The sequence below is a fragment of the Notothenia rossii genome (genome assembly GCF_949606895.1).
Source record: "Notothenia rossii genome assembly, chromosome: 9".
NCBI lineage: Eukaryota > Metazoa > Chordata > Actinopteri > Perciformes > Nototheniidae > Notothenia > Notothenia rossii.
In genome coordinates, this window is record NC_136907.1 from 27114654 (window position 1) to 27186742 (window position 72089).

Consider the following 72089-nt stretch of genomic DNA (forward strand, 5'->3'; position numbering starts at 1 on the left):
GCAGCAGCACTGTGCATGTGCAGAGATAGTCTGGAGGCCTTGCTGAGTCTGAGTCTTTGAATCTGGAGGTGGACAGCAAAGGATTGGAAGAGGTCTGCTCCCTGTATTAATGTAAAATGTCTTACATTGTGGTGGTGTATGTGAGGTCCACAAAAGTTACTCAATATCCCTCTTTTTTCAGCTAGTTTAACATTTCAAGACCTCAGTTTGTTTTCCATCCTTTTCATACAAGTTGTGATCAGCAGTAGGATAGTGTGCACACATCACATGCAATAAAAGGTATGTATTTGTAGCCATAGATCAACCCTCAAAATATCTATTAACCTTCACAGTTTTCTATGAATATATTGTGTGCTAACTGATGAAGGCGTTGCCAGTGATATAGTATTGCTATGTAATGTTGTTTTTATTGTAGAATATGCTGCCTCAAGAGTTTTAGTGTAGAGTTGTAGTGTAGCTGCAAGTGTTCTGCATTTACTGACTGCCTAAAGAGAGATGATGAGCTGTGTTTGTGTTAGTCGTGACTGGTAAAAAAGGAGTTAGCTGATGACAAGGCTGTGTTGCTAAGCAACGCACATCATGGGCTGCGTCTCTTGAAGCTCGAAGCTTGCTGTATGTTACTCTCTGCAAGAATGGGGGAAAAGTCTAGTGTTTCTGCTCATAATACACTTCCGATTAAGATTATTTGATAACCAAATCTATATGTGAAAATGTTGCTGTTGACAGTGTTGGGTGTTAATATACTGCAGGCTGCAGTCCTACTCTTCTTTGTTCTCTGAGGAATTCTGTTCAATTGAGATTGTCTGTCAGAGGGCTGGAGGCGCAGGGATACACTGTTCAACCCACACTTAGTCTCAGGTTATGGTAACTCATGCACTTACCCCCTGTGTATCTGGCCTGAATGTTACTTGCAAGACCACATGCTTTAGGGCACATAAAGGCGAATGTTGTACTGCAGCACATTAGCACGTTTTCTGCAGGAAGACTGGGGGTTTCCATGGAAGTCAGGTGGAGACTGACTGAGCTATCTGTTGTATCTATATTTTCAATAATGCACCTACAAGCAGGACAAGATCAGTGAGTTCCCTTTTTTACATTTATTGTGAAAAAGTACCAGTACATTTCTGTAATAGGCTCACACTAATGCTATAGCCATTTCACTTTATTAAATTATAACATTTCTGTTCAGGGTTGTATGTAAAATGTGCACTACAACTAGAGCAGATGCTTTGCTAAATTCAGTTACAACTTAATGCATTAAGTACATAATAAGTAATACAATTTTTTTAATTCATAAAGAAAGTAAACTGAACAAAAGATTAAACTGGACGTTTGTGAACCACACGGATTAAAACAACAACCAGACAGAGAGGACCTACGTTTGAATGTATTAAGATCAGTCTTTTCCCCACACTGTTGTGTTTCTTTCGGTAACTTGTGTATTTGGGCAGATGACTAACATGTTCCATATGTCTGGCTATTTTTGTCACATGGCCCACATAGCAGTGTTTCCCATAAGTGGAGGGTGTCTTGGTCTACCACACTTTCAAGTGCTTTTTCATCACACTCAAAAATATTTGAATACAATCTGATGGGAATCGAGGCAAATTCAGATTTTGAATGAGTTAAAGTTGAACACATGTTACTAATTGAAACTTGTTGTATTTTTTTTTTGCTCTTTTTCAGGATTCGATAGTTTAATTTGGCCTGTCCACGTCAAGGAGAACGTGTTTCTTTCGCTTTACACAAAGAGCCTGTAGCGCTTAGGTCCAGCATTAAGTATGATTCCCTGGTTGCGGCGGAGGTGAGAAAACATGGGGTGGAAATCTGAGGTGTCAAGACGAACGTGATGACAGTATGGTTGATGGTGGAGAAGCTCAAAATGGAAAAACGCCCATGCAGGGAGGAGAACATTGACTCAAGCGAGGCCCAGCATGCCAGTGATGATTCCGAGGATGGAAGCAGCTCAGAAAGCGAATCCGAAGAGCAGCAACACCAGAGGGTCCAGGTGAGCAGGGGTAAGAAGAGAGAGCCCTTGGATGTTGCCAAACCCCATCGACAGCTCTGTCGCTCTCCATGCCTAGACCGGCCCAGTTTTTCCCAGAGTAGCACCGCGCAAGAGTGTCGTGAAGATGACTCCAGCGCGGGATCCGGGATCAAGCCCGCCAGTGAGAGAGAGTACCAGACTAAGATGGAATTCGCATTGAAGTTGGGCTATTCTGGAGAGCAGGTAGAGACAGTGCTCAACAAGCTGGGGTCTGCTGCACTTATCAACGACCTCCTTGCTGAGTTAGTAAGGCTTGGGAACAAAGTAGAACCTGAAATTCAACCTTGCAGCAGTACGGCCACATCAATATCCCGGCCCCCCTGTGTTAAAGAGACTGTCAGTCCAGAGGTGTCAATGGAAGGTGACTCCTCGTCGGACATCTTTGATAACCTCAGGCCCATCGTCATTGATGGCTCCAATGTGGCAATGAGGTAAACACTGACACAATCACATTTAGTAGGTCTTTTCTTCAAGCACATACGCTCTGAAACATTTGCCTCAATGAATGACCATTTCTCAATGTAAAAGTAGTCCTTATACCACACTGTTTTGTTTTCTAGCCATGGAAACAAGGAGGTGTTCTCTTGCCGTGGGATCCAACTTGCTGTTGAATGGTTCTTAGAGAAAGGACACAAAGATATCACTGTGTTTGTCCCCGCCTGGAGAAAGGAACAGTCAAGGCCAGATGCCCTCATCACAGGTATGAAGCTGTTTCTAAGGCAGTTGCTTTATTTAAGTTATTCTTAAATGTTGGAAACATAACCTTGTGGTGTGACCATAGTAAGAAAGGTAGTCTGGTACACTTCCCATCATTTTACATATTGAGGAAATTCCATAATATAACCTGCGTTACAATCAAGATACATTTGAAAAAAGCTTTTGGTTGTTTTCGATGGCGTTATCATGAACAACATTACAACATACTTGAAACTTTCTTCCAGATCAAGAAATATTACGCAAGCTGGAAAAAGAGAAGATCCTGGTTTTCACTCCATCTCGGAGAGTTCAAGGCAGGAGAGTGGTGTGCTATGATGATCGCTTCATAGTGAAGCTGTCTTATGATTCTGATGGAATTATTGTGTCAAACGACAATTACAGAGACCTGCAAAATGAGAAACCAGAGTGGAAGAAGTTCATAGAAGAGCGTCTCCTAATGTACTCATTTGTCAATGACAAGTAAGAAACCGTCATTCATTGAGTCATGTATCTTGAGATGTTCTTTCTTGACATACCCACCCCCCACTACCATACAAACATTCTTTATCTTTTAAAGTGAGTAGTACAAATTATAAACTTTACAAAGCAGCTGTGGGATAACATTTTCTAAATGACTATTTTGAATAGGTTCATGCCGCCTGATGATCCATTGGGAAGACATGGTCCAAGCTTAGAAAATTTCCTTCGCAAGCGTCCTGTTGTTCCAGAGCACAAAAAACAACCTTGCCCCTATGGTAAGCCCCTTAAATGTGTTTTTTTTTTTTTAAATCAATGTCTGAATGCTGTTGCTTTTTTGTCTGTTTACTTTTCTTGACATGATCTACTCTTTCTTTTTCTTTTAAGGGAAAAAGTGCACATATGGACATAAGTGCAAGTACTATCATCCGGAGCGTGTCAACCAGCCACAGCGGTCAGTCGCTGATGAACTGCGGGCTTTTGCCAAATTGTCTGCGGTGAAGACAATGAGTGAAGGGGCTTTAGTTAAATGTGGTACTGGTCCGGCAACTGTTAAGGGGGATAGCATCTCTGAGGTCAAACGGGTGGCACCCAAACGTCAGTCTGACCCCAGTATTCGCTCTGTGGCCTGTGAACCCCCAGAGGCACTGTCCGTTGCTAGGAAGTCTGAGGCAAATTCAGTGCCTTCCCTTGTGTCTGCTCTCAGCGTGCCCACCATGCAGCCTGTTAAGAGCCACGCAGCTGGGGCCTTGAACACGCGATCAGCCAGCAGCCCAGTGCCGGGTTCTTTGCAGTTTGCGCACAGTTCTCTAGAGCACATGTCCAGTGTACAATACCCTCCTATTTTAGTTACTAATAGTCATGGCGCCTCTATAACTTACAATGACCAGTTTCCAAAGTATGACTCAGTTAGCGACCATGGATATTATTCACTGCGCAGTGATTTTTCAACTATGAGCATGGGCAGCATGCATAACGTGGACAGTTTCTGTAGCATGGAGCACGAGCATGGCGTGTATCAGAGAAATCCCAGCCACTGCCCTGAGCCCTGCCTCAGCCATTCAAACAGTGACTCCTTCTCCTCTTACGGGGACATGTACCAGGGCTCTGTGGACAGTAGCTTAGAGGAGGGCATGAAGGGGCAGCAGCAGTCTCCCGCACCGGGTAGGATGCAAGCTTTCTCCCATGGGTTTCGTCATGAAGCGCTGACTAGAGTACAGAGTTATGGCCCTGAGGAACCCAAGCAGGGGCCCAGGAAGCTGCCTGGATCGCGTCTAGCACCACATATCCAGCACGTTGCGGTGGGAGCCAGGTCCAGCTGTCCTGGAGACTATCCCCTCACTCAGAATGTCCTCCCACCTCTGTCCTCGCAGCCCACAAGGTCTCTCGGTATGACCCGGATGGACAGCATATCGGACTCAAGGCTGTATGATAGCAACCCAATGAGACAGAGGCGACCTCCACTGTGCCGCGAGCAGCATGCGAGCTGGGACCCTCTGCCTTGCGGTAATGAGTCCTATGGATATCATTCATATCCTTTGAGTAACAGCCTGATGCCGTGTTGCGAGCGAGTGATGGTCCGCAGCATGCCAGACAAAATGGAACAAATCTGGAATTCGCCATGGGAGATGCCCTCTGCAGCTGAACACCAAGAGCGGTATGCCATCCCGGACCACCAGTATCAAACATATCGCAACCTTTGTAACATCTTTCCTGCTTATGTTGTCCACTCAGTCATGGAGAAAAACCCTCATTTGACAGATCCACAACAGCTTGCCGCCGTCATTGTCACAAAATTGAGGTCATGCCATTAAGCAGGTAATCGTATTAAACATTCAGAAGTGATGTTAAAAGGGAAATACAGTTTTGAAATGCAAAGATAGGCACTTGTTAAATGTTACTTCATGTGCAACATCTGCCCTCAGGAGTTTTCTTTTTCTTTTCAAATGTCTCGGGTGAGAAATTAGATTTTACATCACTAAAATGACTTGGAAGTAAATAGCATAGAGAAAGTTTGTTTGATAAGTTTATCTTGTATTGTAAAATGTTTCACATTTTGAAAACTTTTTATATGAAGTGGTGTGCAGTTGACGGTAACAACTTATTGAAATTTGGTTCATAACACATTCATACTACCTGAGCAGGAGCTGCATAACAGCTTTTTACCAGATCAACAATTAACTGATCCTTTGTTCAGCATCATTCATTCTAGAAATAACAGTTACATGTCTCTAAGATCAATTCTTGAAGTTTTGTCGTTGATTTCATATGTTAAATTCAAATAGTTCATGGAGCCCCAGTGTGTTCAGTATATAAAGTTATTGAAAAAAAAGGGAATCAATTGTTAAAAATAACCTGTTCAAAGGATTTAAGGGACAGTTAAAATTATTGCTTGTTTTCACAGTAAATGTTCGTTATGTAGTAGACATTATTTATAAATTGAATTCCCTTTTTAAGAAATTTGTTTCTATATCATAATGACATTCCCTTAATGACGCTTTATGTCCTGTAACTTTACATTTTCATAATGTCCATTTATATTTCAATTGCTGTGGTGTTCATGCCTTTTGACCTTTCGGCCAAACACATACCTCTTTGAAGCTAGCGAAATAACAACTGCTACCAGATTTAGCCAGTTAGCTTGTTAGCTAAAGCAGCAACAATTTCAAATCCATTCTGAATAAAATATCTACCAGCTGCTTTTAAATAACACTGAGTACACAGAAACTAACTCCTCCTTTTAATTATTTATCATAACAAAGCTTCACCTTCTACCCACCTAGCTGGCCAGGATTTTGCTTTGATTTTTACCCAGCAAGTAACAAGCCAGTGTTAATGCAGCAGCTAACGTTAGCCTGTTAATTCAGAGTTAGTTCAGCCCCTGTTCCAAAGAGACACAACTTTGTGAAGAGCATCTAGACTTAAAGTATTTCTCTCAGACTCAGCCTAGCTAGTTAGGTGAGTAGCATTGGAGCTACTAAAGAGCTAAAGAGATTTATTTACTGTGTATGTTTGCTGTTTTTACTTCAGCAGTCTAACATCTAGTCTAAAAGGTGATACATTTGGCATTGTTGTTGTGTGGCATCAGGTGCTAACTGGCTAAGTTTGTTAGCAGTTGTTGAGCTTGCTATCTTGAGATCTGTTGTGAAAAACGTCTGCATGTACTTACATGTCACTTTACTTGAAATACTAACTGGGTTAATATAAAAGGAATGTCATTCCACAGTGACTGACTTTAATATTTTGTCATTTGTTCTGATATTTTGGGTTAATTTACATATATCAAATAGTTTGTTGTATTCATACATTCTTTTATTAAATTAATATTAATTGGAATTGGGGTTCCATAATTATGATTGAAAGCTGGTTTACAGTTATGATTTCAACCTAACCTTTACCGTAATCTCATCATAACCAATGTAGGCAACTGGTTAATACTTAACCTTGTCCTTATGTCAATGTGAACAAGTGATGGCAACATATTAGAGATAGAAAGTAATAACTGAGAAACATCTCCTACATTTGCCTTATTACATCTCACATAAGAGGATGTCGACATGTGTACACAATGTAGCTTTTATGAAAATCTTGTTCAGGCCCTGCGAATGTGTTATGAAAGGCATCTAAAGTGTTCTGGTGCAGTGGAACTATAAATATCCTTGCTTAGGTCTGCCTCTGCTGTAAATAATTATTGTGACTTTTTTTGTGCATTTATTTTGAAGCTAAGTAAGAGGGAGGTAGTTGCATACCTCACAGCATGAACTATGACATTTAATGGCCTTATATCTGAATGACCTCACGCTTTAGTCATTGTCTGATTGGTTTCAATGAAAGTCTTAGTCTTTGAAACCTCCTATTTTCCAATGTAAAGCACTATCTCAGTATCTAAAGAGATATATTTTCTCAGCCTCACCTAACAAAGCTACTATTTTGGTAGAATTTGACAGTGCACACAGCAAGCCAAAAACTAGATTTGACTTGTATACATGTGCACATATATGTACATATTATCACACAAAAGCCATTATTTCAAAGTCATTTATAAGCTGCTAAATAATGCCAAAAAAATATAGAATTTATATAGTGTCAGTATTCTACATAACGTTACATTATTTTGGTTCACAGAATTGGTTGGATGAAGGTATAAACTAACATCTGTGTTTGGATAATTTCCTACTGTGTGCTGTATCTTTGAGATTTAATTGGATTCTACATCCAAGATTTTCCTATTTATATATTTGTCAAATTTGTTGTGCTTATTCTTTTCAATGTTAACATATTCAAAGTATCTTTGTTTCAAACAGTAGCTCTAATGGACTTCTTTAAGTTGTCGGTGGAGCAGTGTGTTTATATGCCGGAGCAGGTTAATTTAGTTTCAAATACTACTTTTACATGCACTTAAGCAGTCTGATGATTTCTGATGCATACTTAAGAAAAAATAAGCCTTTATCAATTTTAATAGTTAAGAGAAACCTGGTTAATCAAGCAAGATTACTGATGGGATTTGGCCATTATTACACTTTATAAAGAATTGTATTTTGTTTGTACTAATGTGCCCAGGAGAGGGAAAGCAATGGTAATTAGCACGATTAGGCAATATTGCTAATTGTGCACATGAATCATAGCATTTAGAGTGATTGTATCCAAAATCCAATCTATGACAAACACATTTATTTCCACATTCTCAATGTGAGTGGTTAAGTTTAATAATGTGCTTTGTCTGTTGTCCTTAATACTGTCGGTTGAAATGCTCCAATTGAAAACAAATATCAGTGGCAGTGTCATTGTTTTTTTTATAGAAAGACTATTGCAGTGCATCTAAATAAGTTCCCCAATGTTAATGCCTTAACGTGGTTTCTTAAGTGCATGTAAACATAGTGAAACTTTGAGAGATACTTTCACTGGGCTGTGGTGTGACTTACACAGGGACACGTCATAGAAATGTACTATTAGAAATGGAAAAATTGTTTACTATCGCATTTGAAATGTTTGCTTCAATGATTGAATCTTAACCTGGTTTCATGTTTGCCAGATAAAATGATAAGAATCTGGCAGATATAGTTAAATATTGGACTCATGTTGTTATATCGTGTAGAGTATGAAGTTTCGAGAATTGTATAAAAAATGCTAGAAAGCATGTTGAAGATAACGTTTATTGTATGGCTTTTTACGGGAGGCTCAAATGCTGCAACCCAGACGTACCGCACGCATACATGCAGCCAGTCTCCAAGGATCCTGGAAGGGTTCGGCTGTGCCTTGCACATTGCTCTCAGGATGCTTTCCACTTTCTAGTTTTCAGTCTTTCCCTGCCAAAATAATAGTGGTGACTGGCCTACTCTGATCCAGTACTGATATATTTTGTGAACGTTCTACATGTAACATGTAGAACCTTAAAAGCTAGTTATTTACAGTTCGAACGTAGAGATGGCATTGCAAAACTTTGTACTTGTTGTGTATATCCTTGTTGTGCACCTTGAGATGTAGAGAATTGGGCTAATAGGATGGCTTTACGTGATGCATATTTAGTCAGAAGAAGTAATGTTGGTGTCCGTAAGGGTGTCCATACAGCCAAAAAAAGGAACAGCAATGGGTGTTTGATTTGCCCATATTTTATTTCAAATACGTTGTTTGTCAGGAGTTTGTCTTGATGAAACTTTACATTTTATCCACGAGTGGGAGCCTAAGGATTCAAATTGTGGCTTTAGTCATTGGGTCAATCCGACCACTTTCATTCATTCACCATAAACCCCTCTGATGTTAATGATCTTTCCGTGTTTGTAACATGTAAAGCCAGCCCTATCGGTAAGATCGTGCTGTTACTCCATTTAAAGGGAAATGCCACTTAATTTCAGGATTCAGGGTATGATTCTGCAAGGCCTACTATTGGATGGCGTGACTGAACTTTACAAATGTACTGTTTTATTAGCTACATCATTAAAACAGAGGGAAGTGATGTTGAGCTCAAACACAAGATTGGCTCCCATTTGTATTCAATGGAGCAGCATCAGACTATGTTTCTATGACATCACAAACCTGTCCTTTTTGACTTAGGAAATATCTATGCTTACGAGGAAAAATTGTCTGATAATTTTGCAAAACTGAGTGGTATTACTCTTTAACAGGCCTAACTATGTAAGCCTGACTTTTTTTCATTGGTGGTGCTTAAAAAAAATCTTTATAATGTTTAGGTACAACTGTGGTTTATGAACAGATATAAAGAAGAAAAAAAAAACATTTGAATGTGTTTTGCCCAAATGAGTCTGGGCTTTGCTGACTTTGTTTTTTCATGAAAAGAGACGAGGCCACCTAAGGCCGGCTGTCTGTTCATGAGAAGGTGAAACAAACTGCCTAAATGTTTCTTCATGTGAAACAATCAGATTGCAAGGCTGCTGTCAAGGTTGTTTCTGGCATTTGGCTAAAAGTTTGCGTGCCGTCCCTTTCCCTCGAGATAGTTTAAGGCCATAGATTTTAAAAAACAAACATCAGTGGAAAACGACTGACGTACTAGTAGAATGCTGCCACTGGTGAAAGAAAGGACTCTTAAACAAATCGCAACGTGGCCGATTTAAAAACCTGATTTTTAATTTGGTATTGGATTACGTTTCATGTGATGGTGAAATTGTTTACTGGAAAAGTCCATTGCTCCAATGATGCTTTGATGTGTTTACGAATCAACATTACAGTCAGCGACTGCACAAATCTTACACAATGAAAACAGCCAGGGGTTAATTGAGTGATGTTCACTGACATCTACAGAAGTTTATGGCGTAGTAATTACTTTGTTGTGATTTAGTGCCCATGACAAGATGTCTAATGAATATGAACTTCGATACATTTTGTTGGATTGGCCTTTAAACCTGATTACTTTATGTTTTCATAAAGACCCAAACACATGATAGAATTTTAACTGCCGATTTTGTTCTCAAGCATGAGTGTTAATATTTTCTGGCACTGTGCCACATCGCCTGCACTTCTGTCATTAGATGAAATGGTCAGTGTGGGCATGATACGTATTGGAGGAATGTCAAATACAAAGCCAAGTGGCTGTTAAATGATTGGTTGCTTTAATATTAAAGGTTTAGATTACTAAAAAAATAGTTTAATATATTATAATTGCCAGTTATAATGCATTATATTGAGATCAGATATGATACACTACAAATTCATTTATTTGTTTACTGGGTCATAACAATTTGACACAACTTTAAGGTAAAAAAACAGAAGTTTGTAATTTATGAAGTATTATGTTACTTAACTTAAGTCATTTTAATGCTTTATCATTTTTGTTGAATAATGTCAAAAGGCATTATGAATATTGATGTCCCATAATAACTTTAATTAAACAATGCTATAGGCACATAATACCACATTACAAGTATGTTTATTTTTGCATTATAGACATGAGCTACATAGAAAGGGTTATATATTTTTTCTCTTTTTTTATTAGAAATATCTCAATGTTGTCCCTCTCCCTAACACACTTCTGTTTTCACTGGACAATAGACAATTTCCAATCCAAAATAAACTCTTTCAATGTACTTTAAAGACATTCAATGTGCCAGTCGAGTATTTCAATGCTTTGTTGAAAGGTCACCCTAAAGGCCAGAATGGTTTCCCCCACCCTCCCTTTGAAAGTGCCGCAAACAACTAAGCCAAAAATGTCTAGAATTGACTTTTGCTTGTTGATACAAATTGTATCTATACCTTGAATGTAACAAAATATGATATGTATAATATGAAAATAATTTTATTTAATAAAGGGGGGGAAAAAACTCAATGCCATAATGTTTGTGACACTGTGTGTCACTGGGAGTAGCCCATTGGTATGTACTAACTCTTACTGGGTACAGTAGTTGACTTACAGGGACATTGACGTGCCACATACCAGTGCACAGATGCCCTGTGTGTGGCAGTAAGCATCATGTCCTCACTGTACATAGTACACATAGTGTGTGTGTGTGTATATATATATATATATATATATATATATATATATATATACAGAAAGCGATCTGTAACAGTTACTTCAGTTGTTAATGAGATAATTTCTGTGTTGTAACCTGGTTAAGTGCATCTATTTCCTCTGAATTGACATGTACGCTGTACACTATATGAATGGTAATCTCAATATTTTTGAATATATTTTGCCTAATAAAACATGCCAACGTTATTTTTTGGGTGGCTTTGTCAAATATAGTTTCTTGTGATTCAACACAGGGGTTGTCATTCAATGAATTCTATATTTCAATGGACAACATATTTTTCAAACAATATTTAAATTGCCAAATTGAAATCTGTTTGCGTTAAAAGCATTTTTCAGAAATTGTCATATACTTAGCTCTGTCTGACAGTTGTCTTATTGACTAACTGAATATAGAAAAGGCAGAGGTGTGTTGAATTGTGATTTGGTTTACTATTGACTTAAATTATTTAACAATCGTAATTGCATATATTTGGTCGTCCAGTATGTTTGTTTGAAATGAACAGTAGTGAGAATTACACTAGTTCTAATTTCCTGATGTTGATGTAATATTAATTGGTCCCTTAATTGCTGAAATTAAGACCAAAGTGATTTTTGATGTTCACACTGGCAATTACTTAAACACACACACAAAAACAGTTGTGGTCAGATAATGTGGACGTCTTGTTCCACTACCATATATTTGAATTATTATCGTTGGTGTACAGACAAGAAGAGGTAAATATATTTGAACATGACTGTACATATACAGTATACAGCATAATACTCAGGTTCAGTCACAGAAACATTTGAAAACGTACTTGGCTGCTTTCTAATATTGAGAAATGCAGCAGTCACATGTCTCCTGTTCGAGTCGACCAATGTGTCTGTGATGTAAAAAAGGGAAATTGTAAGCAAGTTTTTTGTGTTGTGATGATCTGCAGTATTGTAATCCACTCTGAAGGATAGCATTGCTTTCATAGCTCAAAATATACAAAAATAGACTATTTGGGTCTGTAGGCTCAAACAAAATGTAAGTCTTAATGACAACATGTGTTTCTCTCCATAAATAAAGGAAAAAGTTGAATTCAAACTGTGTTTTATTGTTTTTAATGTGACAGAAAAGAGGCCGGTCAGGATAACAAAAACACAACTATGGAAGGTTTCTATGGAGGCAACTGAAGTTATTCATGTGAATAAAATGTCATAACAAATTGTGACCATTGAGGTAAAGAAAATATTTCAGAATGCTTTCTGATCAATATTTACGTCTTTTGTCCACAATAAGTTGATGATGGTGAATTTTAATTATGGGGTGATTCTCAATTTCCTCACACGTATAAAAGTGAAAATATAGCCTGATTATATAGAAATATCTAAGACATTTTTTTTTTTTTGGTGCCTTGCTTGACCGTCATTTAAAAAAAAATTCACTTTTGAGCACATTTCCATGGTAACCATGAAAGTATTGTGAAGTCATTATTTTGTCCAGCATAACTTGACAATTGTTTTCATCACTAATTACTTTAAATATATCATTCAAGAACAGACATAAGTGAGATGAATCCTCTTCATTCATTCTGAACATAACTTTTTAGCCATGACAGCTCGATAGATGGCTAAAGATGTTTCATTCATAACATGTCCCATTTTCTGTTAGAGGAAGCTACATCCAGTATATAACATGTGGCCAAAAACAGAAAAATCTTATTGTTGTCTCTAAGGTTTGGTATAGCAAAGCCTGGTTGAATTAAAATGAACCTGAAGCCCTATTTTGCTTTTTGGGTTTCCCCTCTCCTGTGTTATACAGGTAAACGTTTGTGCATGTAAGTGGTCTGCAAAGGCTCAAATCCCTGTGTTCCCTTTGTTTACTTTTGAACATAGTGACATCACTAGGTGACTATAGACTATTGGCTAGCGCTACAACACATTGTACGTGATACGCTAAGGGGCAGTACATCTCTAAGCGGTTGACCAATCACAACAGAGCCGGGCAACCCAATCAAAGCAGACTTAGCACTTTGCCCTTTTTCTGTGGACATATGATGAATATGAATATATATATTTAAGCAATAGCTCACGACAGGCCGTGGTATACAGGACTGTCTCAGAAAATTAGAATATTGTGATAAAGTTCTTTATTTTCTGTAATGCAATTTAAAAAAACAAAAATGTCATACATTCTGGATTCATTACAAATCAACTGAAATATTGCAAGCCTTTTATTATTTTAATATTGCTGATTATGGCATACAGCTTAAGAAAACTCAAAAATCCTATCTCAAAAAATTAGAATAGTTCCTCAGACACAATCAAACATTTGAAAATGTCCATTAATGCACTCAGTACTTGGTTGGGAATCCTTTTGCACGGATTACTGCATCAATGCGGCGTGGCATGGAGGCAATCAGCCTGTGGCATTGCTGAGGTGTTATGGATGCCCAGGATGCTTCAATAGCGGCCTTTAGCTCATTAGCATTGTTGGGTCTGGTGTCTTTCAGCTTCTTCTTCACAATACCCCACATATTCTCTATGGGGTTCAGGTCAGGGGAATTTGCAGGCCAATCGAGGACAGTAATGCCATGGTCAGTACACCAGTTACTGGTGGTTTTGGCACTGTGGGCAGGTGCCAGATCATGCTGGAAAATGAATTCCTCATCTCCATAGAGCTTTTCAGCAGACGGAAGCATGTAGTGCTCTAAAATCTCTTGGTACACAGCTGCATTTACTCTGGGCTTGATGAAACACAGTGGACCAACACCAGCAGCTGACATGGCTCCCCAAACCATCGCTGACTGTGGGAACTTCACACTGGATTTCAAGCAACTTGGATTTTGCTCCTCTCCAGCCTTTCTCCAGACTCTGGCGCCTTGACTTCCAAATGAAATACAAAACTTGCTTTCGTCTGAAAAGAGGACTTTGGACCACTGTGCAACTGTCCAGTGCTTCTTTTCCTTAGCCCAAGTCAGACGCCTCTTCCTTTGTCTTGAGTTCAGAAGTGGCTTGACCATGGGAATACGGCTATTGTAGCCCATTTCCCGGACACGTCTGTGAACAGTGACTTTTGATACCTGGACTCCAGCTTCAGTCCATTGTCTTTGAAGCTCCCCCAAATTCTGGAAGCGACTCTTCTTCACAATGCTGTTAAGGCTGCGGTCATCTCTCTTGGTTGTGCAGCGTTTCCTGCCACATTTCCCCCTTCCAACAGACTTTTTGTGGATGTGCTTTGAAACTGCACTCTGTGAACAGCTTGCTCTTTGAGAAATTTCTTTTTGTGTCTTACCCTCCTGATGGAGGGTGTCAATGACGGTCCTCTGGACAGCAGTCAGATCAGCAGTCTTCCCCATACTTGTGATTTAGTTTACTGAACCAAGCTGAGTGTTTTTCAAGGCTCAGGAAACCCTTGCAGGTGTTTCGAGTTAATTAGACGATTCAAGTGATTCGTTGAACACCCTACTAGTATACTTTTTCATGATATTCTAATATTTAGAGATAGGATATTTGAGTTTTCTTAAGCTGTATGCCATAATCAGCAATATTAAAATAATAAAAGGCTTGCAATATTTCAGTTGATTTGTAATGAATCCAGAATGTATGACTTTTTTTTTTATTTTTTAATTGCATTACAGAAAATAAAGAACTTTATCACAATATTCTAATTTTCTGAGACAGTCCTGTATGCTCATTATATCACAGCTAAGGGGCGTGGTTCGGCCCCGACGCGAAGTACAATTCCACATTCCACACGGAGCAGCAACCATCCGGCTGGGCCTTTTGCTGCATATCATCTCCTCCCTCTCCACTGTTTCCAGTAGATCTCTACTGCCTCTGTCCAATAAAACTGAAATGCCCCAAAACAATCATATTAAAAAAGTTAAAACAATAACTTTCTTTTGGCATTCAAATGTATTAGAATCTCACCTTTTTCCTGGATGTCAGGAAGGCGTTCCCTTCAAGTCCGCAACCAGTCATAGGAGTTCAAATGCAAAGCCTGAACGATGACAAGAGCGAGACTTACATTTTAAAAGATAATTAATACCAGAGCAGTGTGTACGACATGCAGAGAACAGATCAAATCCCCTGACAGACTCACACACTTTGGTGATGTCCTCATCTGATAATGATGTTTCATTTTTAGCAGCAAAGTAACATTACTCAAGGTATATGTTGGACCCAACTCATGTATAGTATGTTTTGCATCTCCTCAACAATGGTCTGTATAGTTGAGTAGAAACAAACTGTCCCTAGAGTTTCAGGTAGATTAACAAAGAAAAGTTTGCAATGAAGCACAAAACCCCTCTTTGTATTAAGCTAGCTGCCACAGAAAGTACAGCTTAATATGCTAACCTGGTAGAGTTAGCTAACGTTAGCTAACTTCATGTCAAACTAAAAACCTCTAACGTGCATTACATTGACGATTTTAAACACAACTTAACTCTTTCAACTTGTAAAATAACGTTAATTTAACATACCCTTAAATAACTACATCACGTTTTTCAGAACAACACAAACTGCAGAAAACGTTAGCTGCTAACTGTTGTTAGCTAAGACAGCTAGCTCGTAACAATAGCCTCCTAGCAAACTTAAGGTTACGTTAACATTAACTTAACGTTGTAAGAAAGCAAAACGAACCTTCGAGAAATATTTTACTCTCAGACTGGGTGTAATTGTGTTGCATTGCTTACCTCCAGAAGGACTTTTAGCTGTTTCCCAGTAGAGACTAGAGAGAGCTGTCAGAGCGGTTGCTCTCAGAAGAGCAGCATTGGGCGGACCAGATAAGAACCAGTTAGTGTCAATGTTGTGGTGCTGTTGCTTTGGTCTGGGTCTCTGGATCTGTGAGCTAACCACGCCCCGTTCATTTGCATATAAGGAATGGAAATGTCTCATCATGAAATCTCTCATCATGAAATACAAGTCACCTGAAATAAATAAATGCGTCATTATGAAATACAAGTCATCTGAAATAAATAAATATGTCATTATGAAATACGATTCTCTTGAAATAAATAAATGTGTCATTATGATATACAAGTCTCTTGAAATAAATAAATGTGTTATTATGAAATAAAAGTCTCTTGAAATAAATGTTTCATTATGAAATTAAAGTCCCATGAAATAAATAAATGTGTATTTAAATGTACATGTATACATATTTATTGCCTCATTTATTTATTTCATAATTTATTTCATAGGCATATTTCTATATATATGTATTTATTTAATTATTGATGTATTTATTTATTTATTTAATTTTGGCTTAAATGGCATTCCATACAGAAGGACTTTTAGCTGTTTCCCAGTAGAGACTAGAGAGAGCTGTCAGAGCGGTTGCTCTCAGAAGAGCAGCATTGGGCTGACCAGAGAAGAACCAGTTAGTGTCAATGTTGTGGTGCTGTTGCTTTGGTCAGGGTCTCTGGATCTGTGAGCTAACCACGCCCCGTTCATTTGCATATAAGGAATGGAAATGTCTCATCATGAAATGTCTCATCATGAAATACAAGTCACCTGAAATAAATAAATGCATCATTATGAAATACAAATCATCTGAAATAAATAAATATTTCATTATGAAATACGATTCTCTTGAAATAAATAAATGTGTCATTATGAAATACAAGTCTCTTGAAATAAATAAATGTGTCATTATGAAATAAAAGTCTCTTGAAATAAATAAATAATGTCTCATTATGAAATAAAAGTCCCATGAAATAAATAAATCTGTATTTAAATGTACATGTATACATATTTATTGCCTCATTTATTTATTTCAGAATTGATTTCATAGGCATATTTATATATATATATATATATATATATATGTATTTATTTAATTATTTATGTATTTATTTAATTTTGGCTTAAATGGCATTCTATATATGTCTGGACCGCTGCATCAAAAAGGAGGGCTTCTGCCCCGTTACTTCTCCGCTGCTTTCTTGTTGCAGTATGAAAAGCAAACTGCAGGCAGTTTGCTTTTCAGCCCAACGGTATACTGCTTTTCTCAGACGTGGAGGGATACTGACTTGTTGTGAAAAGTAACTTACAATTCTACCCGTGGTATACGCTCAGTATATCACGGCTAAGAACCAATCAGATTGCTTGATTTGACTTGTCCGTTTTATAAATATATATATATATATATATATATATCAATGATATGCTAAAAAATATTTGTGGTACCTTTTGAAACCATCTCAAGTCCTATGAAACTTTATTTTATTGCACATCTGCAATGCCTTCAACCCCTCTGTGTGTAATTAAACAGCACATGCACACTATCTGCTGGATACAGGGTGTAATGGCTCGACAGGGTATGTGTCATTAACAGACAGACATACACATGTCCTGTCATGTTTACATTCATGATTTCACATTCATTCCTTTTACAAAAGGACACTAAAACTGCTTAACTACCACAATAAAAAAAGAGGATACAGCAGATGGACATCCAACAAAGACAATTAAAGCAGTTACATATGTTGTGAAGTGAATTATTGAGTTCAGGAGGTGATCTGTATTGCAGCATATTAGTATAAAACACCAATTGTATCTCTTTGGCCAGCTGTGGGGTTTTGACAGATAAGGCGCAGGTCTGGTCAGCATCAACCTTGGTTTCAGAGAAGGAGAGCTTCACAGCGTGGTGCCTCTGATTGGGCGTCAACGAGCAGCTTACTCACTGAGGTGAGACTGTGGGAGGTCACCCTGCCCTGGGAGTGGAGGGGTGACTCAACATGCTAACGCAGTGACGTCCGTGCTCTCTCTGGGAGGAACAAAGCACCAGCCGTCTCCTAGGATTCCTTCATGTAGCCTCATTCATCATTTTTATCATCAACTGTATGCAACAAGAAGGAATTTTCTAACACTTTCTGTTACGCCTGTGTCTATAATGCATATGATTTGTTGTGGCACTATAATTATAGTTAAAAATGGTCATACATTTTCAGAATGCTTTATAAGAATAATCATTATGAATCATTTTATAATGACATGGTGGATCAAAATCTTTCATTACTGCTGGTCACTAATAGGAGTAACCGTGAATTAGAATTTAGAACATTGTAATGGCATTATTTGTTACTCGGTCACTGTTTGATTTAAAATAAATGTATATATATATATATATGTTTTCTTTTACTTAACTAAAAGAAAACATGTTCTAATAGAATTAATTTGACAGTGGTTATAATCAATTATAAAATGATTATCATGTATAACAACTATGAGCATTATAATAGAATAATCTTGAACACAGTGTCAGTGAGTAACATATTTTCTGACCTTGTAAGTCTTCATAAAATGCTTTGTTATGATATATATCACTATAAAGCATTATGCATATTTATAAGTGCCTAACTATAATTATACAGTGGTTGATGTATTTAATTTAATCCTACAGTTGTATAGAAATTATCAATTACAATAATACTTTTATATTTTCTATCATATATTTTGATAATAATTTCCATCCTTTTACAATAATTCTGGCCTATTAAAAAAAAAATGAAATACACAGAATGCAATTCATACCACTACAATTCACACCAATTTCATTAATTGGGAACCATAAATAAAAAACATTTGTTGAGCCTGTAGTAAAATATATAAAAATGCTGGACAGGCACATTAAGCTTGACTGAAGAGACATTTTCATTTCAATCTTTATTTCGAACAGATTAAAAAAATAAATAAAAAAATAAAAAATTGGAAAACAGAATACCGTATTGTTAGAATACAGTATTTATCAATATTCATAATATTTATATATTCAACAACAAATACTCATAATATATATATGTATATTCCAACAAAAATATTCATAATATTTATATATTCAACACAAATATTCATAATAATATTTATATATTCAACACAAAATAATCATTATATTGATATATTTAACACAAATATTCATAGTAATAATAAAAATAAATCATATGTGTCCGAAAGGGAGCAGGAGGAAGAAAATGCTTATTAATTCCTCCCCTTACTTACTGCTGATCAATGATTATCCTTTAAATTATTTCTGCAAGTTATTCCTACATATTTACATTTATACATACATTCACAATAATTTATCATCTTCAATCACCTTTCTTCATTCTTATAGTTTTCCAAAAAGGTGTTTCTGTACATCCTTTTAAACTGAATGATATGTGTGCTTTGTTTGAACTCCTGCTCCAAACCATTCCATAAAATCACCCCACAGATTTTTATACACATACTTCTCAGAGTTGTTCTGACCTTGAGTTGTTTCAAATGTAGATTTCCTCTGAAGTTATATCCACCCTCTCTGTCTATGAACAGTGTTTTTAATTTCCTATAGGAAGTAGATAATTTATTGCTCTGTACATGATTTGTGCAGTTTTAAATGTAACCAGATCAGTGAACTTCAGTGTGTGTGACTTCAAGAATATTGAATTAGTGTGTTAAAGATATCCAACATTATTGATTATTCTGATAGTCGTTTTTTGTAATGTGCATAATGGCTGTAGGTTGGTTTTGTAAGTGTTTCCCCAAATCTCCACACAGTAACTCAGATATGGCAACATGAGTGTATCACACAGAGTATATAATGATTTGTAGTCCAAAATGTGTCTTGATTTCCCCAATATTGTGATAGTCTTAGCCAGTTTTGCTTTTACACGATTGATTTGTGGTTTCCAGCTCATTTTGTGGTCTAAAACCACACCAAGGAACTTATTTACATATACTCTTTCTATGTTTATGTTGTCTAGTATTAATTGCACCTTTGGATTTGTTTTATAATTTCCAAATAGCATAATCTTTGTTTTGTTTATATTTAATGATAATTTTTTCTTATCAAACCAATGTTTTACTTTAATCATTTCTGCTGTTATTACCTCCATTAGCTGTTTCAAATTGTCACCAGAACAAAAAATATTAGTATCATCTGCAAATAAAATACATTTCAATATATTTGATACTCTACATTAATTAAATACCTTGATGACTTGGAGAGGTGTAGCAAATATGCTGATATAAGCACTAAAAAAGACAAGCTGACGAAATCACAGGTTAGGACATCATCATCAGCTAGGGGTCGCTGTGGAGGAAAAGGTCATTATGAAGGGATTTCAGCTCTGACCACAAACTCTTAATCTGGTCCCTAAAAATATCATGATGTTGCATGTATTACACACAATTTTTTTTTTAAGAAGACACATTTCAGTTAAAGGTGACCTATCATGCAAAATGCACTTTTGTACGTCTTTTATACATGAATATGTGTCCCCGGTGTTCCAGGGAACTCACCAAGAGTCAGAAAACACAACCCTCTCTATTTTCCTCCATACCCAAATCTCTTAAAAAGGGGCTGCAACGGATCTGATACAGACTGATTCAGATTTGAACAATTCTATGACGTCACAGAAGTGGCGCTACGGCTATTGGGCCAACTCCACCAATCAGGAGGAGACAGCCACGGACATTGCTGTTCGAAAGCGCTGGAGACGCTGTAGTACATATGCCAGGCCTGTAGATGGTGCTGTTCTCACAGAATCAGGCCATGAAAAGATAGTGTTAAATTGAGCGAAATGAGGAATGGCTAAAATGCATGATCTGTTTGGTATTTTGAAAAATAAAAAGTATAAATATGCCTTATATAGGTATGGTCCTACACTATATTATTCAAATATAGCATGACAGATCCACTTTAACATAGCTCTGTGAAGTGTTGATGAGTCAACATGCACACCAAAAGACGTCTGATGAAGTAGTCTGGAATCTCTGCTGCTACGGGTAGAGAAAGATGTTGTGGCACAGTTCAGCTCGACTGGACCTCTCAGTTAATGACATGTTTTCTTTCCTGATGGTAGTGGAGTTACAGGAAGAAAGTGGTGTATCCCTCTACAGAGCACAGGTGGTGACGGTTTGATAACCACAAAAAACTAAGTCCAAAGCGACTTATAATAAGTGCAAAAATCGTAAAGGTTCAAACTCCGAACGACAAAGGAAGTACAGATAAAAGCACTTCAAGCATGTCATAGCGTTTTTATGTGCTGGTGAATTAGTTTCAAGGCCTAAATTAACTTTTTATAATTCCTTTCTTTTGTTTTTATTTTTATTTCAATTTTTCCCCAGTCACCAGATCTTAGCTCAGCTTCTGGGTGTTTCTGAAGAGGTGCCTGAATGTTTTGCCTCTCTCATTCATTACAACAAAAATAATAATGTGTGTGGTAACAATGATTTTCTTGCATTTCATTATGTTGTTTCTTCACAGAGAGAATGTGCATCTGTTATAAATTTAATTTACAGCTTTAATACTTAAGACTGCAGGAAGTAGTACAAAAAAACTCAAAATGTATCAGCAATAACATATTTTTACGTGTTATTGTCAAACATGAAATATATCCATTACTACCACATTTGTGAATTTGGAAGTTGGACTTTCTGCAATAATCCAAAATTCAATATAAAAATCCCCTCTGCTTTTAGAGGGAGCAAGGTTTATGCTAGATTCTTTGTTGACCTATATAAAACACGCTATCTCCAGCTGAATACTTGTATTATAACAGGTAGATATAACAGGCTCCCACTTTGAATGTGTGACATAACTTGGTTCTTGTCATTGATATTTTTAGTACTTCAATTTAGCTCTTGACATTTCACTTATCTTTGTGGTCGGCACTCAGATAATTTGGTGTCTTTGTGGTTCTGTTAGGTGTTTCTGCCTCAAACAATAGTGTGACCTCTTTTATGACTCTCGGTCAACTTAATAACCCAACTTTACAGAAGGAAAATTGTGAAGTTCCCTCAGTATGTATACGTCATATCAAACACACTCTTTTTGCTTAAAAGTAACAACAACAAAAAAGGATGCTGAAGTAACTGCAGATATGGATTAAACCTTTTTTACCTGGATGTCTACGTGGCCTCCATTTGTGACTATAGGCCCGCACTGCTCACTTCATTTACTTTCTTTAATTGTAAAACAGTAAGAGAATACAGATCAGATGAGAAGGTACATTCAGGCTGGAACCACACGAGAGCGGTAACGCAAACTAACCAAAATCGTTATCAAAAAACTCTTCCGTCCACACCATATAGACCAGGGGTACTCAAATACAAATCTTAAAGGTCCAAAAAAAGTTTTTCAATAAGACAAAGGTCCGTTTATTACGGTCATTCAAACTTTTAAAAAATTATAACAAGATTCTTAACACGAGGTTGCAAAAACAAAAATAATCTGTATGCAGCATTTTCATTGTTATTGTGTCTGTGTTTGATCCCTCAGAGTCGCAGTGTAAGAGCTGCACAGTTATGAATAAAGGCAGCCGCACCCTCTTTCATTCAGCATTCCCATTATTGCTTTATAAATGTCTTGCCCCCTTGTGTGTCCACTGAGGTTCGTCAGGCCCAACACATCTTCAACAAACTTCCCCTTTGCCTCATCATAAAAACTCACAAAGACCAGCAACTGAGCATTGTCAGTGGTGTCAGTGGACTCATCCACCGCTAAGGAAATGCACTGTGCATTTTGTATTCCATCACAAAGCTGGTGAATCAAATCACCAGCCAGTGTTTCTGTTCTTCTGGTTGCTGTGGAATCTGAGAGGGGGATTTGCTTGACCTGTTATTTCCTCTTTTTGTTTGCCTTCAAACATGGTCTCTACTCTCCATCACTTCAGTCATGCATTCTTTTATACTTCAGTTATGATCCAGTGGAAAGTCCTTACCTACTGGCCTAGTTCAATCAAAGTGGTTACTTTTTTTTGGCTGGGCAGTGTAGTTTTAAACACCGTCTTATTTGACTTTCTCAGGACTTAAAACTGTTTTTTGGGGGCAGACCCCCACAAAGAAAAACATATATTTACACACGTAAGGTCATCATCTTAACAGTTTTGTATGCTCATCCGTGAGCAGAGCATCAAGTTGACATGTCTATTACAGCTGAATGCGGCGATTACCATCTTGTTCAGCAAAACGCCTCACAAACTGATTAAGATCAACAGCTTTAGTGCGTTTTGATTCAATGCTGAGTACAGCCAACCTGACAGTCTCTCATTGTAGACCTCAAATACCTCATTCCTTCAGTACTTGGGTCCGAATGCTTCTCGTTTTGCGCCGTACCGTTCTAATGAAATCGCCGCCTATCATATTTCCACGCTCGCGCCAGGGCCGGGGGAGGGGTTACAAGGCGTGCGTCTTGTGCTGCATTCACTTGTACTCGGACATTAGAGACTTTCTCTCATAAATGTCCGATGAGCCACAACTTTTCTTTCAAAACAAAGCTGCCAACTGGGGTGGCAGCTGGGGTGGCAAGGCCCCATGCCACCCCAGTAGGTGAAACTAGGCTACTAGCTACAGTACAGATGCAACTAGATGAGCTGTTAACTCTCGCTCTGACTTTTTAAAACACACGCATTTTTCCCACCCGCATTCCGCGAAGACCAGCCCTACTGTGCCTCTGATTAGCAGACTGTTGGTGGGGGGAAAAAACGCTGACGGGATGCTGAATGTGATTGGACCAATGCGTTGACAGACACACACAGACAGTGGAACAGTCGGAAATGCAGAGCACTGTTTGTTGTTGGACATAGCGGAACATTTTGACTCGTTGCGTTGTGGCGATGTCTCGCAGATAACACATATGAAAAGTATAATTTGCTCAGAGTCCAGAGACAGTTGTGGTTCGGTCCGGATCCGGACCGGAGTCCGGACTTTGAGGATGCCTGATATAGACTGTATATATAAATGGACGTAGTGTCCGTGACGTCACCCATAGGATTCTTCAAAGTTGCTGAGAAGCCCTTGTTAGGCGGAGTCGAAAACACTAACGGCTCGACATTGACGTCAGAGTCTAACTCCCGCCTGCTCCAGGCCAGCCTGATCCAAATAGAGAGGCGAAGTCCCGCCTATCTACTTCTGACCCATGGGACGCAGGAAGCGGAAAATTATACATTGAAGTCAATGGAGAGAGAAAAGTCATCTTTCGATCCCGTTTGAATTGTGCCACGAATGACACATATGATGTTTGTCAAATTAAAAGAACATTTTGCAAGTCAAAAAAATAAAAATGTGTCGTAAAACTGTGAAGTTACAATTTTTTTTGTGTGAAACCGCTCAGTGAACTACAGGTCTCTGGTCTCGCACAATACGCGTCACCATCACAAAGATGGCCGTCACGTTAGCAAATATCACCTGTTTCTTTCAGAATGAGGCGAAAAAGTATAAAACGAGGTGAAAATCACTACAAGTCTGGGCATGTTGAGAGCTGTACATACACGAAAGGGGAGTTTGTCGGTTCTGTAAGAGCCAGCATGCGGGACCGGCTTTACAAGGTTTCAGTGAGTAGTATGAGTGCAATGTTTAACGTTAATGTCAGCTAGGTAACATTAGCTAACAAGGTACACTAACGTGTTTTGTTTTAGCAACTAGTTTTCTCCTTAAGAACTGTGTGGTCTCTGTGTATGCTGTGGATAACATTAGTGTTGACAAGAACAAGATACACTTCCGTGTTTTGTTTTAGTTGCTCTTCAGATTGAAGCGGACAGTTTTATATAGACTATACTGTATGTGTGATCTTCTTTTACATCTCGTTGTGTCATTTGAGTTTATTTGCTGTGTGTAGATTCAAGGATTTTGGTTATCTTGTCAATTTGTTCGGTTATCTAGGCACAGCTGTGTGTGACTCCCTCTGGTACACTGGTATGTGTTTTCCTAATGTAGAGCACTGACTAATTACTAAATTACACACTGACTCTAGATCCTGACCAAATCCTTTTTTGTTGATCAAATGTTTTTCAAAAATGTATTGTATATTATATAACAGCTGCACATCACAGACCGGAGTCTCTGCTACTGTGGACCACGAAGGAGGCGATCATCATCATCCCCAAAGACCCTGCATGGCATGGAAATCTCCTCCTCCTGGAACAATTCTACACCCAGCATATGCTCCCTGTGTTGGCCAGTAGAGAGGAGGACATTTAAATAAACATACTCTTAACACCCTCGTACTCTGCGTTGTGTTTCGTATGTGTGATGGGGTGTTATGCAGAGGGGAGGGAAACAGGACACAGCAGATTGGGATTGTGGTGGAGATGCTGAGCAGTTATTTAATTGTTGCATGTAATTATTATTATACTGCGTGCTTCTTAGTTATTCCATCTTTTGCTGCAACATGGATCTGTATGTAACTCTATATTTACTTGTTATCTACCACACTTCCTTCTACATCATACACCATCATGGTGTATATAGGATATATATATTTATACATATCTGTAAATTGTATAATTGTATTTTTCGTATTTGGGATTTCCACTCAAATACACTTGGCCCTTTCTCTTTTCCATGTGGAAAATCGCAGATGCATATTCTGCTTTTCTCGTCTGGCTCCCTGTCTGCTCATCTACAATGAGAAAATTATATAATTAATTACTAATAATCGTTTAAACCTGTTATTACCAATATTTCACAAATTCTTCATGTAAACTTAAGAGCACAGCTGTATGTTGAGTATGTCAGCTTTGCTTAGTTCATCTTACTGGGGGGCAGCTACATGGATGTCGGTGCAGTCCACAATAATTTTGCAGTTGAGGGCAGAATGAATTTATTATTGACTCAGAATGAAGCAAAACTTAATGTCATACAATACATTGACTTTATTTGTAATTGTGTAAAAAAATATGAGCATTGATTAGCAAGCAGGACCTGCAGGAACAGAGAATGGTGATGGATGGAGCTGGGAAGAGAGAAGAATAAAGAAAACAGATCAACTTTATTATCGGATATTAAAAATTCCATTTCAAAACAAGTTGCCGCTCCTACAGTTTTCTAGTATGTAAAGATGATTTCACATGATCAATGCAAAATATCACACTCAATACATGTGTGTCTCTGGGGGGTGCATTGTGCCTTTGATGTATATAAATAATATACCATAACCAAATACTATTACGTACAGTGGAAATCAGGTTGCCAGAGCAGGTCAGTCCAGTGTGTATGTTCCTAAGGGTCTCAGCAGTTACAGGTGAGGTAAAGAAAATAAAAGAGAAAAAGGTCAGTAACAACACTTGAAAGTAACAACACTGAATAATTATCTCTTTTAATCATTTTCTCTCAGTAATCATTCAACTACTGTCTTTCCAACAAACAGATTGACTCACTCTCACTATCATCACAATGAAACACGTCCAGAAGAATGTCATGCAAAGCTGCCTGCCTGCCTTCCTTCCTTCGACTCTCCCTGAACTGCCTGATATTTTAATGTTCAATGTTAACCATTTGTGCAGATAGCATGAAGTAGAAAAGATCGCCGATGCTAATGTGCCGTTAGCCTACCTCCCGCCCCCTTAGCACCTGGTGGAGGGGGCGATAGGCTACTCTTCAAATGTTTCACAAAATACTTACCACCATGACTACTCTTACTGTTTAACATTTTGGTTTACTTCATGTTAAGACTAATACAAATGACAAGGCTAAGTAATGTAATGTAATGCTAACTAACATGCTCGCTACTAGCTAGGTAGCTAACTTGACTATGTTCCATGCAAAACATGTATATTACCTGATATGTTTGGTCCAACGACTACTGGTCCTTTCATCAGACGGGAAACGATAGAACGAGCAAGTGGTATGATCACTTTTGTGATTACAACCTGGTACAAAGCACACAGGCATCTTTTAAAACAAAGTGAGTTTATTGGAGCAATCTCTTATATTTATTGGAGGGAATAAATCAGTCTTCTTCTTCTTCTTTGATTTAATTGCGAGATCTTCTTCTTCTTCTTTGCTTTGCGAGTCGCAACCAATCTTCTTCTTCTTCTTCTTCTTCTTCTTCTTCTTCTTTTCTTTGGAGCACTTGGAGCATATATCGCCACCTACTGTTTAGTTATTAAATGTTCATACTAAATCCTTGTCCTCAGACCAGTGCTTTTGAGGAATTTGAAGATCAGCTTGTTTGCTTCATTTCTTGATTTACTTTCAAATATTGCCTTGAAATCCATGTCCTTGATGTTGAGTTGTTCCAGTGCAGTTTTCAGAATGAATCTTTGTCTGTTATAGTCCGGGCAGCTAAAAAATACATGATGTATTGTCTCTGGTTGTTGGCAACCATCACAATTGTCATTTGGATGTTTTCCAATCAGATGCAGTGATGAGTTTAGTCCAGAGTGTCCCAATTTTATCCTGCTGTTGATGCTCTGCTCTCTTCTACTACTCCCCCAAGTGCTTCCTGTTCCTACTTCCCTTTGTATCTGATATAAATGTCTTCCTTTGGTGTTACTGTCCCATAGTTTTTGCCATTGTTGCTTGATAACCACTTTAGTAAAAGATTTGACTTCTGCTCTACTGATGGGTACCATAATATCAATCTGGTTTGCTTTCAAACCACATTTTGCCAGTTGATCCACTACTTCATTCCCTCTAATGCCCACATGCGCTGGAACCCACACAAATTGAACAACAATTCCCAGATGAACTAACCTAAACATGCTTTGTAAAATTTCATGTAAAATATCCTGACGACATTCTGAAGAGAAGTTGTTTATACTCTCCAGAGCTGCACTGGAGTCAGAGCAAATGACCACTCGCATTGGCTGTATTTCCTCTACCCACTGAAGTGCTAGAGAGATAGCCATCATCTCTACTGTATATACTGCAATGTGATCACTTGTACGCTTTCCCACTTTGACTTTTAACTCAGGAACATAAAATGCACAAATCGTTAGACCATTTTCTGGATTTTTGGATCCATCAGTAAATATTTGTATAAAGTGCCCATATTGTTCATGTAGAACAGTGTTCACATAAGCCTGTACATTGAATTTGTTTTTCATTGAATGTACCCGTTTCAATAGTGATAAATCTACTATAGGTTGAGGTAGCAACCATGGTGGAACAGCTGATAACAACACAGTCGGACTAATATTCCATTCCTTAACTTTGAATTCCTTACATATTTCCGAAACACAAAAACTAAAACTTTCTTTTTTTATTTTGTTACTTTCCCAACTTGTTTGTACAGTTTGTTTAGTAGGGTGAGTATCTTTATGACCCTGTAGATTTGCCCAGTAATTAACAATTAACTGCTTTCTCCTCAAAGAAATAGGTACTTCTCCGACCTCTACCTGAAGTGCCGACACTGGTGTAGATCTTACTGCCCCACAGCATATCCTTAGTGCTTGTGCCTGGACTCTATCTAATTTTTGAAGAGAAGAGTATGCAGCTGACCCATACACTATTAGTCCGTATTGGCTGATCTAATTAAGGCCGTGTATACGTTCCTCAAAGCAGCTTTATCAGCCCCCCACTTAGTGCCTGCCAAGCACCTCATAACATTTAAAACCCTTTTACATTTATCTACGACTTTATCAATGTGAGTACTCCATGTGACTCTCTCGTCCAACCATATTCCCAGAAATTTAAATGTCTTCACTTTCTTTAGATCTTGTCCATAAAGTTTTAACCTAACCTCCTCACCTATCCTTTTCCTCGTAAAAAATAAAGTTTCAGTTTTTTCCACCGACAATCTAAACCCCCATGTCAGAGACCAGCTTTCAATTTCCCTAATGGCTTCCTGAATCTTAGCTACAATATATTTTACATTTCTTCCCCTTTTCCAAATAGCTCCATCATCTGCAAAAAGTGACTTACCAATATCAGATCCTACTTGTGTATATATATCATTGATCATGATAGAAAATAAAAGAGGACTGATGACACTCCCCTGCGGGGTTCCATTTTCAACTTCATGCCTTCGAGAATATGACTTGCCAACTTGGACTCTGATGGCACGGCCAAACAAAAAATCCCTAATCCAATTATATACATTACCTCCCAGACCCATAATGTCCAGTTTTATTAATAATCCTTCCTTCCACATCATATCGTAAGCTTTTTCCACATCAAAGAATACAGCTACAACACACTCCTTGTTCGCTTGGGCTTTCCTGACTTCAGACTCCAGGCACAGCAGTGGATCTAAAGTACTCCGCCCTCTTCTAAACCCACTCTGATAAGGAGTCATTAGTTCATTTTTCTCAATGTAGTATGTTAGCCTTTCTGTTGTCGCAACCAATCTTGGAGCATTATCGCTTATGACATCACTTACGCGACCCATAATGCATTTGGGATTTGTAGTCTTTCTAGTTGCGTATTTTTCATAGTCTTATATTTCAACAGTTTTACGACAAACTGTGACTTTTTTTAAATGTAAATGATTGTTTAAGATTGACAAACATCATATATGTGTCATTCGTGGCACAATTCAAACGGGATCAAAAGATAACTTTTCTCTCTCCATTGACTTCAATGTATAGTTTTCCGCTTCCGGGGTCCCATGGAGGCTCCCGGAAGGGGAGGGACTTCGCCTCTATAAGGGCAAAGAGGCGGAGCCGAGGCGGGACCTGCTGCCACCGAGCTGGAAGTAACAGCTCAAGCTAAGAAGCTAAGCTAACATGAAATACATACCAAGTTACTGCGTGGAACTTTTGTTTTGATAAAACAGTGTAGTTCCACTATATAAACGTTACATTCAAAATCAAACGAGACAATCTGCAAGAGAATTAGCTATTTTTTGTTATTCTTAATTTCATTCACACATTAATAAAATAAAAATAAGTACCGATACATAGCAGAACAATTGTGGCGATGTTCAGCTTAATAATCCTTGTTCAACATAATTTATTTAGCTAATACTACAGCGGGCTGCAGGCGAACCAAGTCCGTGTTTCGCTGCATTCCTTGATCTCCAGTTATAACGCCGGACTCCGCCGCCCGGAGCTAACGGAACTGCAGGGGGCTCCGTTGAGAACCGCAGTGACGTGTCGTAAAACCCGGAAGTAAGTTAGCATTTTTAGCACTTCCGGTTCCTTCCTCAAAAAGCAATGCATTTTTTCCATAGGGTTTTGGAAATAGCTCGAAATAAGGTCTGTGGTTGACACAAATTTAAGAGGTAAATCACGTTTTGTTCTACGACATTAAATACATCAGCAGTGACCCCACTGGGGATTTTTGAAGAGTTTACGCGTCTGAAAAACGATGGTTGTTACCAAATGGCTGAATAGGACTACAAAAATTGTCGAAGCCGTTGTACGTCATTACGCCGAACACGTAAACACTCCCGCTAAGTTTGTTTTCCCCTGTGTTCTGCTTGAAAGCAAGTACCTGCCTATCTTTAGTATCTGTATATCTATATCTGACCATTAGAATCTGTATTTTTGAAATTGTCGTTTTTAACACCGTAGTTTTACAAATTATAGAATAATTCATTACCAGTGTTTTCCAATTTTACTCGGCAGTTCGTTTCGTTGGCTAACGTTAGCGCTACTAGTTAGCTACGCAATGGTTTGTTGCTTTGCTCCGGGTTGCAGCCACAGGTCTTCGCATGAAACGTGCTTGTTCTATCGTTTCCCGGCCCATGTTTTCCAAAGGAGAGTCTGGATTCGTGCCATGAGGTAAGCTGACGTTACATTTTTGGCCATGTCACGGTGAAATGTAAATAATGGGTAGTGACTGTACCGCCGTTATAGAGATGGCGCTGCTGAAAAGACCGCAACATAAATAAAGATAATGAATACATCCTATTAAAACCTGTGTGGCTTATATGATAAGTCTAATTAGTACAAGCATCATAACGTTTCACCATGTAACTAAAGATTGTAGTCAGGGAAATCAGTTTGACATATTGAACTAATAACAAATCACCTCTGGCTGGCAGAGAACTCTCTGCTCCATAGCTTCTCTTGGACGTAAAATCACATGTACATTTTACATTTATATTCAATTTAATATTCCATCCCTCACATACCTTTGTATATATAATAACTTATGTTTTGTTTTTCTTGTTATGCTGCTGCAACACAAACATTTCCCAAATTGTGATCAATACAGTAATATCTTATCTTAATTAATTAAGAAATATAACTATTATAATTAGTGTAGCAGCTGACACCTATTTTCAATATGGATTAATCTACCATTTATTTCTTTAGTTCAATTTTCATCTATAAAAATGTCAAAATAGTGAAAATGTTCACGAGACTTATTAAAGTGCAAGGTTATATCTTTAGATGTTTTGTTTTAGCCTATGTACTGTATGTCTTAATGCTCTTACAGTATATGTGACGGTGTAACTTCCATGAAACTAATATTTTATATCTTCCCAACAGACGAGCTGACAGGAAACCTAACACTCTAACAACCACAACATTGCAAAGGCGAGTAAATGTAAATTAAAAAAAATTCACAATTTTTGTATTTCTTCTTCCTTGCAGTGAGGTGAAGCTGACCTTGCACTTGGTGCCAGTAAGGATGTTCCTCGCGCATGCTGAATGTTTCTCCTTCCTTACTGACACAGAAGCCCTTGATTTGCAATGCTTCCCTAATTGTCATTTCCCTGGCTCCGTAGGGACACTTTACCTCCAGCACAGCGGAAGACCCTACCAGACCATCTGGAGATGTCCCCAACAATCCTGATAGGGAGAGCCACAAATCTGACTCATGGACCTGCATCTGAGTTGCAGTGGTGAATGCCCTGACGCCCTCACATTCATTCATAGTCCCCCACTGTACAGACAAAACACCATCAAGGGCCTGTTGTTGCCCTAGCACCCTGGCAATAAAGGAAGCAGTCACACGCTTTGACCTCAGGACAGCTCCAAAGTTGCTGGCAGTCAACCTTCCTTTCCTGAACAAATGCCAGTTTGGGTTGGTTCGCTGACCAGTGGTAGCCACCTGAATTGCCCTCTGTTGCTCTTCAGACAATGCCAGGCTTGCCACAATTGCCTCAGGTCCCTGATGCCCAACAGATTTGATAATTTCAGGAACAGTAAGTGTTTCCAAGCTGTAGTGTTCCTCTTCTGGCTCGGGGGAGAGAAGCCAAGAAATTCCTGAGAACCTGCCCCCGAGTCTGTCCCTCAGCCAGTCACGATCTTCGGAGGTAGGCTCTCTTGTCAGCGGGTTAAATTAGTTATTGGTTTCAACAGTCACATTAAAAGTTACTAAATCAGCCTACTATCACCTAAAGAACATATCTAGGATTAAAAGACTAAAGTCACAGCAGGATTTGGAAAAACGTGTCCATGCTTTTATCTTCAGTAGACTGGACTACTGCAATGGTGTCTTCACAGGTCTCACTAAAAAATCTATTAGAAAGCTGCAGCTGATTCAGAACACCGCTGCTCGAGTCCTTACCAACACTAAGAAAGTGGATCACATCGCTCCAGTTCTGAAGTCTTTACACTAGCTTCCTGTGTGTCAAAGAATAGATTTTAAAATACTGCTGCTGTTTATAAAGCACTGAATGGTTTAGGACCAAAATGCATTTCTGACCTCCTGCTAAATGATTAACCATCCAGATCTCTCAGGTCTTCAGGGACTGGTCAGCTTTCTGTCCCCAGAGTCAGAACTAAACATGGTAAAGCAGCGTACAGTTATTATGCTCCAAATATCTGGAACAAACTCCCAGAAACCTGCAGGTCCGCTGCAACTCTTACTACTTTTAAATCCAGGCTGAAGACTTTTCTTTTTGTCGCTGCTTTTAATTGAACTATTCATATCTTAGACTGCACTGTAACTTTTATCCATCTATTTTTTCTTTTAATGTTTATTTTATTAGCTTTTCTTTTTAATGACTGATTTTAAATGCCATTTTCTTAATGTCTTTCATTTTTTGTAAAGCACTTTGAATTGCCTTGTGTTGAAAAGTGCTATATAAATAAACTTGCCTTGCCTAATAAAGATTTCATGTGACACATACAATTGATTTGTTGATGGGAATTAATGTAAATAAATTAACTCTAGGTTAACGGTACTCTTGCTATCACTACTTACCGGAACTATAAACCTTGTCCCTCATGCTAGCCCTGACAACACCGGTAAGCACACCTTCATCTAGGCTGCACTGTAACGTGTCCTGACTTGTAGTGGTTCTCTCCTCTATCTACAATCTTCTTGTCATCTTTGTAAAACGATATCAGACTGGTAATTGACACAGCCATGACTTCTAGTTAAATTCAGTGTGGCTAAAATGAAAAGCTTTGTTAAAATATGCAAGCACGCGAAAGTCAAATTCAGCTTTATTGTCAAATATTCTACATGTGTTATACATCCAGAAATATCGAAATATCGTTTCCCACAGTGTGACATGTAGGCCTACACATAAAACAAAAAGGGTCTAGATAAACGTGGTATACATTAAACAAAACGGGCCTAGATAACCGGGGTATACAGTTTAAAATGTTAATATATTTAAAGTGTTCAAAGTGCAGTTTCAGTGCAAGTCAGTTGAAACAATCTTAAATTGGCGTGACGTTGAAGTCGTGCGACCCTGCTGCTGTACTGGCTTGTAGTTCGTTTATAGCATAACGTTAGCATTTCGCTTTTGGCGACTAGATTTATGATTCAAAAATTATAAAAGTAGGGTTGACATGTGGAGATTATCCGGCTGAACAAAACGTGATCCCTCTCTTAAATGTGTGTCAACCACAGACCTTATTTCGAGTTATTTTCCAAAACCCTATGGAAAATTTGCATTGGTTTTTCGCGAAGGAACCGGAAGAAGTTTACTTCCGGTTTTACGACGGGTCCTCTTTTAACATTTGCTCCCGTTTAGCATTATGGGCGTCATAGCCATAGACTATAAAAGTTTTACCCAAGGCTGAATCATAAACTAAACTAAACTGTATATATATATATATATATATATATATATATATATATATATATATACATGTATAAAGGGTTACGTCCTTAGCTGACTAATAACAACATATAACAAGCTAAGCTAACAAGCACACAAACACCTGCTAACAGGATTAACATGTATAATATTATCATTTTAGACTTCTTGGAAGTTCTGTTATTACATTCAACCGAACAGCACGACATTTTAATTGTGTGGTATTTGTAACAGCATTCCCTAAAAGGCACAATCACCACGAACACGGCTAAAGGGTCAAGCACAGTAACTACAACTAGCTAATGTTGTAGCCTAGCAGAGTGGACAAGTTGCTGTTAGCTGACAGTGAGGCACGTACCTGTCCATCAAAATGACCACTACCTAATTTATGCAAAAATGTTAAGACCTAATATAAATAAAAGGGTCGCGTTTTAAAACAATTCACTCAACAATTAATAATCATTAAGGTGGAATCTAACTATATCCCGAATAATTTTTATTGCATCCAGGGGTAAAAACATGTTTATTTCTGCTGTGAAGTTGGGCATTTTAACATGGGGGTCTATGGAAATGCATCCTTTCTGCAGTCATCAGCCAATAGATGACCTGCAGTTTGTGGCCTCCCGGCTCTACCCCAGAGTTTGCCGCTTGGTCCACACCTATGGTCCACACGCACCAGAAACGTGTCCTTCCCATAGACCAGGCATCCTCAAAGTCCGGACTCCGGTCCGGATCCGGACCGAACCACAACTGTCTCTGGACTCTGAGCAAATTATACTTTTCATATGCGAGACATCGCCACAACGCAACGAGTCAAAATGTTCCGCTGTGTCCAACAACAAACAGCGCTCTGCATGTCCGACTGTTCCACTGTCTGTGTGTGTCTGTCAACACATTGGTCCAATCCCATTCAGCATCCCGTCAGAGTTGTTTCCCCCCACCAACAGTCTGCGAATCAGAGGCACAGTAGGGCGGGTCTTCGCGGAATGCGGGTGGGAAAAATGCGTGTGTTTAAAAAAAAAAAGTCAGAGAGTTAACAGCTCATCTAGTTGCATCTGTACTGTAGAGCTCTAGTAGCCTAGTTTCACCTACTGGGGTGGCATGGGGGGGCAACTGCTACCCTCAAAATAGGCCTTGCCACCCCAGCTGCCACCCCAGTTGGCAGCTTTGTTTTGAAAGAAAAGTTGTGGCTCATCGGAGAGAAAGTCTCTAATGTCCGAGTACAAGTGAATGCAGCACAAGACGCACGCCTTGTAACCCCTCCCCCGGCCCTGGCGCGAGCTTGGAAATATGATAGGCGGCGATTTCATTTGAACGGTACGGCGCAAAACGAGAAGCATTCGGACCCAAGTACTGAAGGAATGAGGTATTTGCGGTCTGCAATGACAGAGAAGAGCCTGTCAGGTTGGCTGTACTCAGCATTGAATCAAAACGCACTAAAGCTGTTGATCTTAATCAGTGTGTGAGGCGTTTTGCTGAACAAGATGGTAATCGCCGCATTCAGCTGTAAAAGACATGTCAACTTGATGCTCTGCTCACGGATGAGCATACAAAACTGTTAAGATGATGACCTTACGTGTGTAAATATATGTTTTTCTTTGTGGGGGTCTGCCCCCAAAAAACAGTTTCAAGTCCTGAGAAAGTCAAATAAGACGGTGTGTAAAACTACACTGCCCAGCCAAAAGAAAGTAACCACTTTGATTGAACTAGGCCAGTAGGTAAGGGCTTTCCACTGGATCATAACTGAAGTATAAAATAATGCATGACTGAAGTGATGGAGACCATGTGTGAAGGCAAACTAAAAGAGGAAATAACAGGTCAAATCAAGCAAATCCCCCTCTCAGATTCCCCAGCAACCAGAAGAACATAAATACTGGCTGGTGATTTGATGAATCAGCTTTGTGATGGAATACAAAAAGCACAGTGCATTTCCTTAGCTGTGGATGAGTCCACTGACAATGCTCAGTTGCTGGTGTTTGTGAGTTTTTATGATGAGGCAAAGGGGGGGTTTGTTGAAGATGTTGGGCCTGACGAACCTCAGTGGACACACAAGGGGGCAAGACATTTATAAAGCAATAATGGGAATGCTGAATGAAAGAAGGTGCGGCTGCCTTTATTCATAACTGCAGCTCTTACACTGCGACCCTGAGGGATCAAGCACAGACACAATAACAAGGAAAACTGCTGCATACAGATTATTTTTGTTTTTGCAACCTTGTGTTAAGAATCTTGTTGTAATTGTTTAAAAGTTTGAATGACCGTAATAAACGGACCTTTGTCTTATTGAAAAAAAAATGTTGGACCTTTAAGATTTGTATTTGAGTACCCCTGCCATAGACTGTAGGCCAGGGGTACTCAAATACAAATCTTAAAGGTCCAAAAAAAGTTTTTCAATAAGACAAAGGTCCGTTTATTACGGTCATTCAAACTTTTAAAAAATTATAACAAGATTCTTAACACGAGGTTGCAAAAACAAAAATAATCTGTATGCAGCATTTTCATTGTTATTGTGTCTGTGTTTGATCCCTCAGAGTCGCAGTGTAAGAGCTGCACAGTTATGAATAAAGGCAGCCGCACCCTCTTTCATTCAGCATTCCCATTATTGCTTTATAAATGTCTTGCCCCCTTGTGTGTCCACTGAGGTTCGTCAGGCCCAACACATCTTCAACAAACTTCCCCTTTGCCTCATCATAAAAACTCACAAAGACCAGCAACTGAGCATTGTCAGTGGTGTCAGTGGACTCATCCACCGCTAAGGAAATGCACTGTGCATTTTGTATTCCATCACAAAGCTGGTGAATCAAATCACCAGCCAGTGTTTCTGTTCTTCTGGTTGCTGTGGAATCTGAGAGGGGGATTTGCTTGACCTGTTATTTCCTCTTTTTGTTTGCCTTCAAACATGGTCTCTACTCTCCATCACTTCAGTCATGCATTCTTTTATACTTCAGTTATGATCCAGTGGAAAGTCCTTACCTACTGGCCTAGTTCAATCAAAGTGGTTACTTTTTTTTGGCTGGGCAGTGTAGTTTTAAACACCGTCTTATTTGACTTTCTCAGGACTTAAAACTGTTTTTTGGGGGCAGACCCCCACAAAGAAAAACATATATTTACACACGTAAGGTCATCATCTTAACAGTTTTGTATGCTCATCCGTGAGCAGAGCATCAAGTTGACATGTCTATTACAGCTGAATGCGGCGATTACCATCTTGTTCAGCAAAACGCCTCACAAACTGATTAAGATCAACAGCTTTAGTGCGTTTTGATTCAATGCTGAGTACAGCCAACCTGACAGTCTCTCATTGTAGACCTCAAATACCTCATTCCTTCAGTACTTGGGTCCGAATGCTTCTCGTTTTGCGCCGTACCGTTCTAATGAAATCGCCGCCTATCATATTTCCACGCTCGCGCCAGGGCCGGGGGAGGGGTTACAAGGCGTGCGTCTTGTGCTGCATTCACTTGTACTCGGACATTAGAGACTTTCTCTCATAAATGTCCGATGAGCCACAACTTTTCTTTCAAAACAAAGCTGCCAACTGGGGTGGCAGCTGGGGTGGCAAGGCCCCATGCCACCCCAGTAGGTGAAACTAGGCTACTAGCTACAGTACAGATGCAACTAGATGAGCTGTTAACTCTCGCTCTGACTTTTTAAAACACACGCATTTTTCCCACCCGCATTCCGCGAAGACCAGCCCTACTGTGCCTCTGATTAGCAGACTGTTGGTGGGGGGAAAAAACGCTGACGGGATGCTGAATGTGATTGGACCAATGCGTTGACAGACACACACAGACAGTGGAACAGTCGGACATGCAGAGCACTGTTTGTTGTTGGACATAGCGGAACATTTTGACTCGTTGCGTTGTGGCGATGTCTCGCAGATAACACATATGAAAAGTATAATTTGCTCAGAGTCCAGAGACAGTTGTGGTTCGGTCCGGATCCGGACCGGAGTCCGGACTTTGAGGATGCCTGCTGTAGGCAATTCCACGCGAGACCGCTCGACCCGCTGGAGACGCTGTAGTACGTATGCCGGGCCTGTAAGTGGTGCTGTTCTTCCGCCACAAAATACACCAAAAGCAGCAAAGAAGACTTCCGAGCATGGTTTCCATGGTTGCCCTTCTGTTTATTCTCGAGGTGGATTTAGCAGCAGAGGCGAGAGGCAGGGCTCTTTTTCTCTGTTAGCAGCCGCTGATCTCTGATCTCTCTCTCTGTCCGATTATACTTCACTCACGTTTATGTCCATATCGATTCAGATCTAGCTAGTTCTAGCTAATGATATGCCTGAGTGTCAAAGGATACCTAAACAATAAGCGACATTTTGGCCCCCCAGAGCGTTTCGTCCGCAGATCTACCCACCTTTGGACCCGTTATCGTTATCTGCGTTTCCCTGTCGGTCGTGTGGCCGAACCGTCTATATCAGGGGTACTCAAATACAAATCTTAAAGGTCCAACAATTTTTTTTCAATAAAGGTCCGTTTATTACGGTCATTCAAACTTTTAAACTATTGCAACAACATTCTTAACACGAGGTTGCAAAAACAAAAATAATCTGTATGCAGCAGTTTTCATTGTTATTGTGTCTGTGCTTAATCCCTCAGCCGCATTGTAAGAGCTGCAGTTATGAATAAAGGCAGCTGCACCCTCTTTCATTCAGCATTGATAATCAAAATCATCAAAATGAACACATTGGGACCTTTCAGAGAGGTAGTTCATCTTCTACATATAATAACGGACAAAGTAAAGAATGAAGTGTAGGCTATGTTTAAATGTTCGGAATTTGACCGTGTATGATGGTCCTCTTGAGTTGCCGTACAGCCAATGGCGTACAGCCATTGCTCCGTTTTCATGTTTTTTTTAACATCTTTTTCACAAACATTTTCACACGCTAGGAGCATAGGAATAATTCAATTCGGTTCATCATGATCTGTAGATGTGATTTGCCCCCGAGCACCCCTGGGTAAATTACCGTACAGCCAATCACAATGCGTACAATGCGTGACGTCATTGGTAAGAGACGGCCCCCGAACACATAATACCCCGAACAAATCTGGTACCGACACCGGTAGCGTTCTCCCAGCCTTAATCAACCACACAATGTGAATAAAGATCTCTTAAAATAAAAATATTGACTCCAGAAACACATATGTTCCACTCTCTCAGTAACATTTGTATTCTATGCTAGCATAGGTAGTTCATCCCAAAAGACCCCTTCTATAAACCACAAATCAAATTTACTCAGATTAAGTACTCAGATCCTTTGTTCAAGTAAAAGTGGAAATACGAAGGTCCTACAATACAATAGTCTTTTTCAAGTGAAAGTCCTGAATTCCACGTGTTTCTTTAGTAGAATTAAGTACTATCAGTAAAGAAGGCTACTTAATGTATCAAACGTAAAAGTAGAATGCATTTACCTTGTTTTCCTGTCCTGTATAATACACTTAAGTAATATTTCATTGGTAATTCCTTTCTGTTGTATTTATTGGCATTTGATATTCTGGTGTTTGATAAATTAATACATCTAGGCTAAATATCAGGTTACAGAAATGTTCTTTTATATTGTGATGCTTAGTTAAGGTTTTTTTTTTACTGTTCAATTCAATTCTTCATGCTTTCAAAACGACCATTAAGTCGTGGTGCTAAGTGGTCCAAAAAACATTATTGGTTTAAAATAAGTAAGATATATTAAACACAGGGACATTACAATGAAATAATTATAGCATATTATATAAATGAATTTAAGAGTAAAGAAAACGTGTTTAGAAGTAAAGGTAATTTGTAATTTTAATGGGATACATTTTATGTAGTGAAATGTGTGTTAGTTTTTTCGCTGCAGTATTTATATTTTTCCTTTATTCAAACAATATATACACACAACACATTGACATCAGGAGTTCACAGGTACTATACACAATACAAATATATACAAATAAATAAATATGAAGAAAATAGTGATAAAAACAAAAGGTTACATTACGAGTAAAATATTCATCAAATACACATTTGTTTTTAGATTCCCTTCTTTTTTTTAAATATATATACTGGTGCCATATTGACGTACTTCTAAGTACAAATGTGCAACATTTGGTTTAGTCAGTCTATTTCTTCTTGTGAATGTGACATTTGAATAAAAAAAAAAGGAAACAATACTTGTATCAATTCCATCACCTTTAAAGTGTATACAAATGTCCTCCTAATTACAATTCTATCGTCTTTTAAGAAATACTTTTTGTCTGCAGTAGAGGCAGCACTGCAGCCGCGATGATGCGGCTGCTGAGGCGGAGTCAGTCGGCATGAAGCCTCTCTTTCTGTCTGGCTGGCCGCTGTCCTGTCATCGGCCTGGGTGTGGTCTTGCAGTCTGGGGTACCGTTAGCAGGAAATCAAGCTCCAGTCCATTTCACTTTAAGGCTAAACAAAGAAAAAAAGACTCATACGCCAGTAAGGTTGAAAATAGTCCCTCGTTGTAAAGCTTGAAGTAACGATTGTGTCCTCGCGACCGGAAGGCGTTAGATTGGCGCCGTTGTTCTGATGGGAAAAAGTTTTCCGCTGCTCGTCTGATTTATTAACTTTTTTATCAAACGTGAACCGGACGTAGAAGAAAGGAAAGATGCCGAAGACGGTAAGAATGAAAACTGCTATAACCCTATCATGTGAAAACTGCCGTATTTGTTCTGTTTCTGTCTCCATTATCGCAAGAAAAAGAGAGTTGTGACTCATTGTTTGACACCAATAGACTACTTAATATAGTGTATTAGCCTTCAAATAAGCCTAATTGCATTTCTGTTACATATTAGAGCATTTTAGCATCCTTTACATCCCTTCAGACGCACCCGAGGAATAACGGGGTACTTTCCGTTATGTGTGTGCCCGTGCGCGCTCCCGCCTGTTTGTTCATTAAAATGTAGCGCCTTTAATCACAGAATTCATTCAGACTTTTGGGCTCAATGCGACACGTTGTAACTTTACTATAAGCCTCTTTACACAAATATAGAGACCGACATTTCATTTAGAGAATCGGCTTTGAGCGGAAGCCGCTGTGTGGCCTGCAGTAGCAAACTAGCTAGGCCTCCTTTTCAGTACAAGGAAGGATTTGAACTGTCATTCACGCCAGCTGTGCTGCCCAAACGTGGAGCAAATGGAGGCAAACTTACAACAGGGAGGGGGCAAAAGGGGAGCCTCTAAGAACTAGTATGCCTTTATGGTACTATTAGGAGTAACGTTTCTCTGTCCTGTGATACTAAATGAAGAAGCACCCATAGATTTATAGATTTTTTTTGCTGGTGTATCTTTGAACAAAGAGAAGGATGGCCGCACACAGTGATGTCTCTTTGTTTAATTCAAACAGCATCAGAACAGGAAAAGCCCAATGTTTCCGGTTTAGGCCTTCACCAGTGACAAACAGAAGTGAAAGTGAGTCTAACAGTAACTCATTGCATGGTTCGCCCCTTATGAAAGCAACACTTAGGCTTTGACTCAGCATAATATTTGTGGAATTAAGATAAAATAGAGAGTGAAATCTGTGTGCAGTCCTTCTCATCCACAGTCTGCTCGGAGATGTGATAACCACATGCACACTCTGATAAAAAGAACATTAAGAGTCACTCATGGGCCATTAGATGAAGTACAAAGCCATTTAGATGACAGGGTAAACGCTGCAATTCATTAAGTCACTTTATTAGTTTTCATTTTCAATGGAGCCGCTTCAGATTATTACTCCCTGGGTATATGCCTTAAACTCACAATTCATCCACATTATAAAAAAACTCATCATTTTGAGCGATGTGACGCTAGGTTATTTTTAGTAACAGCATAATTGTTCAAACTTGCATACATGTGTATGTTATCACTGTTGACATCATTCACCTTAACTTGTGAACTCTTGCACTTCCAAAGTACAAGTACAAATGGTAAGGAGGGCTATGGCTGCTTTCATCCTGCAGCATTCTTTCTGCTAGTACTTCCTCAATCTTTTATCCATCTGTCAACCTGAAAAAATGTCATAGCATACTGGCATTTAAAGTGTATCTTTAAAGAACAATCCCTATAATCATATCATCATTTAAAAATAAACTTTACAGGATAATATGATTAAAGGATTAAACGTTGTGTAAGTCAAATGATCCTTGTGGGGCAAGTGATTAATTACCGTAGTTATTAGCAATAATTGGGTACATTTTTAGCACTGAAACAAAATTGATCAGAACAGTATTCAGTCTCCTGGAAGGGCGAGGGTCAGACATTTCGCATCGCACCTAAATTGAATAGCATTAAATGGTTCCTTTTTCCCCCTGTGTTTCTATAATCTTTATATGTGTTTTAAGTCCTTAGCTCAGTGTCAGTCTTTGGTCTAAATCTTTCAGAGGGATGCTTGTAGCCTCAACAACACCAGAGTAGTGGCCTGTAGCAGTGTGTAGCAGCTACTGAGGTAACAGCTGGGACCCCAATGACCTCTACAGAATCTGTTTGTCAGTCACGATCTGTTCACAAGCACAGGGACAGTGCAGCTGTATAGCAGAGACATTTGCCTGTACAAAATAAAGAGTTTGAAAAGAGGAAACCAGTAGTGGACAGAATACATGTTCAAGAGGAAGCATTGAAGTTTTCTAAACAAACAGGGACAATAACGTGACCAAAAAGCATTTTGGGATATATTTTAGATAACAATTCTTATATTCAATATGGGCAGCTTATGATGTGTTTCCAATGTAAACATATAAAATAAGGTGTGGTTATATTGTCACTTTTGTGCATGATGCAGCAAAGCCTAAATACATCAGACTATATGCTGCTAAGTCATCGCACCTAGACATTTTAATTAGTGGTCTGTTTTCCTTGAGTAAATCTTTTGTCACCGTCATGTGATGATGCAAGGCGTATGAAAGAAGGAAGCTTCACACACTGATCCAGCAAATGATACAGAGCTCACTCTGCACCCAGGGAAAGTTGTTTCCCAGATTTGTAGTCACACCCACAGCAAGCCAGCTCAAGGAGTACATTTCATGGCTTAGAAAATCGTTTTCCATCAGCTGTTCTGGCGATTTATTCAGTGTTAACTACACAAGTCTTGACATTTCACAAAAGCAATTATTATTGCGAAACTCTGACTTTGCTGGACTCCTCTCGGCAGTGCTTAGGCTTCCAAAGGAAGTCATGTTGTGACTCAAAGTTTCTGCTCTTACATCAGTTCCTCTCTGCTAATTTCCTTGCCTGCAGCCTTATAAGGACTTTCACATCACAGTGTAGCTGTTCTCCTCCCTGCTTTCCTCTAGCAGGTCCTCTGATGCCATGCTCCACATTAGATTGTATTGTAAAAAAAGTCAAGTGTTTAACTCTCTGATTGTCAGTGGTATTTTTCATTTAGTGGGTATTCGTTTTGCTTTTATATTTTTTAGATGTAGCTGTGACGTGTTTCTGCATCTCATAATATTCTAAGGATCTTCTAGCAAAGCACACCCGATATACTTAAAGTTACCTCTTAAATCTGCCATTTTTGCCATAATTACTTTAAAAGCCTTTAAACGTTTTCTGTTTAGTTTTATTGTTAGAAATTACCGAATGTTGTTATGAAGCGTTTCTTTCCAGTTCACTGACTGAAATGCTGAACAGGCCTTGACAACAGTAACAGTTTCTCTTATTTTCCTTCTTGCTGTTTGAACAATAGGAGCATTTTAGTTTAAGTAGCCTACAGCAGAGAACCAGCCTGTTTTTAACCAGTTCTTCATTGTTCCCAACTGTTTAATTAAGTTCATTATATTAACTGTAAACATATTTTTATCAACAAAAACTAGCACACAGAACTTGAGCCTATAACTTACCATTTTTGTCCGTTTTGTTGAATTCACGACAGAAGCCGTTTTCTTGTTTGGAGGACCAAACTATTAACAAGTGTGGCTATGGAGAAATGGTGAATGGAAAGACCCAGCGGTATGCAAGCAGGGGATTACAAGAGTGTGTAGTGCACATAGCAGAGCAGATTAACAGTGTGTAGAGGCAGAGCTGCTGGACAAACTACAATCAGAAGTTCTGGGGTCTTTACACAAATAGTTCAATATTTACTGTTATGAGGTTGTGAGAAAATCTGACTTCTAAAAGTAAGTTCCTTGTTGTTACTTTATTCTGTAGTTGTTTTCGGATTGAAAAGACGTGTTCACCTTGTTTTCTGTGTAGATGTTATTATTTTTATTTGAAATAATCTCCATTTATACGGTTTGTCAAATAATCAATTTGTTGAGTTAAAACACAGAAAGTGTGTTTCTCTACAAAGAAATTGCAAGAGAACCACTTTTAAATCGGAAGTATACCAGAGATATTCTCATAAGTTTCTTGGAAATCAGTCATTCAGCATATAAAGCTTAACATCAACATATTGACTAAATAAATAAATCAATTGTAAGACCAACATGACTGATTAAAGAGGGCAGTCCTACATCCATCTTGAATTGACAATGGCCCCTATGTTATGATAATACAAGTGTCTAGTACAACCTTCAAGACAGTGAAATGTAAACTGTGAACATTACATAACTAAATAAAATCATAAGCAGGTCATTAGCAAAATCATTAGCCAACATAATTTTGCATCACTTCATACTGCTAATAGAATAGCCTGTGGTTTGTATCACTAGATGTCTTGTTTGGTAAACATTGTGTGTTAAGTCATTACTACACAAATATAGTTGGAGGCTATTGTACTGTTAATATGTCTGCATTGAGAGAACTGTTGCCAGTGGACATCGTATTGATGGGACTGCAGGAATTTGCATTAGAATAAATGTCATCAGGTACATGTAAATGTGAATTAGAGAATATAGTCTTCCTTTTTTTGGGTCTACATATTTTTGTGTATGGCTGTGACCAAAAGGTTTGATTTGAACCCAAAAGCAGAGTTGGCAGTCACAACCAGTCCGGATAAAACGGTCCTTACTTGGTCATTAGGCAAGGCAAGTTTATTTATATAGCACCTTTCAACACAAGGCAATTCAAGGTGCTTTACAAAAATGAAAGACATTCAGACAAAGGCATTTATAAACAGTCATTAAAAAGAAAAGATAATAAAATAAACATTAAAAGAAAAAGTACATGAATAAAAAGTTACAGTGCAGTTTAAGATATGAATAGTTCACACATAAGTTCCACTTTACTGATGCCTTTCTTTAAGGTTTCTCCGAACATGAGCTGTGTACGCTTGTATGGCACATACGTCCTGAGCAGCATACACAGAGAAACCAGCCAGGACAAAGTCCCCAGACACTGATTCCCTGGGGTTACTAGCCCCAAATGTTCCAATTAAAAACAGCGGCAAAAAGATAAGTCTTCAGCCTGGAAGGAGGCTTACAATTGGCAACATGATGGCAGGCACGATTAGCAAACAAATGCAGGGCAGCAGGTCAGAAGGAAGGCAATATGTCATCACCCAGAGCAGCCCAGGCAACATAGTCAATAAGGCCAAGTGTGCTGGCAAACAGATCGTCACGACAGCATTTTTGGGCTTGATCCAGATTACAATTTTTTTTATCACAAGGTAATGTCAACTGAGTTCTCGTTAGTGCTTTCGCATTTGAGACACAATCTCCAAAATGTGCCTTGTGCTACCAAATTTCAGCATCAATTATGAGCAAAATTCTCCCTTATTCTAGTGTTCTGTCATTTTTACTTGACAGACTATTATAGGGTCTTTATCAACATTATTTTAAAAAAAACCTGGGAAATTGGCGCGGACCGGGCCAATTCAAGCCTTGGGGAATATAATGAAATGACAGGCCCAAAAACTCTACAATAGAGAGAACAACCATGATGTGAGAATACATCCAAAGGACATAGAATATTGGAAAGGATGAAACAGCAGCCTCTACCACACATTTTTTAGAAAGCTACTTTATCATTCTTGACATTTAATTGTTTTTTTTAAAGTGGTCGTGGGAAACGGTTATAAAAGACCCCTTGCCCTTTGTGTTTACTGTTCCCCTGCTTAGGGAGAAAACTCCTCTTCTACATCCTCCCTCTTCCTGTCACCCAACCTGATTCTTCTATGTTATCCTTCAAGGCCCACCAGCACAGGCTAATCTGGATAGTAGACAGGATGAGAACAGATTCAAGAAAAAGGAGAACTGCTGTTTTTAGTAGTAGGATCTTAATTGCTTTTTGAGAACGTATTTTTTTCAGCTCACTGAAAAAACATGACTGTATCAGAGAGGATTCTCTGTATATTGTATTCTGAGGACATAATCATGCTTATTGTCTTGCTCAAAAGTCTTTCCACATGATTTTATTTTAATTATTAGCTGCAAGCAATGAGGGGTGTTATGCTGGGCCTCTCACAGATGTGTTCATCACTGCACATTTTCACAGCTTCGCATCACTGCATAGCTGTTAACTGTATGTGACAAGGTTAAAGTGGAAATATCTGTACCAAATTCTGACACACAACTGTTCCACCTCCTTAAACCTTTCATTTATTTTGTCTCCTAAGTGGATCATTATTTTGTAGCCTCTAAAATCCACACATCGTCTTTCAGACAGGCTGTGGATAGGGTGGTGGTAGATGTCAGTAGCATGGTTGCTGTGGTAACCAGGGTGGATCCATTGTTAAGAGATGTGAAGCGTAGTTGCTGACCTTGTACGACTGTTGTGCATAGCATTAGTCAGTTTGACTCAGATACCGTTGTGTATAGCAACTTGTTATATATGTGCCACAAATAAGATAGTCTTTAAATGCATGGCCTGTGCTAATAAGCTCAGTTGACCTCTCGCATAAACCTTGCCTTGTATTGTTTGTAGAGTCAAATTAGTATAGTACTAGATATTGACCATCCTACTTACGTATCCTGTCAGCATCCACATACATAAGGATGCTCCCGAGCCAACAATTCTATTGCTAATGAAACCACTTTGCGGTATCTTCATGTCGTCATAGCTTTGATTGTGAGCGGCACACACAGATAGCACTGGGGTGGGAATGTAAGGGGCGTGGCTGAATGCCGGGACATCAAGGATTCCCAGAGAACATTTCTACGATTAATGTCCTTCCTGTAACATTGTTTTTCAATAAAAAGCGGAAGTTCACATGCATATGAATTTTGAACATCTGAGTAAAAAAAGTGTTATCTTACTGTTCTTATAACACTTGCCTAGCCCTGGGTTGTACTGCTTGAACCAAACCCTCATTGTCAGTTCCAGTGGTTTTGCTTCCTCTAACTAATAAGGTAACAATGGGTGTTTCCCAGTTCCCATGTGGGTTTACTTCTCCATTTTTGCGTTATTCTTGATAGCTATATCATATAAAACAAAGTGGTGCACTACTGAGAAATAATATATGCTGAGTTTTATCTCTGCTGATTCATTGGTTTAGTGTTCAGCATTACAACTAGTACGAATACTAATCAGTTGTAATTATACTGATATTAGGTCTAACTTAATTTGCCTACTTGTTGATAATATGGATTTAATGCATTGTTGATCTGCATCCAAATCCATGCAAGTGAATGAATGAATGTAGATATGTGCAATGTCAGCCTGCTGTTGGTCAAAAAGGTTACTATTTAGGATTTAAAAAAAAAAAAATTTCATTAAGGCCAAATGCCCATGTGAATACATATTTCTAATGATTCCAACACTATATGACTGCAGTAAATGCCCTTTCTTTCAATGTCATTTTAATTGTCTCCTCCTTGGTCCATGCTACACACTTTCGCCAAGTTTAATTCAATTTGGCTTGACATTTTTTCCGTAAACCTACTGTCAGACAAATAGCCAATTTGAAGACCTACCTAACCCCTTGTTAGATGTTATACAATAAACCAAGATTTCACACAGTCAGTACAACAAAATTGGATTTGAGATATGCATGAAAATATACATAGCTGTTCCTTTGTAAAAGCTGTTAATGGTCCTGCTGTGATAAAATAAAGTTAAGAATAGGTCATGGAAACTTGACACGTGGGCCTGGGAGGGGGTTTTAGAGCATGTGCTAATAATAGTGTGTTAAGTGTTTTTGAATTCAGGCCATGAGAGACACACCCTAACCAGGCAGAAAATGTACGAGTGCAGTTCCTTCTTATGCAGAATTAGTCACACTGACAGAGGAAATGAAACAACAGGGTGGTCACAAACTGAACTCTTATCTACACTAATGAAAAAATGTTCACAGAAGTTTAAAGAGTGGTATGTCTAGATGACTTGAGGCATCTGTCTCAGAGTTCAGTGTGTACGCCCAGGTTCTACAGTAGGTCTGGCTACAGCTCTTTCTGCTGGTGATGACAGGAAGTGACAAGAGGGGCAAGTATCCTGAGCAGTGAATGGGGTCCTGCTGACATGTATGGGAAAGAACGCAACTCTAATCAGCCCCGCAACTGGGAAATAATGCATACCATTGTTGTTCAGCGCCGGCGTGGGCCTCAGCCTGCACAGTTATTTCCCCACAGACATGTTTGCTGTTTTCCATCTAGAGGACAGAGAAAATGAAAAATGCCTACACTGTCAGTTTACTCATTACAGAATGAGTTTATTCTCCGGGCAAGGGACTTTAAGGTGAAATATATTCATATAGTACTCAACATATCCCTCTTTTTAATATACAAACAGTCCATTAAATAAGAAAGGCCTCTGTTAATGAACTGGCTGTAACATAGTGCGCTACCTAACACATTCTATTCAAGGCGACTAGCTTACCAGAAATCTGACAGGTTGCTTGATACATGACAGGATGTAGGCGACTCTCATGAGAGCTCAGTGTTCAGCAGCAGTGCCTCGCAGCCACCAGAGGATGTGGTTACTTCCTGTAGATACGCTCTATACTGAGACAGAGTCTGATTGGCACTTTTGTCCCACACGCTGCGGGACTCTGAGACACGTTTCTGTTCATAATTAATACACACATCAAATGATTTTTTGTTGATGTGATGATGGTGTGGTTGGCTGAGTGTTCACAGTACTGTGTGAGTGTGTGCACTGATGGTTGTGGGTGGGTACACCTTTGCTGCTTGTGCAAAGCCAGGTTTATTTCAAACCTTCCCAACAGCTCATTTTAAAATAAGTAGAATCATAAGTCATGATGTAACCTTTATACATTATTTGTGGCAATCTGTAGATTGAATTCTGGTCTATTACCACTAGGTGGCAACTGTGGGACATTTTCAAATGATATTCATTGTAAATGTAAGTAAAGAAACATGGTTCTTTTTTTGTTTTATTAAAGGCTAAATGTTCAAACATCATTTATACGTTGGTCATTAGTTTTGGAGTAATTTTTTTGGAAACAAAAGTCAGAAAAATCTCTGTTCAAGATTCATAATAACACCATGATTTATGTGGGATACGTTTACTTTATCTACAATGCTGTCTATATAGAGTTATAGTGTATGAAATTGTTAATTTCTTGGATGTGTTTTTTCCCTCAGATCAGTGTAAGAGTCACCACGATGGATGCTGAACTGGAGTTCGCCATTCAGCCAAACACAACGGGGAAACAACTCTTTGACCAGGTATGAAAAAGTGATAACTTGTCACCAGTGTTATGCTTTCTGATGAGAGAAACACATATTTTAATGAAATATAATTTGGAAGCACAAGTTATACCTATTGCCCAAATAGTTGTATAACTTATTATTAGGAATATAACAATTATTACAGTCAATGAAGTACATTTAAACAAAACATTGCATATATTACTGCAATATCGATAAAGTACAGCAAAATGCATTCATAACGTAACATTTTTCATTTATTTGTTTTTATATTGTTGTCCCATGAAGGGTTAGGAGGTTCGTTTGTTGTCTTTGTGTTGGATGTTTGTTAGTGTGAATAAAACAAACTGCACCTGTTGCCTGGTTCATAGACCTGTTATAGAACAGAGTGTACTAATGTTCTGGTGAGGAGGCCCATTATGAATACTTCTGTTATATTTTCAGGTTGTTAAGACCATCGGTCTTCGAGAGGTTTGGTACTTTGGACTCCAATACCAGGATACAAAGGGCTTCTCTACATGGCTCAAGCTCAATAAGAAGGTAGCTAACACAGTTCTGACATTCTTTGTCAAAATTGAACTACTTTGCTTTACCTGATTCTGTGAACAGAAGTTAAACCTCACCTGTGTCCCGTTTAATTTAAGGTGACCGCCCAGGATGTGAGGAAGGAAAGCCCACTGCTTTTTAAGTTCCGTGCCAAGTTCTTCCCCGAGGATGTGACAGAGGAGTTAATCCAGGACGCCACACAGCGGCTGTTCTTCCTGCAGGTGAAGGAGGGAATCCTAAATGACGACATCTACTGCCCTCCAGAGACAGCAGTGCTCCTGGCCTCCTACGCCGTGCAGGCCAAGTATGCTGACTACAACAAGGAAGTGCACACCCCAGGCTATCTGTCCGGTGAACAGCTGCTCCCTCAGAGGTAACACAGGTTTATGTCACCGTATCCACAGGATAAATGTCACCTTTCGCCCAGCGTCTTTGTACAAGATGTGTTTCTCTGCATGACTTCTGACACTTGGATGTCTTGGTTTTCAGAGTTTTGGACCAACACAAGCTCAACAAGGACCAATGGGAGGAGAGGATTCAAGTGTGGCACGAAGAACACAAGAGCATGATGAGGTAACAGCTTACACACAAGTGAACACTAAATGATTGAAGAAAACATCTTTGCTGAAAGCAGTTCACTGTAAAATGACAAGCGTGTAATCTACAGCTTTCACTGATACCTTTTTTCTTTAAACTGAACCAATTATTGCCAGTTGGCAGGGTGTTCAGGAAACCTTAACAGTGAAGTGTTGGGATAGCAAACCAAATACACATCAACATACCATGCTGTTGTTAGCTAACAAATGATCTCAGCTATGTCTTGTCTCTGGGAAGGTAAAAGGGTCGTTCTTGACATTGTGTCCAAACTGTTAATATCATGGAAAGGCAATTCCCTTTATATGGGCTGGAGATCTTGCGTTTTGTGTGATTTTTGAAACTGTTATAGCAACGCAAACACTTTGTTTTCCACAGAGAGGAGTCCATGATGGAGTATCTGAAGATCGCTCAAGATCTGGAGATGTACGGAGTCAACTATTTCAACATCAAGAACAAGAAAGGAACGGAGCTGTGGTTGGGAGTGGACGCTTTGGGGCTTAACATTTATGAACAGAATGACAAGTAAGTGATTCCACATAAATGCAAGTGATTAGCATTATCAGTGGGTTTTTCATGTTTTAAATGTAATGCATCTGACCCAGAAATGTTATATTTGCAATGTCTTCAACAGAATGACGCCCAAAATTGGATTCCCTTGGAGTGAAATCAGGAACATTTCCTTCAATGACAAGAAGTTTGTCATTAAACCAATTGACAAGAAAGCTCCTGTATGTAAACCCTTAATATGAGCAATGTATAAATCACCTGTCTATGCATTACTCCTACTAATACAAATCTGTAACGTGTGTTTTAGGACTTTGTATTCTACGCTCCGAGGCTGCGCATCAACAAGCGCATCCTGGCTCTTTGCATGGGAAACCATGAGCTGTACATGCGCCGCCGCAAACCTGACACTATTGAAGTGCAGCAGATGAAGGCTCAGGCCAGGGAGGAGAAGAATCACAAGAAGATGGAGAGGTAAGGGATACAAACTGTTATCTGCGACAGTACACTGTGCTACCTTAGAAGCCATTTAGAAAAATCAGGAAATACCCTTCAACTGAAAATGTACCAAATGTAATCACCACAGTTTGTTATAGACCTATATGGCCTGCTTTTAAAATGTCAATAAGAGGGTCAGGTCTTTGCTGGTTATGTGTAGATGAGTATATATATATAAATACCCTGTGTATAATATGGTGATCCTCTGCTCATATGATCATCATTTCTGTATAATTCAATACCTTTTGTTTACGTTGACTACAACTAGAGCTCTTCTGGAGAATGAAAAGAGGAAACGAGAAGTTGCCGAAAAAGAAAAGGAAAAGATTGAAAAGGAAAAGGAGGACCTGATGGAGAGATTAAGGCAGATCGAGGAGCAGACGAAAAAAGCCCAAGAAGGTGGGTTACTGTGAGATTTAAAGAAAGGATCGTGTGTGCACTGTAATCAAATGTGACAGGGTTTATTTCTGACATGATGCTGACATTTAGTGTTCCTCTGTTCGTGTGTGTGTGTGCACAGAGTTGGAGGAGCAGACGCACAGGGCTCTGGAGCTGGAGGTGGAGAGGAAGAGCGCTCAGCAGGAGGCTGGACGTCTGGAGAACGATCTGAAGAGCGCCGAGGACGCCAAGTCAGCCCTGCTGCAGCAGTCAGAGAACCAGATGAAGAACCAGGAACACCTGGTCAGTTAACACAAAACAATAATAGTCTAACCATAGGAATTGAAACTCGAAATATGTAAGGCTTTTTTTTCCGATTTCAATTAAATGTGTTCCAATGCTTCAAATATTTCAAATATCTAAAAGAAAATGTCCTTTTAGGCGACAGAGTTGGCCGACCTGACTTCGAAGATCTCCCTCCTGGAGGATGCCAAGAAAAAGAAGGAGGATGAGGCAGTGGAGTGGCAACAGAAGGTATGATCTGTAATCCTACTTTTTGTGGTAACCCAATATTATTCTTTTTTGTATTACAATGACTGCAACATTAAAGGTACAAAGGAGAGTACTACTGTCTCAGCCTCTGTTTTTAGAACTCATGTGTAGTGTAGACTTAGCAGCGTTAATAGGTAGTTACAGTTACACAGACACATGTCTTCTTCCTTCCCCTCTTGCCCTCTAAATATGTGTTATGGCCATCGTGTGGTGAGAAGTGAGAACGACAGCTAGGTTACTGTGATGATTCTCTGGTTAAATATATTTTGTGGGAGAGAAACTCACTCTGGAGGGAACTTTGGGATTTTAGACTTTGCAGACCCTTAACATGCACAAAAACTATACAACTTATATGGGAAACCCCCAAAAACATAATAGAGCCCATTTTGAAGAAGGTAAAAGTGAATTAATGAGTTGCAGCACTGCTTTTTGTGAAGCCAAATGGCATCACAAATAGAAGTTAAAGGCACCAGTGTTTGGTGGTCAGCTATATTGGCATTCAAACTGAGCTCAGTGTTGCTGACGGTGTCCCCCCACCCTCCCCCTCCCTGGTGGCACGGTGAGGGGCAGACATTCCTGAGGCCTTGTTGTGGTGTGTTTCTGGGGGAGGGGTTAAAGCTCACAGCTTGCCTCTTGTCTTTTTTGGTGAAGACCAATGTGTGCCAGCCCAGCCCTGACATTCTTTTGAGCAGTGTGACTCATGCTGTTTGGGGGGGGTGACGGCTGTCTTCAAGTTAAGTAAATCCTGCCATAACTCTATTGCGCTAATATGATATCCTGCCTTTTAAAAGAATGCTATGTTAAGTGGTGGTTTCCATGTTGTGCCTTTTTGGAAAACACTTTAGTTCCAGTTCAAATTCCAGTCTTACTCAGAATAGGCTCTGATTCCTAGCTGCTTATGGAACTCTGGTCAGTTACATTTCGTCAGTAATGGTAAATGGACTGTACTTATATAGCGCTTTATCCAGTCTTTAAGACCCCTCAAAGTGCTTTACATACTACATGTCATTCACCCATTCACACCCATCCATACAGAGCAGTGTACCTTACTCTAGGACCTAACATTCACACATTCACACAACGTTGGCCATGCCATCGGGAGCAACTCAGGGTTAAATATCTTGCCCAAGGATACATCGACATGTTGACTGCATGGGCTGGGATCGAACCCACAACCTTCTGGTTGAAAGACGACCGCACTCCCTCACAGCCACAGTCGCCCTCAGTCATTTTTTCAGCAGATTTAAAGGGCAATGCCACCAAATCGAAAACATATAAAATCTAATTTTCAAAGCCTGGGGGAATTAAATTAATACTTACGAGCGTCTCTATCAAAGCCAGAAAATATAGAATTTTAAAACTATTACTTGTGAAAGTATCGAGCCTGAAGCTGCTCCACAGGCAATTATTAGGAAAATCATTGTTGGACCCACAGAGAAATGTATTCCAAAAACATTGGATAGAGGACTTTTAATTTGTGTGGCTTTCTGAATGAATGAATAGAATCAGAATGACTTGTTGTTAGTATTTTTGACACACATTTCTATCCATACACTCTCTGTCAAAATGTTAGCCAGCCCTATAAATGACATAATTGGCTCTGTCTCTCTTCTCTCAGGCCGTCATGGTGCAGGAGGACCTGGAGAAGACCAAAGAAGAGCTGAAAAGCAAAGTGATGGTGGCTCACATTCAGGAGCCCCTGAACGAGGAGAACGAGGACGAGGAGAACGACGAGAGCAGCGCCGAGGCCAGCGCCGAGTTCGGGGCGGAGGTGGCGTTCCAGGACCGCAGCGAGGAGGAGCGCATGACCGAGGCCGAGAAGAACGAGCGCCTGCAGAAACATCTACTCGTAAGTCCTCCCTCATATCTCATACATGATTATACGGAACATTCACATACGCCCATGTTGTGATGGGTGTATGTGATGATTTGTAAGTAGGAAATATAAATGCACTTTAGGGGACGCTTGCGCTTCTCTTAAAGTAGACTCAGAGGGTGAATCCATCATATTGTATTGATTTTCTAAAGTGTATTGTGTGTTTATTATATATGGAGGATCATAAAGGAAATATGTGATTTTTATTTTTCAAATCTACCCAAATATGATTTCTCTGGGAATTCTGCAATTAAGTCAGCATTCTGAGAAAAACGAAAATGGACTTTTGGGCAGATCAGTAAAAACATTGGCCCATTGGGCCCTTATGCTCTTTTGGCACCCTCCTGTGAGCTGTTTTAATTCTGCGGTGACTGTGTTTTCAGGCTCTGAGCTCAGAGTTGGCCAACGCTCGGGATGAGAGCAAGAAGACGGTGAACGACATGATCCACGCGGAGAACATGAAGGCGGGGCGAGACAAGTACAAGACCCTCAGACAGATCCGCTCAGGAAACACCAAGCAGCGCATCGACGAGTTTGAGTGCATGTGATGCGCTCGCTCAGCACCGCTAAAGCCCACACAGCTGGACTGCAGTCCTGCCTCACACGAGCTGTTCCCCCCTGCCCAAATAAATCAGATCCACATCATGACATGGTTGCACAAGCACAGCACAGTGTACAAACATGGATCGGGAAAATACTCCATTTGTTATCATTCCTAACTTTGAATTTAGGCAAGTCACTGGTTGAAAAGGGACATACTGTATTTTATTAGTACATTCCTCACAAGGGGTTAATGTAGCATTTGAATAATGTGCTCACGCCTCATTTCATGACACATTGAGTTAGCATTTTTAATTTCTTTATATATTTCTGTCGCCTTTTTGTATCATGATTTCAAAATAAAAGGCTCAGAGACCAGTCCCTTTTTCTGAGTGGTCTCTAACCCTGTCGACATTTTCCTGCTGCACACATGCAACGGTTCTTCACAGCAAGCTGGATGTTATTATGATCTGATGCTCAGTTTAAACCCAAACGCACTGTTATGTGTTTATGTGGAGCAGTTTTAGAGCAGTATTATTTTTTGCCAATTTATAATTTGAGTGTATTCTGGATTTGCCTACTGTTACAAATCATTCAGTATTTACACCCCAAGGAGATATTAAAAATCGATACCATTTAAATTATTTTGTCTGTTTTTACATTTCTGAACAGTCAGTTTGCCAATCTATGTTGCTGTTATTCAGTGCCAATACATATTATTTAGTCAGCATTCAATTAAAAACATAATTTGAAGTTGATTTCACTGTCTCTTTAAGAGCTTTACCGTAGTTTTATTGCTATGCTTTTATGTTTTAATACTGCTTATCAGTGAGGAGGTTTTTGATAATCAGAATGCATAGATATAACTCATACAGCATAAGGAATCCCACTGTAGTCGTTACAAGTCAAGTTGGCTTTTGTTTTCATAGAATCTAATGCATAGAGTTACATAATTTCATTATACATGCACTGGAAAACCAATGACTCAAGAAAGCTTTCTGGACATGATTTCCATTGCATGCATCTTTGATATACTGTTTGTATTTGATTTTTGTCATTTGGATTTGGCAGAAGTGATATAATTTTGAGGTGGAAAGCAGACACCACTGAGGATATTTGTGTATTATAAAACCTAGAAGTACTTTTGATTGTGAAGGAACAGGATTTGGAAAACAGTATTTTTTGTAATTGAACAGCTCTCTGCTGAAGGAACAAGCAACACCCCAGAGCCTGGGACAGGACCAATGAACAGCCAGAAGCTCGAGAAAACTATGGCATGTTGCTAAAGACAGGCAAAATACCATGAAGGGAAATATCAAACCAGGCCTAAACATTTTGCATACAAATGTACATAATTTCTTTCAGCATTTCTCCTGATTCGTTTCGGCTTCAGAAATATTAAGGGGTTTGGTTGTTGTCAGATTTTTTAGAAATTAGTGTTTGAAAGATTTATTTACATTATTTTGCGAGTTTAAAGTAAATGTATTTTAGATTTTTTTTAATGTTATTGTCATTTGTACCGATATGCATTTTGATACTCAGTATTCTCACCCATTGCGTGGTCTAGTTTGTGTATGTGCCATGAGATAAAATGCAGTTGTTACTATTTTAAATAGCTTTCCATGCCTTCAACAGTTACTTTTATAATGCTGCACTGTATGTTATACCTGAAGCACCGTGTATTGACTGCCTTCTTTGAAGAATCAAGTGTACTTTGTACCCGAGTCATGTCTGAAAAAGAAATGCATTAGAAGATGCTTCTCAATATTTTGTCTTGAATTAAAAAAGGGCTGAGTCATAATTTTGTAAATCTAGAGACAGTGCCTTGTCCAAGTTTTTCATCAGATCTTGCTGCTTCAAGTCTTCCTTTTACCAACGAATAAAAGTCAAATTGAACTGTACATTCTTCACCTGAATATTTCCTTACTTTTACTTTTAACTACTTTATGTCTGTGATGAATGAAGTATAAAACCAGTTCATTTAGTGGTATTACATAAGCATCATGACATACATGTCATTTTTGGGGTATTTTGCTTCTATGACATGCCTTTGTTCAGAATAGTTGAAATAAAACATAAAAAAAATACATTTACAGTAGGTGTTTCTTTTACTAACTTCGTCTATATTTGTTGGATGAAATCTCATAATTTCAACAAAAGTTTGCATTGTATAATGCCCCGCTACAATACAAAAAACTTGAAAATAGTCTTAAAATAAATAATCTTCTTGGTGAATTGCATAGTAAAATGTATTAGTTTAAAGGTATGTAAGTTTGAGAAACCGGCTCGAGATACTCTTTTTGTTATATTCCATGGAATGCTCTTAACATCCCGATAGCAATGAATATCTTAAGTGCTTTGACAAAAAATCCATAAAAAAATGTCATCTGTGGAAGCCGTAGTACTGTAAAAAGCACGACCAATCCTTTTAGCCGTACCTGCCTGTCAGCCTTCCATCTGTGCACACATTTATCTCGTGCCCTCATTGGTCATGTGCGCGTTCGTGTGTGTTGGAGTAGGGGCTCTATAAGGAAGTGGCAGATTTTCTCCGGTCATGTATTTTCAAATTGTAACGATCTCGAGTCGGTTTCTCAAACTTACATACCCTACCTTTAGGTGTTTTACTAATAGCTTGAGTGTCTTTTTGTCATACGTTTCATTCCTATCCATATTTTTGAAAGATCTACAGAGGGGTTTGTATATCATTAATAGACGGATTTATATATCATCTTATTCTAAAAAGCCTGGCTAAAAATACATTTTATTTTCAAGTAGATATTCACAATTTATTTACATTTATCCAAAACCTTCAATGTCTACAAACTGAAACACATATTTTAAACCTGGCTTTATCCAATAATCAGTTTCATTTTTATGCTAATTATATTGAAAAAGATACCCTACTGCCTAATTTGAATATAAATTTAAAAAAAACATGTCAGTGGACTTCAATCAACTGGGGAAGTTTTAAGGTAATATCTTACCATTTTTAAATGAATGTTGCCCTATTTACCTGAAGTGTCTCTTAAAGGTGGGGTAGGTAGGTTTGAGAAACCGGCTCGAGATACACTTTTTGTTAGATTCCATGGAATGCTCTTAACATCTTGATAGCAATGGATATCTTCAGTGCTTTGACAAAAAAATCCATTTAAAAAAAATGTCATCTGTGGAAGCTGTAGCACTGTCAAAAGCACGACCAATCATTTTAGCCGGCTCGGCTAAAATAAATGGGTGGCCTACCTGCCTGTCAGCCTTCCATCTCGGCACAAACTTATCTCGTGCCCTCATTGGTCATGTGCGCGTTCGTGTGTGTTGGAGGAGGGGCTCTGTAAGGAAGTGGCAGATTTTTTCCAGCTGTGTATTTTAAATTCTAGCGCACTCGAGCTGGTTTCTCCAAAATTACCTACCCCACCTTTAACTCTACAGTGATCACTGTACACACAGAGCCGTTTGGCCCCTCAGAGCGTTCCGCCCGCAGATCTATCCACCTTGGGACCTGTTATCGTTTGAGGGGTCCGTTTCCGCGGTTCCGTTAGGGCCTCGTGTGAACGAACGGGCTATACGAAAGAGAAAAGTAGCAGACACAACCCGTTTCGTTCCCGTGTAAACAACGCCTCAGTCTGCTTTAAAGGGCCCACGTCATGCTTTTCCGGTTATTGTTATTACCCGTGTGTTATGAAGGTTTTTATGCATGTAAACGGTCCGCAGAGTCACAAACCCTCAAAGTACACCCTGTAGCGAGTAAAACCAAACACAGAAAATAACTGTATGCTGCCCCAAAACGCCTTGTTGGAGATTTCTCATTTTCCATTGTTTGCTGTCTGGGTTCTGTGACGTGTGAACACCCAAATCAACAACAAATGACCGGATTGGCCCAAATGGACCAATCAGCGCCGTATAGACTGAGAGTTATGTCATCTCCGTTCACTCCAATGGACCACTTTTTTACAGCAATGGCGGATCGTGGAGCCTCTCGACTTTAATGCTCACAACAGCCTTTGGGGAAGCAGTCAAACAGACAGTAATGGGGATGTCGTAGAAGAAATGCTAGAGGAAAGATCACTGTTTTGCCTTAATGATGGACAAAAAACAAGAATAGACGTGAATAGGGGGACACAATCATGTTTGGACCTCACACTGGTGACGGATAGGTTAGTTAAATCATGTGAATGGTATGTTAAAAGTGATTCTACCATAGGAAGTGATCATTACCCAGTTTTCACAATCATCAATACAAAGGTATGTAGACAGGAAGGGAGTGTATTTACCAGGTGGTGCTTTGGTAAAGCTGACTGGGAAACATTTAGGCTTTACTGTAAGGAGTCAGCGCAATTGTTAACATTAGAAGGAAGTATAGAGGAGTGCTCAAATCAAGTCACAATGCACATTAAAGAAGCAGCAAATAAAACTATACCTAAAAGAACAACAGAGGGTAGGAAGAAAGTGGTTCCGTGGTGGAATGAGGAATGTAGCAGAGCTATTAAAGAACGAAACAAGGCATTTAGGTCTTTAAAGAAAAACTTGTCACAAGACAATATTTCAGATTATCAAAGGAAAAGGGCAGTAGCCCGTAAAACAGTAAAATACACAAAAAAGACGTCATGGAGAGAGTATTGTTCCACCATTGGAAGAGGAGTGAAGTTAGGGGATGTATGGTCGATGTTTAAACGGATGAATGGGAAAAGGAAGTCGGTTAAAATTCCCGCTTTGATTGATGGGGAGAAAGTGGCAGTGTCAAATGAAGAGAAGGCAGAATGTTTAGGTAGGGCATTTGCTGCGGTGCATAGTGGGGAACACCTTGATGACAAACATAGACAGCAAAAAGAGTGTGTATTAAGAGAAAATGAAAATGTGAGGGAAAAGAGACGGGATGATAATTCAGCTCTTGATGTAGACTTCTCAATAGCAGAACTTAAAATAGCTTTGCAAGGTACAGGATACTCAGCACCAGGACAAGACCAGCTATGCTATGCCATGTTCCGGCAGCTACCAGAGGAAACATTCAAATTAGTCCTGAGACTATTTAATCAAATCTGGAGAAACGGAGTCTTACCAATGAGTTGGAAAACGGCAGTTATATTGCCATTTAATAAGCCAGGGAAGGATCCTGCTAATCCCAATAATTACAGACCCATAGCATTAACATCACACTTATGTAAATGGATGGAGAAGATGATAGTTCATAGACTATCACACGTCTTAGAACAGAGAGGGTTAATAAGTCATTTTCAGAGTGGTTTTCGTAAAGGAAGATCCACAATAGATGCTTTGATTAGAGTAAGCAATGAGGTGGAAAAGACAGTGAAAATGAAAGAGGTTATGGCAATTGTATATTTTGATATTGAAAAGGCTTATGATTCTGTGTGGAGGGATGGGTTGCTCATCAAATTGAGTAGAATGGGTGTTGGAGGGAGAATGTATAACTGGATCATGGCTTTTTTATCAGACAGAACATTCAGAGTTAAAGTAGGGGCAGAGGTTTCAAAAGAGTGCAGTATAGAAAATGGTATTCCTCAAGGGAGTTCAATCAGCCCGATATTATTTAATGTTATGATAAATGACATTTTTAGTAATTTGGATGGATGCATAAAATCTGCACTATATGCAGATGACGGGGCCATATGGATACGGGGAAGAAATGTTCCATATGTGTTTGAAAAAATAGGGAAAGCTATAAAGAAAGTGGAGACGTGGTCATACAACTGGGGTTTCAAGCTGTCAGCAAGCAAATCTTGCTTTATGAAATTTACGAATAAACGCAAGATGGAGACTGAGAAGCTTACATTATATGGAAAGCCGATGAGTGAGGTCAATGAATTTAAATATCTGGGGCTATGGTTAGATAGTAAATATACATGGAAAACTCATATTAAACATTTGGAAACAAAATCCAAAAAAGTGTTGAACCTATTAAGAGCAGTGGCTGGATGTGACTGGGGGGCCGACAAACAGGCATTAATCGACATCTATCGGGCAATTATGAGGACAACACTGGATTATGGGTGTTTAATATATGCAGCAGCAGCAAAAACGTCATTACTAAAAATTGATAGGTTACAATATAAAGCGTTACGGTTGTGTATAGGTGCAATTAAGTCAACCCCTACTAATGCAATATTAGTTGAAGCAGGAGAGACTCCATTGGAGCTAAGAAGAGAGAAAATTGCTCTTGCTTATTGGGTCAGGTTAAAAGGAAGTGGGGAAGGAAATATCACAAACAAAATACTACAGGAGTGCTGGGAATATTCTAAGTTTCAGGGGCGTGGGTTTGGATGGACAAATAAAGAAAAAAATAAGGACATACGGCATGCATGAGTTAGAGTTTTCACCATCAAATCCATTCAGTAGTGTACCCCCATGGCTCTTTCCAATAGTAAATATAGATGTGAGTATAGTAGAAAAGAAAAGAGAGTGGCAAATAAATGAAGTAGGACTCAAAACAAGTTTGTACCTCAGGAATAATTATCACAATTACCTCAAAATATATACAGATGGTTCTAAAAACAAAGAAGAGTGTGTCGGAATTGGTATATATATCCCAGAATTTAAAGTGTCAATATCAAAAAGAGCATCAGACCAACTTTCAGTGTATACAGCAGAAATGCTGGCAGTAGTAATAGGATTACAGTGGGTGGAAGAAGTCAGACCAGACAGGGTGGTGATATGCACAGATTCATTATCCAGTTTACAAAGCATACAGTCAACAACAACTGCCAGAGAAGACATACTCATAGAAATCAATCACAGCCTGTTAAGACTTCACAGAAGCGGCATAGATCTGCAGTTCTGCTGGGTGCCTGCGCATGAGGGGGTGAAAGGGAACGAGTGTGCTGATAGATTAGCAAAAAGTGCACTACAAAAGGAAATCACATTACCAGTTCAACTTGGAAAAGGAGAAGGAAAAGCAGTTATTAAGAAGAAAGGGATGGAGATCTGGCAGAAAAGGTGGGAGAAAGACCAGAAAGGCAAAGAATACCATCAAGTGCAAAAGACAATTACAATTAATATTTATAAAGAAAGAAACAGAAGGGAGGAAGTAATGATAGCTAGGCTCAGACTAAATCACACTGCATTAAATGGTCAATCAATCAATGTTTATTTATATAGCCCAATATCACAAATGTTACATTTGTCTCAGTGGACTTCACAGTTTGTACAGAATATCAGTATGACAATACGACACCCTCTGTCCTTAGACCCTCACATCGTACAAGGAAAAACTTCCAGAGAAAACCCCACAGTTTAAAGGGAAAAATGGGAGAAACCTCAGGGAGAGCAACAGAGGAGGGATCCCTCTCCCAGGACGGACAGACGTGCAATAGATGCCGTGTGTAAATTGAAAAGATAATACATTTGCAACATAGGTAGTCCAAATGTTTTGAAATGCATGTGTGTATAATAAGAAGATGAATCCACGAGGATATCCATCCAGGACTTATGATCCAGGACCGCAGCCACGACTCAAGATCCAGGACTCGCAATCCATGACACAGGACCGCAGGATCATCCATGACTCCGGATCCCGGCGTATATAGACACCAAAAAGAAAGAAATTTGGGGAAGCTGGGTTAATCGGAACATGAGAGTACACAGGTATAGACAGAGAGAAGGAAGAAGTAAGATGTCCCCCGACAAACTAAGCCTATATCAGCAAAACTAGGGGCTGAATCTAATCAGCCCTAACTATAAGCTTTATCAAAAAGGAAGGTCTTAAGCGCACTCTTAAAAACGGATAGGGTGTCTGCCGTCCGAACACAAACTGGAAGCTGATTCCACAAAAGTGGAGCTTGATAAGAAAAGGCTCTGGCTCCCATTGTACTTTTAGAGACTCTAGGAACAACCAACAACCCTGCATTCTTGGAACGCAATGCCCTAGTAGGACAATAGGGTATAATGAGTTCTTTAAGGTAAGATGGCGCCTGCCCATTAAGGGCTTTGTAGGCGAGAAGAAGAATTTTAAATTCTATCCTGTGTTCTATAGGGAGCCAGTGTAAGGCAGCCAGAACAGGAGTAATGTGGTCCCTTTTCCTAACTCTGGTTAGTACACGAGCTGCAGCATTTTGAATCAGCTGAAGCGACTTGACTGACTTCTTGGTACACCCTGATAATAAGGAGTTACAATAATCCAGCCTTGAAGTAACAAATGCATGGACTAGTTTCTCTGCATCGTTTTGAGGCAAGATATGCCTGATTTTTGCAATGTTACGTAGATGGAAGTAGGCGGTCCTTGAAATTGATTTTATGTGGGCGTTAAAGGATAAATCCTGATCAAATATAACACCAAGATTCCTTACAGTCTCACTGGAGGCCAAATTAATGCCATCCATAGTTAATATATCTTTAGATAATTTGTTTCGTAGATTCTTCGGGCCAAGTACAATAACTTCAGTTTTGGTCGTGTTTAACATCAAAAAATTTAAGGTCATCCACGTTTTTAAGTCCTTGAGGCAGTCTTGAATTTTATTTAGATGATTAATTTCATCAGGCTTGATGGATAAATATAGTTGAGTATCATCCGCATAACAATGAAAGTTTACAGAATGATTCCTTATAATATTGCCTAACGGAAGCATATATAGGGTGAACAAAATAGTCCAAATGGTACGCTGTATGTCATGGGGAAAAGTGACAGTGACAAGTGTGGGAACTGTGGAGTTAGGGAAAATGTGGAACATATTTTATTACATTGTGTCACCTATAGAGTTGAAAGAGGGAAATTAAGGGATACAGTTTTAGAGGCAAAGAGGGAGTGGAATGTAGCAGGTATTCTGGGAACAGAAGGAGAAGGAGTAAGAGCTATCAGAAAAGCACTGTTCACCTTTTTGAGGGAAACTGGGATAGGGAAAAGAATTTAACAGTAGACCATGGATGATTTGTTTTTTGTTTTGTTTTATTTATTTTATTTTATTTTATTTTATGGTTTTCTTTTTGATATGCTGGTTTATTAGAGGACTGACATGATGATACACACTCGTGTACAGTAGGTGGCGGTATGCAACCAAAAGCTGTTTGCGACCCGCCATTAAAAAAGAGAAGAAGAAGAAGAAGAAGAAGTGGAGCCTCTCAATCGTTCCCCGGAAGTTAGCGCCAAGGCTAACAGAGCTGTAGAGTTGCAGCATAATAGACCGTTCGTGACGGACTTTTAAAGGTAAGAAGAAGCTTAAAGATTTATATTGCGGATATTATCAGTACATCTGATTCAAATTAACATGTGTATTAAAGGATGTCAGTGGATTATCCCTAAATTAGTAGATTTAGGGAACGTTTACAGATAACAGATTAAGCTAGGATACCATACCATAGTACCATACACTATACCAGGGGTCGGCAACCCCTGGCACGCGTGCCAGCATTGGCACACGGCACCGTAACCAGTGGCACACTAGGAATAAGTGGAATAAGTGTGCAAAATATTGAAATTGTATTTTCCGATCCTGAACGAGACCGCCGCCAGAGCGCGTCTCCCCGTTACCTGCAGAAGGAAGCCATGCATGCAACGCAGCCCCGCTCTCTTTATCTCCAGGTGACTTTCTGCCGCTTTCCTCCGTGGTGCAGTGCTGATCGTTTCACCACAGAGGAATAAAGCACTTCACTAATTGCAGTACCCATAATGAGCTGTACAAATGCCGCAGTTTTTGCGTGGCTGTGTATTTAGTTGAAAGCCCAGTGGCGATCTGCTCATCTGTTATCGAAATAATATGCTACAAAGGGGCGGACTGGCCATCTGTGTGTTGAACTTTCCTGTCGGCACCCAGACCGTAGTCGAGGAGGGCAGAATCAACAAGCTTCAGGTTCAATAACCAAATTTAACTTAAATGACTGGAGAGAGGCGAACTCTTCTTGGGAGGCCGTTGCATTTATTTAGCTGTTCTTCTGTTTCACAAAATACATCACAGACCTCTGTTTTTCCGCTTCCTCGTTTCACTTCCATGAGCCTAATATCCTAACATGTGTGCTCTGGAGAATCACAGAACGGACGATCGTCCTTATTATTATGCCGTTTAAACCAATTATTTAAAGGTGCTTGTTAAATTCGGCATCATGTAAGTTGCGCTGACAGGTCCACACACTGCTTCCCCGCCCTCCTGCTGATAGTCAACCCCCCCCCCCCCCCGTTGATAATTCTCGATCGTTGACACCTATGGTTGGCACGCTGATAACATTTTTTTTTTTAAATGGCACTTCATATCAAAAAGGTTGCCGACCCCTGCACTATACCATAGTGGTTGAATACACAGTATTAGGAAACACTTTATACTTACTGGACATGTTATACTCATTATATACTGTATATAAAATATGACCAAGAATGTGAGACAACTTTATAGAAATTCATATCACATCTGTTACTGATGCCATTTGTCATACTTTGTTAAACTCACAAATAATAAAGTTCCATAACTTCAGTTGGGAACAAAGACCACACCTTATCTCCCCAAGGCAATTTCCCATCCAATAGGTGTGCTATATAGGTGTGTATAACCCTTTCTCCTGTCTGTTACTCCCTCTTTCAGCACAAGAACCAGAGGGGGATTCAATGGAGCCTGAATACCTGCACTGAGACCCTCACCCTGCACCCTGAGTCTCAACTCTCAGTGTTTTTCAAGCCTTTCCCTGTTTTTTTGTATTAAACAAAACATTAAGCTTTCCCAATGGTGTGGTTTTCGTTTTGTGAAAAAGTGCAAATGCAGTGTTTGTATATAATTACCTCACATATTTTTTTGCTGTTGGTCATGAAATTGCTCCTGCTGACTTGTGCCAGCCATTTTTTCCTCCGCTCTGTGTCAGTGGGGAAGCCGTACATTCGTACTCCTTTCTCCGAGCGATTTGAGCATCCCCAGGCAGCACAGCAAACCATGGTGGCGGGCAGGAGCTCCAACAAGCCGTTTAGGACAGAGAGTGAATACCTGGTGAAACCAATATGAGTTTGGAAAATTGTACAATATAAATCTATTCTAGTATACCTCAACAATGGAATTATGATCAGTAGAAATGGCCATGACATGGGACCTTTAAGATCAAACCCTGCAGTTCTGCATTGAGCCACAAGATGGCAATTCACCCTCAGTCTTCTGGGAGGATTGAGACATCAGTTTGAAAGTGTATTCTCATAAGTGAACATGATGCCAGGATTTTCACAAATATAAACCTCCTGTTAGTGAACCACGCTGTAGTTAAAAAAGTTATATTCCAGCAAATTCTCAGAATAGAATTTCAGATTGATTATCATTAGAGAATGGCTACATGACCAAAAATTATCGCACAGTATTAAATATAGTGAGCAGTTTGCACTAAAATGTGAGGGAATGGATTTCTCCCTCATGAAAAAATGTGTTACATTTTTTAAATGCACTTTTATGACTCAAATAAGGACAGTGAATGACAGTTTGTCACAGTATATCACTTTAGTTTTGCAGTACACTTCATACTGCATTTCTACTTGTGGTAACTAAATTACAAATATTTGAATGCAAGTATTCTTGGTCAATACATAGTGCAAGGTAACTTGGCTGTAGCAAATTCAGTTAATTCTTGTTAAACAATCGGACCATCTCTTTCTCAACAACAGGGTAGTGGTGTTTTTTCATCTCCCACTTCCCCTATATGTGTGGTATTATGGCCGGAGAAGGGTGTTGAAATGATTCACACTTTGAACTGCCACTCAGAGATAAGCTGCCATGAGCCTCACTGTCTGAACACAGAATGACTCAGGACTTCTGTAACTGTCCTCTCTTCTTCTTCAGTTTGTCAGCACTCTGAATTTATCCCTTGACCTTCAAGACCTTTCTTATATATATATTCTTATTATATTATTTTTAAAATGACAAATAGTTTTCTAGACCTCACGGATTTTGTCTAATGAATTCTCAAACATGTCACATATCACTATATCAGATTTACTACATAATTATTATGTCCATTAGAATCTAAGATTTTTATCTTGTATTTTGTCTTATTTTAAATGGTGGTTATCATCAATACCAGTATATTGCAACACCCCTCACTTGTTGCTCACAAAATGGCATGAAAAATGCAAACTGTGCGCAGTCTAAGCGGGTAATAGTATTTTTAAAAGGCAATCTTCCTAAACTCAGTTTGAAAGGCTCAGGCCTCAATATTTAAATGAATAAATATGACCATAAGACTATCTGTGCAACTTTAACTTGTTGCACAGTATGTGAACTTTAAAATATGAAGACAAAGGTGTGCCACATAATAACCGAAAGTTATTTCACAAAATATCTGATCACCCACATGCAAGACTGATTATCCTATTTTAAAATAGCACAATAGTGCCGCTCCACTGGTTCCCAACCTTGGAGCCAGGAGCCAAGACCCCAATTTGGGGTTGCTAATGCTACACATGGGTTGTGGGGGCTTCTTTTTTTAATAAAAGGTATTGGACAACTTTAAAGAAAAATGCACACAGTAAGCCCATATCTCAGGATTTTATTTATTTCGGTGAACACATTTTTTAAAAACATTTTGAAGATTTAGGATCAGTGCACAGTGAAGAGCTGCAACACACAGCTCGACATGATGCAACATCCACAGGAGTTAATCCTGAGAGATCACTTTACACAACGATCTGCAGAACTGCATTCACTATCGTATAGTTCTAGTATAGTTTTTTTAATAGAAATATGTCACTTACTAAAGGGTAGTAGTAAACTTACTCAATTTTAGAGAAAGTTGGGAATTATTAGTGTGCTACTACAGTAACTGTTGTATATCGTACTATTACGGCTGGACGGCGAGGTATATACAGGACTGTCTCAGAAAATTAGAATATTGTGATAAAGTTCTTTATTTTCTGTAATGCAATTAAAAAAACAAAAATGTCATACATTCTGGATTCATTACAAATCAACTGAAATATTGCAAGCCTTTTATTATTTTAATATTGCTGATTATGGCATACAGCTTAAGAAAACTCAAATATCCTATCTCTAAATATTAGAATATCATGAAAAAGTATACTAGTAGGGTGTTCAACGAATCACTTGAATCGTCTAATTAACTCGAAACACCTGCAAGGGTTTCCTGAGCCTTGAAAAACACTCAGCTTGGTTCAGTAAACTAAATCACAAGTATGGGGAAGACTGCTGATCTGACTGCTGTCCAGAGGACCGTCATTGACACCCTCCATCAGGAGGGTAAGACACAAAAAGAAATTTCTCAAAGAGCAAGCTGTTCACAGAGTGCAGTTTCAAAGCACATCCACAAAAAGTCTGTTGGAAGGGGGAAATGTGGCAGGAAACGCTGCACAACCAAGAGAGATGACCGCAGCCTTAACAGCATTGTGAAGAAGAGTCGCTTCCAGAATTTGGGGGAGCTTCAAAGACAGTGGACTGAAGCTGGAGTCCAGGTATCAAAAGTCACTGTTCACAGACGTGTCCGGGAAATGGGCTACAATAGCCGTATTCCCATGGTCAAGCCACTTCTGAACTCAAGACAACGGAAGAGGCGTCTGACTTGGGCTAAGGAAAAGAAGCACTGGACAGTTGCACAGTGGTCCAAAGTCCTCTTTTCAGACGAAAGCAAGTTTTGTATTTCATTTGGAAGTCAAGGCGCCAGAGTCTGGAGAAAGGCTGGAGAGGAGCAAAATCCAAGTTGCTTGAAATCCAGTGTGAAGTTCCCACAGTCAGCGATGGTTTGGGGAGCCATGTCAGCTGCTGGTGTTGGTCCACTGTGTTTCATCAAGCCCAGAGTAAATGCAGCTGTGTACCAAGAGATTTTAGAGCACTACATGCTTCCGTCTGCTGAAAAGCTCTATGGAGATGAGGAATTCATTTTCCAGCATGATCTGGCACCTGCCCACAGTGCCAAAACCACCAGTAACTGGTGTACTGACCATGGCATTACTGTCCTCGATTGGCCTGCAAATTCCCCTGACCTGAACCCCATAGAGAATATGTGGGGTATTGTGAAGAAGAAGCTGAAAGACACCAGACCCAACAATGCTAATGAGCTAAAGGCCGCTATTGAAGCATCCTGGGCATCCATAACACCTCAGCAATGCCACAGGCTGATTGCCTCCATGCCACGCCGCATTGATGCAGTAATCCGTGCAAAAGGATTCCCAACCAAGTACTGAGTGCATTAATGGACATTTTCAAATGTTTGATTGTGTTTTGCTGTTATAAATCTTTTTTTTTTACTTGGTCTGAGGAACTATTCTAATTTTTTGAGATAGGATTTTTGAGTTTTCTTAAGCTGTATGCCATAATCAGCAATATTAAAATAATAAAAGGCTTGCAATATTTCAGTTGATTTGTAATGAATCCAGAATGTATGACATTTTTGTTTTTTTTAATTGCATTACAGAAAATAAAGAACTTTATCACAATATTCTAATTTTCTGAGACAGTCCTGTATATAGGACCCTAATGCAGCATCCCGTTGGTTGAATCAAACTCCATTATTTATGGAAAAGTTCAGGCAAAGTAAAGCAACGCAAACCACAAACTCGTACGAACCAAAATCCATCCAACAAAGTCAAGAATTTCACAAAGACTAACAGAAAGAGTAGAACCTAAATGCACACAGGACTAATCAAACAAACAAGACACAGGTGAGGAGGAAGGAGAACACACAGGGGCACCAGGTGAACACAATCGGGTAATCAGGCAGGAGGGAACACAGACAGGAAGCCACAGACAAGACGAGGGGTGAACACTTTTCAAACTAAAATAGGAAAACAAAGACAGATATAGACAGGACAAAATAAAACCTAGACACTTCGTGACACATACTATGGTATTCTACACTTTACTATATAATTAACTATACTGTAAACTAGAATATACAATACACAACAATACTATACTATAACACAGGGGTTCCCAAAGTGGGGGTCGCGAGATGATTACAAAATGGAAAATTAAAAAAAAAAAAATTGATTTATCTTTTTTATTTTTTTTTTTATTTTTTATTATTAATAGCAACGTTTGCATAGACATATTCAGGGGCGGACTAGCCATATGGATAATTTCCCCGCAACGAGGCTCCCCCTTTGACAATCCACTAGCGAAAAATAATTCACTAGCAACCCCCAATTCTACACTGTACTATACTCTACTACTGTATTATACTATACTATTCTATACCCTTGTATTCTATACTATACTATTCTGCACTGTACTTTACTATACTATTCTATAGTAAACTATAATATAATATGGGCTACTATACATTTTTATATGATACTATACTACACTAGAATATAATATACTATAGGTTGTGAACTCAAATATACAATACACAACAATACTTTACTATACTATTCTATAATATACTGTACTGTACTGTACTTTGCTGTTCTGTAAAATACTGAAGGCAAGGCAAGTTTATTTTTACGGACATTTCAACTTTGAAAACTTCAAAAACAACCACTATAGAGGCAATACAATCCAAATGAAACAGAAACAGCTTTAAAATACAAGGATACAAGTAACAGTGCTGTGTAAACTGTACAAACAGTTAGCATACAGTATACCCAGTATACAGTTTATCCAGTATACAGTATATCCAGTATACAGTATGTTCAGTATACAGTATATCCAGTATACAGTATGTTCAGTATACAGTTTATCCAGTATACAGTATATCCAGTATACAGTATGTTCAGTATACAGTATGTTCAGTATCCAGTATATCCAGTATACAGTATGTTTAGTATACAGTATATCCAGTCCCTCTGTGTTAGAGAACCTAACCTACAGCAGGGTGGTGTCTGCAGAGGGAAGTCCAGAGAGTAATGGTGGTGCGTTGGTCCTGAGTAACAAGGGGAAGTTACAGTGTGCAGCACATTCTGGCTGTTGCAAAAAGTACAATGGTGAGGCAAGAGAAAGTGACTTTGATAGAGTTTTGCTTGAAAAAACAAGAGTCCAGACATCATAAAATAATTGCATGGACTGAGTCCTGGTTGGGCTTAATAAGTAGGCTATTAGGAAATGATGTTGTGTCCATGTGGAACTAGTTTTCATCGTCCTGATGCGTGTAGCTTTGCTGCACAGGATTGCAAACTGACAGATGGAGCACAAATCAGCAGGCCAGACGCTAATGCTTTTCCTTGAAGCAGGAAGCAGCCGATGATGGCCAGAGACGGCTGATAGCGCAGGAGGAAACATGGCCTAACATTTGAAAAATTATGGCTAACATTGCCGTTAATGGAGGTACAATACCAAGTGTAGAGGCCAAGCCAACGCTTTAAGCCTCTGAGGATCCGCTTTATGGGTGTAATTGACGCACACCTTGTTTGCTGCCGAATAAAAGTCAGAAACAAAGTTTCCAGTTCGAAACAGTCAATTTATTTCCCTTTTCACTGGTTTCTTTCCATCATTCACCACACGACATTACGGTTTACACAATACCTTTTCTGTTTGTTTGTAATCCCGTGTGTGTGTGCTCCGTGTTTGTGTGTTCTCCGTGTGTGGTCAAAAACCTTATGGCCTTCGGGCGGAACCTCTCACCAACAAACATAGGTTCCTACCTTTATACGCAGTGTTAATTGGCTCCTACACCAAGAATAGACCACTTAATTTGATCTATACTGTAGTTTTAACACACATCTTAAGATAAAGGGCTTTATTGTCATAGCTACAGTGTAGTTTTGGCAATGAAAGTCATTGGCTTAAGACACAACAAGAAGTACAAGCTGTGCAAGAAGAAATATAAATAAAAATAGTGCAAGAGAATGGTGTAAGTAACACAAAATAATGTACAAATGAAATACTGAACATTGGTATATTTAAATTAAATGAACTGTAAAATGCCATTAAAACTCTACACCATCTGATCTGAAGTGTTCATTCTCCTGTGACTCTATACAGTTCCTTCAGCACATTCTGTACACAAATAGTGAAAACACATCAAATGCCACAAAAGACGAATGTGTCTCAGCAAACCATTATCTCCAAAACTGTGAGCCACAAACGGCATTTCACAATCATGACATGTTGACACTTCATTTCAACATATTTCCTGAGCTCTAGCTTCGCAGTATCTTCCTTGTTTTGACTTCCTCTTTGCAGCGCTCAATGGTCAAACGAGGTGTTTGTGCACAGTGTCAACAGTATGAACTCCTGAGGGAGGAAGAAGCACACGGACTCTTCTGCTTCAAACACTCAGGTAACACATCTGAATCTTCTCTCTAAAAGACATTAGAGCTTTGTGTAAAATATAAACATGCTTTTTTACTTCTTTAATGTTTGTTTGCTGCAGGTTATTTACTCCACAGAGCCAGTCTTCCCCGGATCAGGCCCCCCACTTAGTGTATTTGACAAGCTGAGTTTGACACTCTTGTTTCGCTG

At 39.1% G+C, this 72089-nt stretch overlaps 2 protein-coding genes and 3 long non-coding RNA genes across 6 annotated transcripts in view; 3 read left to right on the top strand and 2 right to left on the bottom strand.

Moving 5' to 3' along the window:
* zc3h12b (zinc finger CCCH-type containing 12B) overlaps positions 1 to 12273 on the top strand; it is a 14456-nt gene extending 2183 nt beyond the window's left edge. The window contains exons 2-6 of the mRNA XM_079647607.1: positions 1687 to 2478; positions 2608 to 2747; positions 2989 to 3223; positions 3392 to 3498; positions 3608 to 12273. Coding sequence (XP_079503733.1) covers positions 1850 to 2478; positions 2608 to 2747; positions 2989 to 3223; positions 3392 to 3498; positions 3608 to 5034 — 2538 coding nt within the window. The 5' untranslated portion in view covers positions 1687 to 1849 and the 3' untranslated portion in view covers positions 5035 to 12273. The remainder of the gene's footprint in view (positions 1 to 1686; positions 2479 to 2607; positions 2748 to 2988; positions 3224 to 3391; positions 3499 to 3607) is intronic.
* A 2514-nt stretch (positions 12274 to 14787) lies between these two features.
* Positions 14788 to 16737, bottom strand: LOC307017812. The gene is made up of 3 exons (XR_013802260.1): positions 15866 to 16737; positions 15102 to 15171; positions 14788 to 15021 (listed from the first exon to the last, which is right to left on the bottom strand). It is a non-coding gene; the product is annotated as an uncharacterized lncRNA (long non-coding RNA).
* Positions 16738 to 25787: 9050 nt separating this feature from the next.
* LOC307017814 lies at positions 25788 to 27014 on the bottom strand. Its single transcript, XR_013802262.1, has 2 exons — positions 26108 to 27014; positions 25788 to 25887 (listed from the first exon to the last, which is right to left on the bottom strand). It is a non-coding gene; the product is annotated as an uncharacterized lncRNA (long non-coding RNA).
* Positions 27015 to 40135: 13121 nt separating this feature from the next.
* LOC307017809 (moesin-like) lies at positions 40136 to 56675 on the top strand. Of its 2 annotated transcripts, XM_079647616.1 has the most exons (13): positions 40136 to 40441; positions 49218 to 49301; positions 49728 to 49823; positions 49928 to 50202; positions 50319 to 50402; positions 50802 to 50948; positions 51058 to 51154; positions 51241 to 51404; positions 51697 to 51827; positions 51949 to 52109; positions 52248 to 52340; positions 53977 to 54207; positions 54618 to 56675. In XM_079647616.1, the coding sequence occupies exons 1-13, from the start codon at positions 40430 to 40432 to the stop codon at positions 54780 to 54782; spliced, it is 1740 nt and encodes a 579-aa protein (XP_079503742.1). In that variant the 5' UTR covers positions 40136 to 40429; the 3' UTR covers positions 54783 to 56675. The 2 variants fall into 2 exon arrangements, with proteins under 2 accessions (XP_079503742.1, XP_079503741.1); XM_079647615.1 differs by lacking the exon at positions 40136 to 40441 and having other exon boundaries at positions 49185 to 49301.
* A 15065-nt stretch (positions 56676 to 71740) lies between these two features.
* Positions 71741 to 72089, top strand: part of LOC307017815 — a 1442-nt gene continuing 1093 nt past the window's right edge. Inside the window, exons 1-2 of the long non-coding RNA XR_013802263.1 lie at positions 71741 to 71907; positions 72001 to 72089. The exon at positions 72001 to 72089 is cut by the window's right edge and continues 1093 nt beyond it. This is a non-coding gene — a long non-coding RNA (uncharacterized lncRNA). The remainder of the gene's footprint in view (positions 71908 to 72000) is intronic.

Bases quoted from the DNA above. Each gene is read 5' to 3' on its own strand.
- LOC307017809 (XM_079647615.1), top strand. From the start codon at position 49,200: ATGTGTTTTTTCCCTCAGATCAGTGTAAGAGTCACCACGATGGATGCT. The intron at 51,155-51,240 runs GTATGTAAACCC...CGTGTGTTTTAG, and splicing joins CAATTGACAAGAAAGCTCCT to GACTTTGTATTCTACGCTCC. The intron at 51,405-51,696 runs GTAAGGGATACA...GACTACAACTAG, and splicing joins AATCACAAGAAGATGGAGAG to AGCTCTTCTGGAGAATGAAA.